At 42.3% G+C, this 72,089-nt stretch overlaps 3 protein-coding genes and 1 pseudogene across 14 annotated transcripts in view; 2 read left to right on the forward strand and 2 right to left on the reverse strand.

The window, feature by feature from the left end:
• Positions 1-12,622, forward strand: part of zgc:92664 (BPTF-associated chromatin complex component 1) — an 18,756-nt gene extending 6,134 nt beyond the window's left edge. For 4 of the 11 annotated variants that reach the window (XR_002470093.3, XR_002470092.3, XR_002470094.3 and 1 more), the window contains 2 exons: positions 2,117-2,278; positions 11,782-12,622. Coding sequence is in view for 7 of the 11 variants with exons in the window: in XM_021577679.3 (XP_021433354.3) it covers positions 11,782-11,822 (41 nt within the window). In the remaining 4 variants the exon portion in view is untranslated. Of the gene's footprint in view, positions 1-129; positions 890-2,116; positions 2,279-11,781 lie in introns of those variants that run through there. The other 7 variants (XM_021577679.3, XM_021577682.3, XM_021577678.3 and 4 more) reach the window with 2 other exon arrangements.
• A 12,091-nt stretch (positions 12,623-24,713) lies between these two features.
• LOC149973062 (P2Y purinoceptor 3) lies at positions 24,714-26,664 on the reverse strand. The gene has a single exon (XM_090214442.1). The coding sequence runs from the start codon at positions 26,662-26,664 to the stop codon at positions 25,243-25,245; it is 1,422 nt and encodes a 473-aa protein (XP_090070568.1). The 3' UTR covers positions 24,714-25,242.
• Positions 24,714-51,193, reverse strand: LOC110500358 (schwannomin-interacting protein 1). 2 transcript variants are annotated; one of them, XM_021577685.3, is made up of 8 exons: positions 50,530-51,161; positions 38,551-38,887; positions 36,915-37,093; positions 34,382-34,475; positions 34,077-34,229; positions 33,713-33,830; positions 32,906-32,982; positions 24,714-26,808 (listed from the first exon to the last, which is right to left on the reverse strand). In XM_021577685.3, exons 2-8 carry the CDS (start codon positions 38,818-38,820, stop codon positions 26,794-26,796), a joined length of 906 nt encoding a protein of 301 aa, XP_021433360.1. In that variant the 5' UTR covers positions 38,821-38,887; positions 50,530-51,161; the 3' UTR covers positions 24,714-26,793. The 2 variants fall into 2 exon arrangements, with proteins under 2 accessions (XP_021433360.1, XP_021433359.1); XM_021577684.3 differs by lacking the exon at positions 24,714-26,808 and having other exon boundaries at positions 31,736-32,982; positions 50,530-51,193.
• Positions 51,194-66,319: 15,126 nt separating this feature from the next.
• On the forward strand, positions 66,320-67,923 carry LOC149973063 (E3 SUMO-protein ligase ZBED1-like; annotated as a pseudogene).
• The last annotated feature ends 4,166 nt before the right edge of the window (positions 67,924-72,089 follow it).

Consider the following 72,089-nt stretch of genomic DNA (forward strand, 5'->3'; position numbering starts at 1 on the left):
TGCAGTATTTGCGCTGGTAAAACTTTGGACCACTGTCACTCAACTTTTCGAAATGCCTACAAGGCCCTCCCCCCACACATTCTTCGGCAAATCTGATCACGACTCCATTTTGCTCCTCCCTTCCTATAGGTAGAAACTCAAGCAAGAAGTACCCGTGTTAAGGTCTATTCAACAATCGGAATCCATGCTTCAAGATTGTTTTGATCACGCGGACTAGGATATGTTCCGGGTAGCCTCTGAGAATAACATTGACGGATACACGGATAACCATGACGGAGTATATCAGGAAGTGTATAGGAGATATTGTACCCACTGTGACTTAAAACCTACTCAAACCAGAAACTGGATGGATGGCAGCATTCGCACAGAACTGAAAGTGCGAACCACAGCATTTAACCATGGCAAGTGACTGGGAAAATGTAAGGCAAACAGGCAAAACGTCAGTACAGAGACAAAGTGGAGTCTCAATTCAACGGCTCAGAAATGAGACGTACAGTTGAAGTCGGAAGTTTACATACACTTAGATTGGACTCATTACAGCTCATTTATCAACCACTCAACAAAATTCTTGTTAACAAACTATAGTTTTGGCAAGTCGGTTAGGACATCTACTTTGTGCATGACAAGTAATTTTTCCAACTATTGTTTAGACAGATTATTTCACTTAATTCACTGTATCACAATTCCAGTTGGGCAGAAGTTAACATACACTAAGTTGACTGCCTTTAAACACTTTGGAAAATTCCAGAAAATGTCATGGCTTTAGAAGCTTCTGATAGACTAATTGACATCGTTTGAGTCAATTGGAGATGTGGATGTATTTCAAGCCCTACCTTCAAACTCAGTGCCTCTGCTTGACATCATGAGAAAATCAAAATAAATCAGCCAAGATCTCAGAAAAAATATTGTAGACCTCCACAAGTCTGGTTCATCCTCGGGAGCAATTTCCAAATGCCTGAAGGTACCACGTTCATCTGTACAAACAATAGTACGCACGTATAAACACCATGGGACCACGCAGATGTCATACCGCTCAGGAAGGAGACGCGTTCTGTCTCCTAGAGATGAACGTACTTTGGTGTGAAAAGTGCGAATCAATCCCAGAACAACAGCAAAAGACCTTGTGAAGATGCGGGAGACAACAGGTACAAAAGTATCTATATCCACAGTAAAACGAGTCCTATATCGACATAACCTGAAAGGCCGCTCAGCAAGGAAGAAGCCATTGCTCCAAATCAACCATTAAAAAAGCCAGACTATGGTTTGCAACTGCACATGGGGACAAAGATCGTACTTTTTGGAGAAATGTCATCTGGTCTGATGAAACAAAAACAGAATGGTTTGGCCATATAGACCATTGTTATGTTTGGAGGAAAAGGGGGGATGCTTGCAAACTGAAGAACACCATCCCAACTGTGAAGCACGGGGGTGGCAGCATCATGTTGTGGGGGTGCTTTGCTGCAGAGGGGACTGGTGCACTTCACAAAATAGATGGCATCATGAGGAAGTTAAATTATGTGGATATATTGAAGCAACATCTCAAGAGTCAGGAAGTTCAAGCTTGGTTGCAAATGGGTCTTCCAAATGGACAATGACCCCAAGCATACTTCCAAGCATACTTTGTGGAAAAATGGCGTAATGACAACAAAGTCAAGGTATTGGAATGGCATCACAAAGCTCTGACCTCAGTCCTATAGAACATTTGTGGGCAGAACTGGAAAAGCGTGTTCTAGCAAGGAGGCCTACAAACCTGACTCAGTTACACCAGCTCTGTCAGGAGGAATGGGCCAACATTCACCCAAATTATTGTGGGAAGCTTGTGGAAGGGTACCTGGAATGTTTGACCCAAGTTAAACAATTTAAGGGCAATGCTACCAAAAACGAATTGAGGGTATATAAACGTATGACCCACTGGGAAGGTGATGAAAGAAATAAAAGCTGAAATGAATTCTGAATTCTATTATTCTGACATTTCACTTTCTTAAAATAAAGTGGTGATCCTAACTGACCTAAAACAGAGTTTTTACTAGGATTAAATGTCAGAAATTGTGAAACTGAGTATAAATGTATTTGGCCAAGGTGTATGTAAACTTCAGACTTCAACTGTATGTGGCAGGGTCTACAGACAATCACGGACTACAAAGGAAAAACCAGCCATGTCGCGGACATCGTCTTGTTTCCGGACAAGCTAAACACCTTCGCCCGCTTTGAGGATAAAACAGTGCCACCTACACGGCCCGTTACCAAGGACTGTGGGCTCTCCTTCCCTGTGGCCGACGTGAGTAAGACATTTTAAGCGTGTTAACCCTCGCAAGGCTGCCGCCCCAGACGGCATCCCTAGCCGCGTCCTCAGAGCACACACAGACCAGCTGGCTGGAGTGTTTGTACTAGTGATACACCAATGACATTTTTGGCCGATACCGATATCCAATATTTTCCTTGCCAAAAAAAAAACCAATACCGATATTTACAATTTGTGGCCTTTTAAGCATTCTAGTACAGTTAACTATTGTAACTATAATGGGTTACAGAGTTAATGTTTAAGTTAATTAATTGAGCTGTATCTAAAGATATTTTCTTTACAGCTTACATATGTAATTGTATTAGAATTTGTGCGTTTGAGATTGAGAGAACTACATACATTTTTTTGTTGTATTGGATTACGCTTTTACTGCAAGTTCCAGAATGCCTTGCGACAGGAAGTAGAGAGAACGCGCAAGTTATGTACAAGTGATTATCTTGACTTTCGCTAGCAACTTTCTGTTATTGTTTTGTAGAATCTAATGTTGTTAAATTTAACGCAAACAAGTAGTATTACTAAAAGAAGCTTTCATTTCAAACCCGACGTCCCGAGTCATTACTTTGAAGATAGTTATTCTATATTTTGGTGCCGAAACCCGGGAAAAGTATGAGCTGCGACAAAGATTGTAGGGATGAAGCGGCTGAGGAGGCATGAAGCAGAAAGAATGAGACGAAAGCGGGGTACCATTTTGAGGTGCCACAACACGAATTTTGAATCAGATTGATGTGGAAATAACCCAGTCAAATTTGGATACCGATCACTTGAGTACATTGTTGAAATTTCTATCGGCTAAGGAGGACAGCTTGTTTGAACTTGATCGTGGAATTGAACAGTTAACGCCATTGGACGGATTGGAAGCGAAGATTGCATGCACGGAGGATTACAAAGAGCGCGTTATCATGCTGAAGAGCCGTGCATAACGAGTGATCAAGAAAAAACAGGACCTCAATCCACTACCAGCACGGGTGGATGACGCTAACTCAAACAGATCAGAGACAATCAGTAAGGCTACCAAAGTTGATTATTGAGAAATACTATGGAGATGTCAGTATGTGGCAGGAGTTGGAGCCCGCTATTCACAACAATGATTCACTGTGTAATAAAGAGAAGTTTACCTATCTCACTGGACCAGCTGCAAAGGCAATAGCAGGACTGATGCTAACAGACAGTAACTATGATGATGCAATCGCTCTGCTCGAGCAGATTTGGAAGGAAAGCTCTTGTGATTAGTGCTCACATGTCAAAGTTGCTGAATCTCACTCCTGTGAAGAAATCCTGACCTAAAATGCATTGAGGCAGCTATAAGATGAATGTGAAATTCAGATTAGAAGCTTGGAATCACTGGGTGTAGTGTCAGAAACCTATGGAAGCCTACTATGCCCAATCTTACTGCAGATGATTCCAGAGGACATAGCTCTTGAATATAGTCGTCAGAGGGGAGTAGATGATGAATGGAAAGTGGCTGAGATCGTCGGAAGTGGCTGAGATCGTCAGAAGGAGGTTCAGAGCAGGGAGAGAGCACTACAAATGACAAGATCATGCAACCAACAGAAAGAGGGCAAACCATGGAACAAGTCATGCTCCTCCGATGAAATAAACAAAAAGACCCAACATGCCATCTGCTGCGGCAATGCACACAGCCAGCCAGAAGGAACAAAACTGTCTATTCTGTGACAGTGCAGAACACAAATCAGAAAACTGCCCTGACCACAATATTGCTACACGTAAAAGAGAAACTAAAGAAAATGGGAAGATTCTTTGTATGTTTAGGACAGAAACGCATAGCAAAGTTCTGTAAAGTCAAAGATGTGTCATGTGGAAGCAGACATCACATTGCTGTGTGTACCGGTAAGAGTGAGGTGCAACCCCCTACTGTTTCTGCAGATGCTGTTGTTTCCTCAGTTATTCCCCATTCAGTGAATATGAAACCAGATGGACAGAACACTGTTGCTACAAATGGCAAGGGCATGAGTAGAAGGCCCATCGGGCAGGAAGATAGCTCGTTGCTTACTAGATGGAGGCAGTCAGAAGCTTCATACATGAAAACCTTGTGAAGGGCTTGAAGCTACCAGTAATCAGACGAGGCACTCACTCACTCATCACACGTTTGGCTCCTCTGCTCTAGCAACGTCCCAACGCAACACAGTGAAAGTAATCTTGGAGTATGTCTGGAAGAAACCGCAGAAGAGAGAGGCAATTGAAACCCCACAAGTGTGCACAGCTGTGATGAAGGTTCCTGGTGAACAGATTCAACATGAGCTCAATAGAAAGGGACTGCAGCTTGCAGACTTTCCAGGAGATGACTGATCCTGAACTCTCTGTCCTGATAGGAGCAGACTACTACTGGCAGATAGTATCAGGCAGAGTGGAGCGACTGACTTAGACGCTGGTTGCTTTAGAGAGCACATTTGGTTGGTTGGTGCAGGGACCAGTGTCCATGTCAAGTGTTGCTGAGGCAACATGATGTTCATCCCACTTGAAGACAAACTAGTCTCCAAACAACTACATGCATTCTGGGTCTGGATATTATAAGCGAGAAAACACAGAACCCAGAGGGAAACGAGGCTCTACAGAGGTTCGAGGAAACGACCACCTTCAAAGATGGACGATATCACGCGGAGTTGCCATGGAAACGAGAAATGCCAGTACTCCAAGACAACTATAGAATCGCCAAGAAACGGTCTGAAGAAAAGACTGAAGAAGGATGTGACGTTGTACAGCAGATACAATGAAGTAGTAGAGAACTACTTACAACAGGATATGGCAGAGGACGTTCCCAAAGACAACACATCAAGCGCAGACAACGTAAAATACTACTTACCTCACTATGCAGTACTCCGAGAAGATTAGGTGATGACAAAACAGTGGTGTTTGATTCCTCGTCCCATGAAGATGGCTGTCCATCCCTCAATGACTGTACTCACAGGACCTAACCTGAATCCGGATCTGCTCAGCATTCTGATAAAGTTCAGACTACATGAGATCGCATTCATGGCAGACATCAAGAAGGCTTTCCTGCGGATATCCCTAGCAGAGAGACGCCGTGAGATTCCTATGGCTCACAGGCCCACCAAGGAGAGAAAATGAAGAGGAGCTGCGCGTGCTGAGGATGAAAAGTGGTATTTGGAGCTTCCCCAAATCCATTCTTGCTGGCAGCTACAATCAGGAAGCACCTGAAACAATATGAAACAGAACAACCATAAGTTGCAGAGATATTGAGAGAATCACTATGTAGATGACTTCATTGCAAGTTCACGCAATGTTGAAGAGGTTTACCTTGTGACATCAACTGCAAAGCGAATGCTGTCGATTGCAGGCATGGACCTCTGCAAGTGGATGACCAACTCTCCTGAACTGAAAACAAAATGGGAGAAGAGTACAACAACTGACCACCCGTTGACGCTAGAAACAAGTAGTGCTGAAGGTTTTAGGTTTAGTATGGAGACCGGAAACCGATTACTTTGTTTGACCTCAGGCCGCTACTGAGCATTCTAAAGAAAAGAGAAAACGTGTTCTGCAGTTGTCTGCACGTATCTTCGACCCTCTTGGTTTTCTGACCCACTTCACCATCAGGATCAAATGCATGTTCCAGGAAATGTGGGAGAGGGGACGAAGAATTACCACCTGATCTGACACGAGAATGGCAACAGTGGTGTCCAGAACTACCCCAGTTACACCAGCTCGCCATACCAAGTTGGTACAGAACAGACATGCGGCCACAGAACAGCCACACCTTGAAACTACACGTGTTCTGTGATGCAAGTGAAAGGGCTTACGGTGCAGTAGCTTACTTGCAAGGTGAATCACAAGACCGGGAAATAACGACAAGTCTAGTCGCATCCAAGTCCAGGGTAGCCCCACTCAAGAAAATGACACTGCCACGCCTGGAGCTCATGGGAGCTGTGATTTGGAGTGAGACTAGCAAACAACCTGATGACCACACTGAAAATGGAAGAAAAACAGATCAAAATGTGGACAGACTCGATGATTGTGCTGCATTGGATTTGCAGCTCAGCTCAGAAATGGAAACCGTTTGTCGAACAGAGTGACAGAGATCCAGTCCTTGACCAATCCAGAGTCATTGTCACATATTGAAGGGAAAACTAATCCAGCCGACCTCCCTACAAGATGACAAACTGTTTGAAACTTGACACAGAGCCAGCTATGGTGGAATGGACCCAGAATTCTGACATCACCCAATCAGTCCGAGGAGACTTGATGATAACAAGGTTCCAGAAGAGGTAAATACAGAACTCAAGTCCAGTCGCCAGGTTACTGTACAACTCGCAGCAAACAGCACAGACATCACTGAACTTGTGTTGGAGCTTGAAAGGTACAGCAAACTGAAAAGAGTGTTCAGAGTCACCTCCTGGATAAAGAGATTCATAGCCAATGCTCGTACAAACAAAGATGAAAGGTGAACTGACTGCTGATGAACTGTTCGATGCAGAAAGTACTGGATCATGGTAACACAACAACAGAGTTTCGGACAGGAGATCAAACTACTGAAGGCAGGAAAAAGCCTAAATAATGACTGTAAAATCAGAGAACTGAAACCGTTCTTGGACGAACACGAACTACTCAGTGTAGGAGGAAGACTGCAACAGTCCAACTTCACATTCAGAGAGCAGCACCCATGGGTTCTGCCCAACAAGTACAGATACTCAGAAATGCTGATACAGTACCACCATGAGAAGGTGATGCATTCTGGAGCAAGAGACACTCAAGTACAAATCAGAGCGATACTGGATCTTGCGTGCTAGGCAGCTAGTCAAGAGCACAGTGGCAAGAGTTTCAATGCCTGAGCCGGACAGCAGGTCACTGCGCCTTTACCAAAAGACAATAACTGAATCCCCACCATTCGAAGTCACAGGTGTGGATTTTGCAGGACCGCTCTGTGAAAGAAAATGGTTATGTGAAGAAGTCCTATATTGCACTGTTCACTTGTGCTGTAACCAGAGCAGTGTATTTGGAACTGGTCTCAGATCAGTCAGAGACATTCCTGTTAGCTCTAAAAATATGAATCACAAGGAGAGGATTATGCAAGGTAATCTAATCAGACTATGCAAAAAACGTTCAAGAGAGCTAATCAGGGCTTGAAAGAGCTGTGGAAAGGCAATCGAAGAGCCCCAACTCTTGGCGTTCTTCTCAGAAATGGGCATCACCTGGAGATTCATCGCCGAGCGAGCAGCCTGGTGGGGCGGATTCTGGGAGAGACTCGTCAGGTCAGAGAAAACATCCCTGAGAAAGGTTCTTGGGAGAGCTTCACTCAACTTTGAAGAGATATGCACAGTCCTGACAGAGGTTGAAGCTATCCTAAATTCTATGCCTCTGACCTTCATGCACAATGAAGTGGATGAACCACAACCCCTGACCTCAGCACACTTCCTGATGGGTAAAATACTAACCTCTTTGACGCCCAAGCCATTTCCAGCTGACACTCCACACCCAACGCTAAACAAAGGAGGAAATGACACGCAGATGGAAGTACAGGCAGAGACTTGTGACCAGCTTCTGGAACAGTTGGCGAAGAGACTACTTGCTGGATCTAAAGTCAGCACACCGCTGTGACACACCACAGCCCACCCCACTGAAAGTGGGTGACGACGTACTCATTGGAGAAGATGACACACCCAGACAAACCTGAACACAAGGAAAGATTGAGGAACTGTTTCCAGGCCGAGATGGCCTAGTTAGGTCATGTTCAGTTCGTACTACTTCAGGGACTTTGTTGAGCCCTATTCAGTTGATATACTGCCTAGAGATTTAGATGAACACAGTTGGTCATCGGGGGGGGAGGATGTTCTAACGTTAATGGGTTACAGAGTTAATGTTTAAGTTAATTCATTGAGCTGTATCTAAACTTTTTCTTTACAGTTTACATATGTAATTGTATTAGAATGTGTGTTGGTGATTGAGACAACTACATACATATTTTTGTGGTATTGGTTTACGCTTTGACTGCAAGTTCCAGAATGCCTTGTGACAGGAAGTAGAGAGAGATCGCGCCAGTTATGTACAAGTGATTCTCCTGACTTTCGCTAGCAACTTTCTTTTGTTTTGTAGAATCTAAAGTTGCTTAATGTAACACGAACAAGTAGTATTACTAAAAGAAGCTTTCATTTCAAACCCGACGTCCCAAGTCTTTACTTTGAAGAAAGTTATAGAATAACTATTTAACACACATACATGGACGCAGCGGTCTAAGGCACTGCATCTCAGTGCAAGAGGCGTCACTACAGTCCCTGGTTCGAATCCAGGCTGTATCACATCCGGCCGTGATTGGGAGTCCCATAGTGCGGCCACAATTGCCAGCGTCGTCATTGTAAATAAGAATTTCTTAACTGACTTGCCTAGTTAAATAAAGGTTACACGCACACCACACTGACCAAAAAGTTATTTTGTTGGCATTTACGTATATCCCCATTACCAGTAAAACATACTCGAAACCTATTTCTTTCACTTACTTGCTCTGCTTTTGTTTAGTCGTTTCATTCTCAACCAGCATTTCTATGGAATGCCGTTTGGGTCTTTGCGTGTCAAAAAAGATATGACATCGGTTTCAGTAGCTAGGTGTCGTCTAAAATAACCCTAATTTATAAGAGTTCTTATTTGATTAATGGTGGCTGGATATCTATGTGAAGCTAGCAACAATAAGGATTAGCTGCAATAGTGGACTTTGCGGTTAGCCTTAGTATAATTATGCCATACTTTTATTTATTTGCATTCATTTGCATTACTGTCAATTACTTTTATTTTGAAGACAAACCTCATTCCACTAATGTGGCTAGCGTCACAACCCGGTGCGGTCGAGCCTCACTAGCCAAATGAAGCTAGCTGGCTGCTTTATAACGTTAGTTTTGGGCAACAGGGTTAAGTTGCTGACTAGCTATTTATTTTCATGAACAGAAGTTCAATTTAAATAGGTAAACAACAAGTGGCAACCTAGCTAATACTTACAAGGATTCCTAAATCATTGCTAAGAATAATGAAACATTGTTTTCAGGCTGGTTGTATTGGTGCTAGCTACCCCAGAAGTTGCGGTTGAGCAAATGATGCTTTGTTACCAACGCGGTATTGTAAACCCATCATTCGTGGCCGGTATTTGATTGTTTGGAGACTTTTGTACAGCTTTGACAGTGCTAGTCTTTTGACACGCAAAAACCCAAACGACCTTCCATAGTATGTATGTCGTGACGCTATTACCGCATAACTCCAGTAGGGCAACATCTGAAAAAATAGCGTGCTTGGTAGTGTGTACCGGTGCTCGACCAGTCGGCGAAAGCCAACATCACCCACGACAGAGAACTGTTGATTGTCAAGGGCAATGAATTCCATTATCTTGGCTTTATTCATTTATTTCACCTTTATTTAACCAGGTAGGCTAGTTGAGAACAAGTTCTCATTTGCATCGGTGACCTGGCCAAGATAAAGCATAGCAATTTGACACATACCACAACACAGAGTTACACATGGAAGAAACAAGTCAATAATACAGTAGAAAAGAAAACAAAAAGTCTATATACAGTGAGTGCAAATGAGGTAAGATAAGGGAGTTAAGGCAATAAATAGGCCATGGTGGAGAAGTAATTACAATATAGCAATTAAACACGAATGGTAGATGTGCAGAAGATGAATGTGCAAGTAGAGATACTGGGGTGCAAAGGAGCAAGATAAATAAATAATGTATGGGGATGAGGTAGGTAGATGGATTTCACATTGGAGTTGCCTCGCTGAAAATGTCTTACTCTTTCAAATGACTGCTCGATCCACACAGCAGACATTGTGAGCTAGTTTAGGAATGCTGTGTTGCACGTATAGCGGCAAATTTCACGTGGCGTCATTACATGTACCTACGTTATATAGGTATGCACATCAGCTTTGCACATCGGCCGATTTCCGATATGATCATTGTTTATTTTTATTGTGCATCCCTAGTGTTTACGGACAATTTCAATCCCTCCCTATCCCATTCTGTCCCCACTTGCTTCAAGATGTCCACCACTGTTCCTGTAACCAAAAAAAGCAAAGCTGACTTAGTAATTTAGTTATCGCACCATAGCACTCACTTGTCATCATGAAGTGCTTTGAGGCTAGTTCAGGATCATATCACCTCTACCTTACCTGACACCCTAGAACAACTTCAATTTGCTTACCACCCCAATAGATCCACAGACGATGCAATCGCACTGCCCTATCCCATCTGAACAAGAGGAATTCCTATGTAAGAATGCTGTTCATTGACTATAACTCAGCATTCAACACCATAGTACACTCCAAGCTTATCATTAAGCTCGGGCCCTGACGGGCTGCCCCCAGGTGGTGATGGTAGGAAACACCTCTGGAAAGCTTCAAGTTCCTCGGCGTACACATCACTCACTATCTGAAATGGTCCACCCAGACGGACAATGTAGTGAAGGCGCAACAGCGCCTCTTCAACCTCAGGAGGCTGAAGAAAATTTGGCTTGGCCTCTAAAACCATCAAACTTTAAGATGCACAATTGAGAGCATCCTGTCAAGCTGTATTACGACCTGGTATGGCAACTGCACCGCTCTCTAGAGGTTGGTGCGATCTGCCCAACGCATCACCGGGTGCAAACTACCTGCCCTCCAGGACACCTACAGTACCCGATGTCACAGGAAGGCCAAAAAGATCATGAAGGACATCAACCACCCGAGCTACTGCATGTTCACCCCGCTATCATCCAGAAGGCGAGGTCAGTACAGGTGCATCAAAGCTGGGACCAAGACAGAAGCAGATTTTCAACCTTCAACTGTTAAATAGCCATCACTAGCCGGCTTCCACCCGGTTACACAGCCCTGCACCTTAAAGGCTGCTGCCCTATACATAGACTTGGAATCCACTAGCCACTTTAATGGGACACATGTCAATTTAATGTTTAAATACTGCTTTACTCATCTCATGTATATACTGTATTATATTGTACTGTATTTTAGTCAATGCCACTGACATTGCCCAATCTAATATTTATATTTCTTAATTACATTATTTTACTTTTAGATGTGTGTATTGTGATTCGTTTTTAGATACTACTGCACTGTTGGAGTTAGGAGCATAAGCATTTTGCTACACCCACAATAACATCTGCTAAATGTGTATGTGACCAATAAAATTGGATTTGAAGCTATTACTATATGAGGGGCAGCATATGTAGCTTAGCAGTTAAGAGTGTTGGGCCAATAACTGAAAGGTTGCTGGTTCGAATTCCAAAGCCCACTAGGTGGGGAAAAAATATTTGTCCCTGTGAGGAAGGTACTCTAAATGAAGTTTTGTCTGCTAAATTAAAAACTGCATAGGAAAAGTCTAAATAAACATGCCATAAATTGATCAAGAAGATATACCTTAGATCTTGTAGAAAATATGCTATAACTGAGTTTGTGGAAAGTCAGTTCTATAATCTTGCCAGAAAGATCCACAATTTTTTCCCAACTAAAATGTTTTTCTTTGCTCCTCTCAGACAACCTGAACCTCGACTCCAGCTTCATTATGAACTCGTGACCTGCCGCCCCTCTCTCGTTGACCAAGATGTTTTCATTAGCACCCTATTTCCTACATAGTGCACTACTTTTGACTGGAGCCTTATGGACCCTGGTCAAATGTAATCCACTAAATAGGGATTAGAGTGCAATTTGAGACGCAGCCCCCGACATCTATGGACAACAGCCGAGATCCTTCAGATTTGATTTGGCGGATCTCTATGGGTGCATCTGAAATGGCACCTTATTCCCTGCTTTTTTTAGCCAAGGCCTATGAGGGGTGCAAATTTCTCTTGCATGAGGAATGTGTTGGATGTAAATAATGGTATTTTTATTTATTCATACATGATTGATTTGTACTACACAAAAAGCTAATGTGCAGAGCTGCATGGCCAAGGACTACAGTGTGTAGATTTTGTCATCTTGGTTTATGTCAACTATATGTGGGATAGGTGGCCCTGCAAATTCCCATTTGACAATGATGCAACTGCAAACTTGTTTCCGGAATCATGTACTTGTGAACCCAGTGTTGAGCTCACCAGTAAATTAAACTGGTATTTGAAAAGCATACTGGATAATATAGATGAACACAATTGTGTCAAAGGACAGGAATTAGTTTAGTGACGTTTTCTGTTTGAAACAGTGGGATTATTTTATTGTTCAAAACATGACCCATGTAATTTTGGGGGGAAATATTTCTCAGTAAGTTACTGACAAACATTTGTAGTTTTATATAGAGGCTTACTCTAAAGACAATCAAATGAACTGTGCGATTTGCTGAATTATGTTGAATAAATTGACAAATTACCAACTAGAATTTAACTTTCAGGAGTCATGTCACTCAATGTGTAGTCTTTATTGAAATTAGATTTTATACAATTAAACACTGGTGGGCACAGTAAGTGTAAAAATAAAAACCACCAAATAGGTGCAGTGATGTTTTAGTGTCAGCCATATTAGTATGGCTCACACCCCTGGAGCAAATTAGGATTAAGTGCCTTTGCACTAGGGCACAGATTTTTCACCTTGTTGGTTTAGGTATTTGAACCAGCAACCTTTTGGTTACTGGCTCAAAGCTCGAACTGCTAGAGTGATTAAATACTAGGGCTGTGAAATCAGGCCAATTTCCAGCCATTTATGCTTACACAATATCCCCAACTTTATAAAACGAAGTAATATATTCAAATTATCACCGACCCTCAATAGTACACATAATGAGGGACAGCCATGGACATAGTACAAATATGCCACTGTAATAGCACTAACACAGGGCTTCTTCTGATAAAACATAACTGAGTAAAATAAAAATGGCAGAATATGAACACAACAGGAATTGATGCCATTTTAGCTCCAGGTTGAGGAGTAGATAAAGATGTATTGTAGACAAGTGTGTGGCTGACTGGAGCAGCACAAGCCATACTGGCAGCCCAGAGAAGGGGCAGCTACCAGTAATGATGTGCTGCTAACGCCAGACACACTGGGGAGAGGAGAGACCATCAGGCTGACTAAAGGAGAGCTCAACAGCCAGGCCAACTGACACACACTTAGAGGGGAGGCCAGCCAGGTCGACCACCCGGCCTTAGTCTGGAGACAGCCCTCCATGCAGACTGACAGGCCTCAGTCACACAGACACCGCATTGGAAGGACCACCAGGCAGACCAAAACCCCTTGGTCCCTCCTACAGTATGCTTGGCTACAGACTAACAGCCTGGCTGGTCAGTAGGACCATCAGGCTCTTCTGGCTGACGCCAAAGGCCTCGCTCCAACATTAGGAAGAGACACCCGTCTGGACTGGCGTCCACACTGTTGAAGTGCTTGCGACAACTGAAAGTTACGTCTTTACCGTCATTTTATGTGTTTTATGGCGCCATATTTTTACACGTTTCACTCCCCACCACAAAGAATTCCCCCTTCAGTGATATATTCAAAAGAAGCTAGCAGCTATTAAACAAACCAAAAGCTTCAGAAAGTATTCACACCACTTGACTTTCTCCACATTTTGTTGTGTTACAGCCAGAATTAAAAATGGATCAAATTGAGATTGTGCATCAGTAGCTTACACACAAACGCACTGCTCGACAGAGACCTTACAGATAATTTAGTGTGGGGTACAGAGATGAGGTAGTCATAAAAAAAAAACCTATTGCACACAGTGAGTCCATGCAATGTCAAAGTGGAATGATAATTATTTATTTTTTATTCATTCAAAGTGAAAAGCTGAAATGTCTTGAGTCAATAAGTGTTCAAACCCCTTTTATGGCAAGCCCAAATAAGTTCAGGAGTAAAAATGTGCTTAACAAGTCACGAGTTGCATGGATAATTGTGTTAACGTGATTTTTTTAATGACTACCTCATCTCTGTAACCCATACATACAGATAAATGTAAGGTCCCCCAGTCGAGCGGTGAATTTCAAACACAGATTCAACCACAAAGACCAGGGAGGAAGCACACCCACTGGTAGATGAGTAAAAAAAATAAAAAGTAAAGCAGGCAATATCCCTTTGAGCATTGTGAACTTTGGGTGGTGCAGTGATACGACCAGTCACTACAAAGAAACAGGCGTCCTTCCAAACTCAGTTGCCGGAGAGGAAGGAAACCGCTCAAGATTTCGTGGGGTTACAGAGCTTAATGGCTGTGATAGGTGAGGACGATCAACAACATTGTAGTTACTCCACAGTACTAATTTAAATGAGATATTGAAAAGAAGGAAGCCTGTACAGAAGAAAAAAATATTCCAAAACATGCATCCTGTTTGCAATAAGGCACTAAAGTAAAACTGCAAAAAGTGTGGCAAAGAATTATGATTGGGATAAATCCAACAACAACAAGTACCACTCCTCATATTTTCATGCATGGTGGTGGCTGCATCATGTTACATTTACATAATTTAGCAGACACTCTGTCCAGGACGACTAACAGTAGTGAGTGCATACATTTTTGTACTGGTCCCCGTGGGAATCGAACCCCCAGCCCTGGCGTTGCAAGCACCATGCTTGTCATTGGCAAAGACTAAGGAGTTTTCTTTTGTTGATAAAAAGAAACAGAGCTTAGCACAGGCAAAACCTTGAAAATAGGAAAACCTAGTTTCCAACAGACACTGGGAGACATATTCACCTTTCAGCAGGACAATAACCTAAAACACAAGGCCAAACATACACTGGAGTTGCTTACCAAGATGACAATCAACAACCAACTTGAGAGACATTTTTTTGTTTTTAAGAATAATGTGCAAATCTTGTACAATCCAGGTGTACAAAGCTCTTAGACGTACCCAGAAAGACTGACAGCTGTAATTGCTGCAAAAGGTGATTTTAAAATGTATTGACTCAGGGGTGTGAATAGTTACATAAATTAGCTATTTCTGTATGACATTGTCCCTAAAAGTGGTAAAATTTCTAAAAACATGCTTTCACTGTCATTATGGGGTACTATGTGTCGATGGGTGAGAATCAATTGAATTCATTATGAATTCAGGCTGTAACAAAATGTGGAATAAGTCAATGGGTATGAATACTTTCTGTTGGCACTGTAAAATGGGCAAAAAACATGACATTGAGCCAACAGTAAAAGTGATAAGCTGACAACATTACAGGTTAAACTAACACTGAAAACTGCCAGTGCAGATAAGGAGAGTTCTCCTTCAGAATGGAACATTGATAGTCAGAATTGGAAACGGAATGGCAGAACTGGCAGAAGTGTTCTTTTGGAATTGCAGTGATTCCAAGGGCTCCCAGCGGCAGCACATAATGATTTGGAGTTGCTTTTAGATACCTGCAAAACATGATGTGCTGCTAAAGGGTACCCCGGAGAGATGGCGAGACAGAGAGGATTCTCCATGGTATAGAGCTGTGGAGATAAAGAAGAAAACAGATCATTAACATAACAATCTGACAAGATTCGCTCTCTCTCATACTTCAGTGGAAGAGATTCTTTAAATAACACAAAACCAAGATATTACATATGGGCCTATAACATTTTAAAGATATGTGATTTTTACACTCTGGTGGCAAATTGCTTCTAGAGTTTTAGAAACATGAGTTGTGAGTAGTACAACAATAGTTATGCTTTCTTAAGAAAACAATAAGAGACAGATGGTGAAATGATTTTCTTGGCAAATGCAATACCAAGTCAATTCTATGTAATTCATAGGAATTTAAATTAAACTGCAATTATAATACAACTTGATATACTTCACGTATTTGAGACCACAAAATGGATGGTGGGCAAGTGGACAAAATGGTGGATGATGATGAAAAAAAGAGAAGTTGGGGTAGAGAGAGGACACTTTCTGAACAGTTCACTAACTACACCAGGTGCATAAATGTATCTATTCAAACACTACATTGTATCAGAATGTTAGAAACCTAGTCTGTAAAAATATACTTAATAAAAATAACTATTTGTATAATACTTAGTCTTAATTTAAAGCCTGTCCCTTTTGCCTGTTTGACCCCTTTTCTAGGTTTTACAGGTGGTATACTGATATGCTTCACGCAGAAGAACAATTTATACAAGACGGCCAAACAGGACAACATCCTCATACATTGAAAATAATTCTGATGATTTGAAATGGTTTTTGGTTACTAAATAAAATATAAATGTTTATTTCCCCTTTGCCAACAATAACAATCCCCCCCCCCCCACCCCCCGAAACAAAATACATTATGTGCTGCAGATTGCCAAACTGAATCCCAAAAAATAATGTGCTGAAATTAACACAATTACCTCAATATGTAGAATGACAGTTATAAATTGTGCCATTTTGAAAACAGTGCCCATTCTAAACCATAGAGCATGAGGAGTCAGTTATTCTCATCAAGACAACTTCCCCACATCTAAAAATCTGTCCCAATAGTAAAAACAGGAATAGGAGTTCATAAAAAAAAAAGATGACAGAACAGAAAAAAAGGCCAGTTAAAACAAATAATAATTCATGTCATTATACTCTAATCATAGAAATTAGACATCACCACAATAAATCACCCTATATGCAGCAGTAACCAATCGAACATTTGGGACTTGTTGGATCTCACTGTCATCAAGACAAGATTATCTTCAAACATGACTGTGCGGGTGTGTGTGTGTGAGAGAGTTTGTGAAAAGAAAATGAAGGAAAAGAGGGAGAGAGAATGGGAAAGGAGGGAGAAAAAAAGAAGAGGAAAAAGAGGGAGATATAGAAGATAGAGGAAAAAGAGGGAGAGAGAATGGGAAAGGAGGGAGAAAAAAAGAAGAGGAAAAGGAGGGAGATATAGAAGATAGAGGAAAAAGAGGGCGAAAGAACCCCCATAGAAGGTGTGACCTTGACATTCACGAGCAGCGATGCACCTGAGCTCCAGCTAACATAGCAACCACAAGACACACACACACACATCTCAGAGAGGAGGGAGAGGGGAATGAAAATAGGGGGAAGAGGCACAAGAGGCCTCTTGACTGTATGACTACAAGGGGTCCGTTCTTGGCACTAGCAGTTGAAATAGAACTGATGTGGCCCTCAAATAAGGCTAATCTTACACACAACGTGTTTAGTTGAATTTACATTTGAGACAAGAAATACATTTTTTGTGTTATCAAGATACAGAAAAGTCACTTGACCGTTTAAATAGAACTGATGTGGCCCTCAAATCTGGCTATGCTAACACGATTCCAGTTGCAGAACACAGATAAGAGAAAACTCATACATAAATGACAATAGGTTTAGTTTTATTAAGACCTGCATATTTGGAATCCGTTTTGTGATCTGTTGAAAAGAAAGTCAAGAGACAAAATAGGAACAGACAGTGAAGCCAATTACTGAAATATGAACGAATATGTAAAAATTGCGATAGTTGTTGTATCAAGTAAGAACAATATTTGTTTTTTAGGAGAGGGGGAGGGGGGTCTCGCATAAACTTTTTAGACTTAGAAAAGTTGGATTTCCAAGGCATAAAGTAGACCAAAATTAAACCTTTCACCAATGTATTATTGATATGAATTCATATTAACAGAATGAACACCAATTGGCCATACTTTAAGACTTTAAACAAAACCACCACTTTAACCCTACAATGTGGAAGAGAGAAAAAAACATTTGAAGGTCAATCAGCATTTGTCCTAGTAGGACCAGACTAAAACCACGCCAATATTGATTAATGCCAATCTAATTCACCATTTTCATAAAATTAAAACAATGGAAAGACTAGAAGATAATGACATAGCCTACTAGCCTATTTCAGACGAGTGCCACACGACCACATTGATATTATTATTATTCATTCAGGAAAAGCAGGATGACATTATGAGTAGCTCATTAGAGATTTTAAAAAGCCAATGATCACGTCAGAACTCAGGCAGCAAGCATTTGTTCTCTCTCTTACTCTATATTGCCAGATAGGCTCATTCAAAATGAGTAAGGAGGGAGAGAGGGAGGGGGGCAAGAGAGAACGAACGAAAAAGAGCGAGGCAGAAAGAGTGGTTGCAGAGGGACAGAAAGAGCGAGGGAGGGTAAGGGAGAGAGAATGAGAAAATGTGAGGCAGGAAGAGCGACAGACATACGAGGTAGTAGAAAATCATTTTCAGTGTTTCTCTCTGACATGGATAGGCTTGTCTCTCTCCATTCAAACCAGAGGCCATTTTAAAAGACCTGAAACAGAGGAGAAAATAAAGAAGAAAGGATTCACTTACCTTGGGTCCTTGTTCAAAATAATGGGAAAAGGGGGGAATGGTTAGGGGCCAATAACAGAATGTAAACACCCTCTTCAAATTAAATCTAGCCCACACCTTGTGTGTAGTAGCATATTTCTCCTTATATTGATGCACCTCTGAAGGCCAATGTACTCTCTACACCCTCTCTCTCTCTACACATACAAGCTTAAACTTCACCCATAACTCAATAAATAAATACAAAAAAAAAGATAAAAAAAGAGACTAAAATCACTCAAGGAAATGATCACTTGGGGAATAACAACATAGCCTAATTTAAGAAGAACAAAAAATGTCAAAGAAGCTTTGGGTGCTCCCTTTCCTAATGGGGAGGTATTCTGAACCAGGTCCTAAAATTTGCCCCAAAAAACTTTTGTCCCCCTAGTACACCAGTATCTCTTCCTACGCCACACTCAGGTCTCCCTTGTAAAAAGAGGTCTTCTGACCTCAATGGGACTTTTTGGATAAAGGTAAAAAAAAAAAAAAAGAAAATGCCTACTACACCCCAAGCCATAGTCCCAGTTACCCACCCTCCCCCCTTATTCACCTCCACCAGGCCCCAAGGCAGGCTCCTGTGCTGTGCTGTGCTGTGTGTGCAGTCTCTCTCGGCTCTACGCTGAAGCTAGTGAGGAGGCTTGGGGAACTTAGTAGGCATAAAAAGGCAAGGGGAGCCGTTACTCTTTTTCCCTCAGCATCACTTTCTACAATAAAAATTGTCATTTTCGGAGCGTGCGAAAAATCTGGAAAAAAAGCAGGGGGTCGTCAAGGTATCGGGGGTGATGGGTGTGAATTTTGGGGCTTGTGGGGGTTAAGGCCCGGCGGGAAAAAATTAATTTGCGAGGGTACGTTTGTCTAGTCTGGGCTGCACCAGTGCGAGCAGCAGCAGCCGCCACTCGCTTCGATTTTTTGTTGTCTTGCCAAGGCTTTCACTCCGCCAACGGAGGGAGAAAGAGAGAGGGAGGGAGAGAGAAAGGGAGGGGTGGGGGGCAAAAGAAGGAACAGGCTAGACTGCAGAAAAGCACAGAGAGCGAGGGAAATAAAAATTAAGGAAAGTGTCGTTGCGCGTTTGTGTGGTGGTTTTTGCCACAGCGACAATTCAGAGTTTTCGCAGCAAAAAGGCATTAGCCACAAACCACAAATGAACGTCGCCGAGCCGAACAAAAAAAATAAGATACGATACTTTCCAAGCTTGGCCCGAGTGCCATTTCTCATTAACAGAAAAGAAAAGGACGAGCACGCAGGGGAAAAATACAAAAAAATTGCATATCCGAGTCTCTCCAATCCTTTGGGGTCTCTGGCCAACATCATCGTTCGAACAGAAAAGCTGCAATCAAATAATTTGACTGGGTTCAGTGTGAGGAGTAGAAGGAAGAGAGCAAGCACACAAAGTAGAGAAAATTGAGTTTTGGATCTACAGATAGATTTACCAGGGACAGAAGGCCTCAACCATCCCCACACACCCACACAAATGAGTGCACGTACAAACACGCTCGCACACACGAAAATAAAGACAAAGAGCTAGAATGCCATCATCATAAATGTTTAGACTTAACACACAATTCAGACATTTTGATTTTAAAGTAAAACATCTCAAAGTTGACTTGGCAAAGCCCAACTATCTCTAAATAGGCACGTCTGTCTGGTTATTCTGGTAACTGTAGACAACCCGGACCAGTACAAAAGCTTAATCATTACATTATAGCAGTGTTTCCCAAACTCGGTCCTCTGGGCCCCAAGGGGTGCACTTTTGTTTTTTGCCCAATCACTACACAGCTGATTCAAATAATCAACTAACCATCAAGCTTGGATTATTTTAATAGACTGTGTAGCGCTAGGGCAAAAACAAAAACATGCACCCCCTTGGAGCCCCGAGGACCAAGTTTGGGAAACACTGCATTATAGAGTCTAAAAGAATACCACACATTTAACTGGCAAGCACAAATGAATCCAGTCACATAAAGTCATTATTAGCCTACCAGTATATGCCACAGGGTGTAAGCTAAGCAGATAATAGCCACTATATCCAACCTCAGAAAAAGTCTAAAATCCTTCCCACAGCATGCCAAGCACACAATCCAAATCCACTCAAACATGAAAATAGCTTAAAATATGATGCACACAAACCTGACAAAATGTACTGTGACAGATGCTTCAGAGAAAGACACCTACAACTATTTAGACATTCACCAGGGAATAAAGTGCGTATTAAACAGGGGCCATGATACAGCAATGCGCTGTCTTTTACCGTCTGACTTCCTTAACTCAAAATGAGGCCATGTTAAAATATGAGACATTCACTGCATACATAGAATGTTTTATGCATTTAAAAGTCAACCTTTATTTGAAAGAACACCTGTTTCATAGCAGTACCACATGATAGACTGAATATATTGTGGTTTATTAGCAGAAGTCAAATGAGTCAGATTGTACATTTCTGTAGGTTGTGTGCTAAAATGACACACACATACTAGTTAGAAGATGGCAGATGTTTTAGCTATAGTACACAGAAATCTGAGCCTCACTTAGCAAATATTACTGATCAGATACCAGATTCTAGATCAGCCTTATATGCCTCATATGCATGAATAGAGTTTAGGTTAAAAAGTTTGGTAGGGTCAGGGTGTGTCATTCAGCAAAATCGGTGGCATATTGTGAAGTAAATGCTTTTTCAAAACCTAGGCGCCTAGTTTGGGGTCACTATATTATTACTTATTTTTATATTAATTTACATGCATTCATTTTTATTTACCATAAATTGCACCAGAAAATACATTGAAAGTATATGAATGATTTGCTCCACACAATATGAATCTATACTAGATTGCAGTTGAATGAATGGGTCTATATGATGTTCTGAAAAGGAGCAAAGGAAACATTTTTATTGTACAGTGGCAAGTGCAATACGTGGCATCAACGATGACGCAGTTACAAATGCAAGGTTCGATATGGTGGTCTCTGGTTTTCACTAGTAACAATTCAATGAATCTTTTTACATTGACCTATTCAACATCTCGTCCTATGCATTATTCTAAATATTTTGGAGACATTTCATTAAACAAATTAAACTAAATGTATCAATCAACCAATACATTAAAATATTTAGATTGTGAACTTATGGCAAGAATAGGGTGAGATGTAGAAATTGTACTATTTATTCACCGATTAATACATTATTTCCGGTTTTAACTAAACATGATGGTTGAACAGCATCGTTTATCAGAGAGCAATCTTAGCTAAAAGTAACGCGATGGCTATCAACTTTGGCAACATAGCTAAAGGGCAAGGAGCAAGACAGGCAGTCAGCTACAGGGAACTAGTTAGCTACTTAGTATAAATTGCACACCAAAAAAAGTCACAATGGTTCAAGTTATCTACAATCGGTCAATGCAACTTTGTAACGTTAGATAACATTTGTCGATGTTTTTCTGTTCATCTATTCATATGATGTATCGTGTTTAGCTAGATGGCACAGTACGGGGGTTGGGTCGACCAACAAAAAAAAATGCTGATTCAGACAATGTCGTTGCGATTTCCCCCACAGTTGACCGTTTACCCTACAGACTTAATTCAATTTAAAACGATTTATTCAACCGTTTGCTAACATTTTGTAACTTTACAAATCAGTTTTATGTTTATTTTAACGTTCAGCGAATATTTGATATGAACATATGGGGGTGGAGTAGATTGTCGAGGGGGGTTGCATGAACGGATTTGGGGGAGGGGTTCACGAAGCAAACCTATGGCACTCGCACTGAAACGGGGGTGTGACACCGACGTAGCATAACTCTGTCCTAACCATTAAATAGTTAGCAGCTAACGTTAGATTACAGTAACCTTAAATCAATTTACTTTAGCTAACTACATCGCTGAAGGTACTTTGCTAACGTTAAAAGAGATTCACTTTTAAGTCGCCTAAATCTTACTGCAGTGTTAAACTGCCATAAAGCTTTCAAAACGAGCTAGCGACGTCAACTAAACGTGGCTATTCCACCAAAGGAACGTAGTAACTAACTAGCTTGTTAACTTAGCCGAGTTTCTAGTCATCCTATATAAGGTTAGCTACTAATCTATTTTGAGATTGAGTGAAAGTGTTTTGAAATACATGACGAAGGTTGAAATTGTTAAATGTAGTTAGCTATATTTCCTGGCTAACAGCCCACAAAACAGTCGAAAACGTAAGTTAGCTAGTTAACTTTCATGTTTCTTTTTAGCTACCATTAGCTAAATGAAACTAATGTTATCTAGCCTGTAAAACAAGGCATGCTAAAAATGCTTACCACGAGAAAATACGTCCTAGTCCCATGAAGAAACGACCATTCATGCAACAAACAAAACAAATCCCCGTGTAAATGCAATTCAGAAAATATAAATTAATTCGTTAAATATATTTTTCAACCAAGACATTCATTCTCTTGCCGCAGAAGTTTGAAAATGGCGCCAACGCCTCGCCTCGACAGCTCTACACACACTGGTGACACGGAGAAAAAGGGGAAAAAAAATAAATATAAATTTCAACGGTCGAATTTTAATTTTTAACAAAATGCATGAGATGTGTGATAGTTAGCCCAATTCATATTGCTATTCACTTTTGCTTAAAATTGCTCCTATGATTTAATTTTATTTTTTTTGTTCAATTTTAATAACCGTCAAAGATTGTTCTAGTCGTAGAGCAGCACGGGAAATTACATAACCGGTTTTGTTTTGAATTTCCAAGCCGGGAAAGGGTGAAATGGGAGGATTTGTCGCCCCCTTGAGTTCACCAATGTATGCCTATGCATTTCACTCCTCAACTAGGCCAGAGATATAGTAGGTCTAGGCCCTAGAGGACATAAAACAACTTTGACTCGTATGGTAAACTATTTGTTTAACTGCTATGTAATATGCATTAGATATATTTTCAGATAAGAATAGCTGTCTTAAAAGTGTGTAAGCTACTAACATTACGAAGTTCTCTCTCTCTTTCTGTGTGTACAAAGATGGAACTAAGCCTTTCAGTTGGCACCCTGCCTGCTACATTTTCCTGTTTCTTAGATACCTCCCTCAATTGATGGACAATAAATAGCTCTTCGTCCTATGTTGATACTTTTTTCCAGGATCAGAGAGTGGAGGGGGGAGAGAGAGAGAGGGCAGGATGGAGAGAGAGAGTTGCACTGTTGTGTTTATTTTAGGAGCAATGAAAACATAAATGTCATAAAAACACGTCTGATAAATATATACTGTATATGCTCCTGTATAAGACTCCTGTATAAGACCTCTAATGTTATGCCCCTGTAATGAGTCAAATGACAATAAGTTTATCTGTTTCAAAGAGATGGAATAGGGGTTGTGAATTTGTGAACATAGTGGATCGAGGGGCTAGATAGTCAGCAACATAGGAAATTCCATAGGGAAATGTTATGTTATTAAAAAAAATATGTTTACACAAGTAGTTTTCCATCAATACAGCAGATTCTCTGTACTTACACAACCCGAATGACAGCTTAATAATTTACCCAGAGCTCAGAACTAAAGGCAACAACAATCTTAGGTCTTTACGGTCCGTCAGTCTCACCTCACCATAATTTGAGCAAACGGAAGGACAGAGTAGAGTAGGTTGCAGGATCCATAGTTCCTGACAAGTGCTTGTGACATCACTATAGTCTAGATTCTAGAATGTACAACCCCATTCCATGTTAAATAAAGTAGGTTGTTTTTGTGAATGAGTGGAGAGTATTTCTCAGATTTTAGGGTGTTGTACAATTTATTTTCTCTGTGTGTGTGTGTTTAAACACTCAGCACTACATTAGTTAGGTTGACCTTTGGGTTGAGTTCAGGTGAATAGGGAGATTATTAACATTATTGCTAATCCAATTTGTTTACAAATGCGTGACCATTTTTTACTCTCTCTTTTTCACACACATGCACACACACACATGCATTTTATTATTCTATCCTCGTGAGGGACCTACAATTAATTTCCATTCAAAATCCTATTTTCCCTAAACCTAACCCTATCGCTTACGCTAACCTTAACATGTAGCCCTAACCCAAACTCCTTACTCTAACCCTAATTCTAACCTTAACCCTAATTGCACCTCTAACCCTAAACCTAACCCCTAAACTTAAAATAGCCTTTGTCCTTATGGGGACATGGGAAATGTGGCCACGTGGGAGAATCTTCCTTGATTTACTGTCCTTGTGGGCGCACACACACACACACACAATTCAACAACACAATCTCATTGGACAGTAGCGTTACATTAAACATGTTTAATCCAGTCATATTTTATACATTTCCAAAATGTCAGACACAAGATGAACAGGAAATAGACCAATATAGTTCTCATCAAGGGCCGTCATCAAAAGATACAATAACAGATACCAAATCTGTCTCTGAGTTTTGTTTTCCTGAGGTATAACTTCCTTCAACTCAACAAATTCATGGAGAATTTTTTTTTTTACAAAAAACTATATAACAGAGTCCATCATTGTTTTGTTATGGTACAGTATCACAATCCTCATCCATATCTACTCATCAACATTTGAATACTGCCAATGATAGTAAGATCATCTCTAATGATCATATCTAATGTCCTTTGTGTCTCCAAACCGTTCCTTTTCACATCCTGAATTCTGCACCCAACCATTTATACTGTTCACAAAGGCCTGCTTCTGAATGAAATCCATGTAATGCAGAATACTTCCGCCACCAACAACAACTCATCCTATGCCTGCCAGCATTGATCCCCTCGGAATGAATAAAGTCTATCGAATTTAATTGAACTTATTCCACAGTATATCGGACCTTGGATTTGGTCATCCCTCTGAATAAATGTACAGCCGTTTTATTCGTCTCTTTGTTGTTACCCTTGTTATTGATCATGCCCCCCTTCTCGCCCCTGTCGCCCCCCTCCTCCTCGTCTCCCGCTCTTCCCAGCTTCCTCAGCGGCCAGAGGAGCCCATGATGCTGGTTGGCTGCAGTAGTGTCTGGCGGTGGGCAACAGGGGGCGCCACCCCCTTTTTCCTTGGTGAGGAAGTAGAGGAGTGCGTTGAGCCAGGCATTGAAAGACGCCAGCGGCCGGGTGATCTTATAACACATGGATACCATCGTCATGGTGTGGCACGGGACACCTTTCTTCACTTTCAGGACGAGGAAGATAGTCCTGGTGACATGAAATGGGAAGAAGCAGAGGGCAAAGAGGAGTGTGATGGTGATGATTGTCTTGATGGATTTACGCCGTCGGTGGGCATATGGAGAGTGGGCGCCGAGAACTATCGACATCCCCTCTCCTCCTCCCTGAAGTCCTCCTCCTCCCACAACTCCAGCTCCATTCCCTCTCATTCCACCTCCACCTCCTCCTCCCCCCTCTCCTCTGCCTCGCTGTGACTGGGGCTGGGAGCGCAGGGTCCGGAATATTGTCAGAACCACATGTGAGTAGCACCAGGCGATGATTGAGAACGGGAGAAAGAACCCTAGAAGATGTAGGATGATTCCATATGGAACATAGTCTTGGAACTCCTTATCGATGGCATCGTCCCAACAGTTCTGATATGTTTCCACCTCCCCAGTACCGTTACTACTAACGGTGCCAGTGTTATTACTGGTAATCGCCATAGCCTCGCCCCCTACACCTCTCATCACGTGGCTCGTTTGGGCAAACCGGAATATGGGGCACGTAAGAGCGAAGACGACCCCCCACACCAACACACACGTCCCCTTGACCGCTCTCTTAGTCTCCAGTGTGATGGTCCTCATAGGGTAACATATCCCCAGGTAGCGATGGACAGATATACATGTCAGGAAGAATATAGAACAATACAGGTTGAAATAGAACAGAAAGCGGACCAATCGGCACATGTAGTCCCCAAAGATCCATTGGTCACGCATCACATAGCTAGCCACCAGGAAGGGGAGTGACAACCCGTACATGAAGTCTGTCGAGGCTAGGTTGACCATGTATATGAGGGAGGCGTTCCAACGCTTGGTGCGTCTGAAGGAACGCCAGAGAATGATAAAGTTGAGGGAGATTGAGAAGAGGAAGGTAAAGGAGTAGCACAGAGGGAGGAAAATGTACTTGTAGGACTCGTCGATGCTGCAGGAGGGAGGGAGCGAGGGATTGACAGAGAAGGAGTTAAGGAGGTGGTGTACTCCTTCAACAATAATGTCATCATTGAGCGCAGGGGCGTCCATCGTTGTTGTTGTCATGGTGACGTTTGGGTGTTTCCGTGTCAGTTGAGATTATGTCTCATCTTCCCATTCTACTGTTCCTTCTGGTTGCCTCTGTTTGATTTCTGAATATCCAATTCCCAGGTTCACTTATGTTGTCTTCACAATTCAAATTCTGTTTACCTGGAAAGAAAGAGAGAGGGTTGTTACAATCACTCATATTAATGAATTTTCATAGTATACTTCACTGTACAGTGACTTGATATGGATATACAGGTAACTGCCAAAATAACAGAAACATTTGAGTAAATGAGGGATACAAAATACATTGAACACAAATACAAGCGCAACATGCCCACATTTGTTTACATCCTTTTTAGTGGGCATTTTAGCCTTTGTCAATATAATACATCCACTTCATCTACATCTGCTGATTAAACAGCATGGGGACAATAAATGGCCACTCTAAAATATGCAGTTTTTACACACAACACAATGCCACAAATGTGTCAAGTTTTGAGGGTATGTGCAAATGTCATGGGGAGTGCAGGAATGTCCACCAAAGCTGTTGCCAGAGAATTCAAAATTCATTTCTCTACCATAAGCCACCTCCAATGTCATTTTAGAGAATTTGGCAGTATATCCAACTGGCCTCACAACCGCAGACCACGTGTAACCACACCAGCCCACAACCTCCACATCCGACTTCTTCACCTGTGGGATCGTCTGATGGGAGGGGGTTGCGGGTGCTGAGGAGTATTTCTGTCTGGAATAAAGCCCTTTTGTGGGGAAAAACTTATTCTGATTGGCAGGGACTGGCTCCCTATTGAGTGGGCCTATGCCCTCCCAGGCCCACCCATGGCTGCGCCCCTGCCCAGTCATAGATTGGGGCCTAATTCTTTTATTGCAATTGACCGATTTCCTTATATGAACTGTAACACAGAAAAATCTTTGAAATTGTTGCATGTTACGTTTATATTTTTGTTCAGTATATATTGAAAGCAGGTGCTACCACACAGGTGTGGTTTCTGAGTTAATTAAGCAATTAACATCCCGTCATGCTTAGGGTCATGGAAAAAATGCTAGCAGACCATTATTTTGCCTACCAAAGCTATTGGATGACAATGCTCCCATCCACAGGGCAGGGGCCTCTCAGTCACCAGATCTCAACCCAATTGAACACTTATGGGAGATTCTGGAGCTGCGCCTGGGACAGTATTTTCCACCACCGTCAACAAAACACAAAATGATGGAATTTCTTGTGTAAGAAGGTTGTCCCATCCCTCCACTAGAGTTCCAGACACTTGTAGAATCTATACCAAGGTGCATTGAAGCTGTTCTGGCTCGTGGTGCCCCGACAACCTATTAAGACCATTTATGTTGGTATTTTCTTTATTTTGTCAGTTACCTGGAAGTCTGGAATTATATAACTTTTAGCATACTCTAAACCCGGGGTGTTCAACTCTTACCCTACAAGGTTCAGAGCCTGCTGGTTTTCTGTTCTACCGGATAGTTAATTGCACATACCTGGTGTTCCAGGTCTAAATCAGTCCCTGAATAAAGAGGAACAATGAAAAAAAATGCAGTGGAAATGGCTTTGAGGTCCAGCATTGAGTTTGAGGGCTCTAAACGGTCATCGTCATCTTTTGAATTTCTTTCTTTCATTCAACATACACCATGAGGTGTCTTCCCAAGGTACTCTCCCTCCCTCCTTCCCCCTTGCTGACCGGTGACTCCCCCCAGCCTCTTGCACAATCTCCAGTGTTGTTTGCCCTCCTGTGTGTGTTTTGCCCTCCTGTACGACTATATGCTGCTGATTCAGTCTCTTCTCACTCCATTAACTCGACAATCAGTAACTACACTTCCCCTTGTCCTATCAGTCCACCCCCCCCCCGTTCATCTTTCGTTTCATTCCCCTCCACCATACAGTGACTCCATATGCATCCACCCACCCATTCCCACCTCCTCTTTGCCCTCATTTTCATACTCTTGATTCATTAACTTGTGTGTCATTGTATTTCTCCTCTTTCGTCTTGTACGTCATTCGTGAACATATGTGGGTCGCTTCACATTTGGCCACCATCGACTGAACTCAAACTCATCCAAGCCCTACTATCCCATTATACTGTACCATCACCACATTGCTATCCCCTTGTCCAGTGCTTTGCACGTGCCCAGTTACCACCCGCCCGCCCAATACACACACACACACAAGCAGGTGAGAGTGGGCTACACATGATGTGTGTATGTCTGTGAGTGTGTGCAATCAACATCACTTCACACATTCAACGTAGAGGATTTAGGTAAATATAGGTCCTATGTACACCATAGGTGCAAAAGACAAATATTCAAAATAATTAGCTCAATCCCTTCTTCATGACTACTCTATTTATCTGAGTGTTGAATATAATAGATAAGAGCCATGCATTTAGAGAGTTGGGACATTACAATCATTCTTTCAAAAAGTAAAAGCATTGTATTTGGGACGAATCATTCACTAAACCCTAAACCTCAACTAAATATTGTAATAAATCATGTGGAAATTGAGCAAGTTGAGAAGAGTAAACTGCTTGGTGTAACCTTGGATTGTAAAACAGTCATGGTCAAAACATGTTGATGGAACAGTAGCCCCATAATGAAGCACATTAACAACGCTATCAACAAGGCAGGTCCTACAGGCCCTAGTTTGTTTTGTCGCACCTGGACTACTGTCCGGTCGTGCGGTCAGGTGCCACAAAGAGGGATTTAGGAAAATTACAATTGGCCCAGAACAGGGCAGCACAGCTGGCCCTTAAATGTACATGGAGAGCTAACATTAATATCCATGTCAATCTCTCCTGGCTCAAAGTAGAGGTGAGATTGACTTCATCAGTACTTGTATTTGTGAGAAGTATTGACATGTTGAATGCACCGAGCTGTCTGTCTAAACTACTGGCACACAGCTCGGACAACCATGCATACCACACAAGACATGCCAACAGAGGTCTCTTCACAGTGCCCAAGTCCAGAACAGACTATGGGAGGTGCACAGTACTACATAGAGCCACGACTACATGGAACTCTATTCCACATAAAGTAACTTATACAAGCAGTAAAAACTGATAAAAAAAACAGATAAAACTATGCCTTATGGAACAGCGGGGACTGTGAAGGGACAGACACACGCGTACACACACACATAATAACATACACACTCGTACATATGGATTTTGTGTTGTAGATATGTGGTAGTAGAGAAGGCACACACTTAATGTGTTGTGAAATCTGTTGTGAAATGTAATGTAATGGTTTTAATTGTATGTAACTGTCTTAATTTTGCTGAACCCCAGGAAGAGTAGCAGCTGCCTTGGCAAGAACTAACGGGGATCCATAATAAATACAAATAAATGGGGAATATTTTTACTGTGTGTGTCAGGTCTGGTCTCTTGGTTGTACTGTGTGTGTCAGGTCTGGTCTCTTGGTTGTACTGTGTGTTTGTCAGGTCTGGTCTCCTGGTTGTACTGTGTGTGTCAGGTCTGGTCTCCTGGTTGTACTGTGTGTGTGTCAGGTCTGGTCTCCTGGTTGTACTGTGTGTGTGTCAGGACTGGCCTCCTGGTTGTACTGTGTGTGTGTCAGGTCTGGTCTCTTGGTTGTACTGTGTGTGTCACGTCTGGTCTCTTGGTTGTACTGTGTGTGTCAGGTCTGGTCTATTGGTTGTACTGTGTGTGTCAGGACTGGTCTCCTGGCTGTACTGTGTGTGTGTCAGGTCTGGTCTCCTGGTTGTACTGTGTGTTTGTCAGGTCTGGTCTCCTGGTTGTACTGTGTGTGTCAGGACTGGTCTCCTGGTTGTACTGTGTGTGTGTCAGGTCTGGTCTCCTGGTTGTACTGTGTGTGTGTCAGGTCTGGTCTCCTGGTTGTACTGTGTGTGTGTCAGGACTGGCCTCCTGGTTGTACTGTGTGTGTCAGGTCTGGTCTCCTGGTTGTACTGTGTGTGTCACGACTGGTTTCCTGGTTGTACTGTGTGTGTCAGGTCTGGTCTCTTGGTTGTACTGTGTGTGTGTCAGCTCTGGTCTCCTGGTTGTACTGTGTGTGTCAGGTCTGGTCTCCTGGTTGTACTGTGTGTGTCAGGACTGGCCTCCTGGTTGTACTGTGTGTGTGTCAGGTCTGGTCTCCTGGTTGTACTGTGTGTGTCAGGTCTGGTCTCCTGGTTGTACTGTGTGTGTGTCAGGACTGGTCTCCTGGTTGTACTGTGTGTGTCAGGTCTGGTCTCCTGGTTGTACTGTGTGTGTCAGGTCTGGTCTCCTGGTTGTACTGTGTGTGTGTCAGGACTGGTCTCCTGGTTGTCATAAGAAAGTATGGCACATAGAGAGAGTGGCAATAAATGTAACTGTAATAAATCTATAAATGTAAACAGCATAAATACCTAAATCCCTGCAATCTGTGAGCTTTGTAAGCAAAATAAAGGACATACCTGTTGAAATGAGCTGTGGTTCAAAACACTCTTCCTTTATCCCTGTTCTCCAAGTTAGAAAAAGAGTCCAACAAAAACGAAAAGACTGAAGATACCAGTGAAGACCACGGGTAAAATGGTGAATATATAAGAACAAAATGACCAATCAAGAAGATACCAGTGAAGACCATGGGTAAAATGGTGAATATATAAGAACAAAATGACCAATCAAGAAACTCTGTGTTGGAAAGTCTATCTCTCTCTTGACATAATGAGTCACCTTCAGGTCTGTCTCCTTTCTACCTGTTTTTGGCTCCTCTAACTCATCCCTGTCTGCCTCGTGTCTTTGTCGGTGTGACACAGTCCCTCCCTCCCTCCCTCCCTCCCTCTCTCTCCTCTTGTCCCTCTATCTTTCCCTCCCTCCCCCTGTCCCCCTCTCTTCCTCCCATTCTGCTGATCTAGACATTTGGCTAAGGCAAACTCTAACCAGGGCTGAAGTCACACACACACACACACACGCACGCACACACACACACAGACGGCAATGTATACAATTTACATCTGTGCTAAATACATTATGTAAATAGCTACTGTACATGTACACTTAATCCATCTCTAGATACAGGTACATACATACATACATACATACAAAGCAGCACTAGCACACCTACACACAATATGTATCCTTGACAACCTGTTTATTTCATGCAAAATTATTGTAGAATAAAACAACGTCAACAGTGACGTCAAACTCATGTAACCCGGACAAAATCCCAATGCTCCTTGTGTTGCTGTTTTATGACAACAGTACCAAACGAGTGAGGCTTGGTCAGGCATCTTGTCGGTCGGCTGGTAGGTTACATTGTTGTCATATTACAACAGTATGCAGGTTAATATAGTATTCCATACCCTTTACTTTTCCTGCTATTTCAGTAGACCCAAGTCATTGAGTTGAGCAGTGCTCGCATTACACTGTGTGTGTGTGTGTCTGTTTGGTTAGTAATGCCCCTTTCTCTGACTGACTCATTCAACGATCATCATGCATACATTAAAACATCGCCGAGAATAGAAGACATAGCTGTGTCCCGGCAACATAAAATCAAAACAAACAATGAAACGTGTCCCGGCAACAAGAATAAAAAACAATCGGTAACACTTTATTCAAACTCCACGTCGTAACGCTCAATGACATTTGTTATGATACCGTATGACGTATAGTTCAAATAATGTGCTACCAAACGATCATTGCATTTCAACATGTGGATGACAATGGACATTTGAACTAGACTGATCCATGGGTAGCAATAGCAGCTTATTAATCCCTTATAATATTACCGTTATTTTCCCCCTAAAACCCTACAATACAACAACATTAACAGTCCAGACATACACGTTTCCCTTTATAAAAACACAAAAAAAACACAGAGCAAAACCGGTTGATATGATGTCATAATAAATGTGAAACTGGGTGTGATGACGTCATTTCAACCAGTTTTGCTCACTGGGAAATAAAAACAAAATGCTGTGCAATTCAATCCAAAAAGGTATTTAGGAGTGATGCAGTCTCTTCACATTGATTTGATTCGTCCATTAATTTCAAGCACCGGTGTCCGTCATTGACGGATTGTGACCTGATCTCTGACACCGGGATTCCATTTTATTAGACGATGACCGTAGAACTTAGAATGATTCGAATTATTCTATGGTGATGGGCCTTCTGAAAGTGTCGTCCATAGAGTGTATAATACACAAGAGTGGCTTGTCATAGACCTGCATAGCTCTAGATTGTGCTGATAATGGCAGCCATCTTGGTCAGGGTTCTATATGTCAGAGTGATGTCATGTCCTGTACCTCCAGCAGCATAGCATCCTGTTCTGTCCTCAGCTGGTCCCGAGTCTGAAGATGAACCACCAGCTCTGTGCTAAGGTCTGATGGGCGAGGCACAGAGACACACCCACATGCGCACGGGCACACAAACAAAATGTCAGATAAAAAATGTAAGATCAAATGCAGTTGTACAGATCATTTGACAAAGGTGAAATAAAGGTAAAATAATAAGGTTGGTATAACTTATAAATGAAAAAGGTGAAATATAAAGTAGCCTATATCTAAAATATACACTGAGTATACAAAACATTAGGAACACCTTCCTAATATTGAGTTGCACCTGCTTTTGACCTCAGAACAGTCTCAATTTGTCGGGGCATGAACTCTACAAGGTGTCAAAAGCGTTCCATGCTGACCCATGTTGACTCCAATGCTTCCCACAGTTGTGTGAAGTTGGCTGGATGTCCTTTGGGTGGTGGACCATTCTTCATACACTCTGGAAACTGTTTAGTGTGAAAAACCCAGCAGCGTTGCAGTTCTTGACACTCAAACCATACCCCGTTCAAAGGCACTTAAGTCTTTTGTCTTGCCCATTCACCCTCTGAATGGCCCATATACACAATCTATGTCTCACTTGTCTCAAGGCTTAAAAATCCGTCTTTAACCTGTCTTCTCCCCTTCATCTACACTGATTGAGGTTGATTTAACCGATGACATCAATAAGGGATCATAGCTTTCACCTGGTCAGTCTATGTCATGGAAAGAGCAATGTTTTGTACACTCAGTGTAAATATGCAATATATCCTGTGTAGTATCTAAGTGACCACTCACCTTGTATAGCCTTGTTGAGAGAGTTTTGGTGGGCGTTGAGCTCTTTGAGACTGAAGGCTTGCAGGTCACTTCGGTCCAGCCTTCTATTCTTCAACAGCTGATTACAACAAGCTGGGCTCTGAGACACAGTGGACAGAGTGAAGAACAGAATGTAAGATAACACCTAATAACAAAACACTGTGCAACCCCAAGGGCAGCACTATTAACCTCCTTTCTAGCCACTCCTGTAGATATGATGGGATTGTATCAGATGGCAAGGAGAAGCAAGTGCCTATCCTATACATTCAGAACTACAGGAGTGCAGAGGGGGTAGGGGCTAGGAGTTGACTTGGGATTCAGGTCCCTCCTTCCCTCCCGCTCTCACCTCCTGTTTCTGCTCGGTCCTCAGCTTGTTTCTGAGCGCGCTCAGTGCAGCCTTGAAGCCTGATGATTTGCTCTTGGCTGCAGGGGGGGCAGGGGACTTGGGCTGCTGGCGCACCTGCACACTGGAACCGCTCTTACCAACAATTTTGGAATTCTTGAAAGAACAGAAACAAAACAAAAACGGCATTATGGTTGAGATCTGGAATACAAGAAAACAAGTGTCTTTCATAATTCTATGATATATCCTGCATCACTCTAGCTGTACCACTCTATGACCAGCCTTACCCTTTGAGTGTGTGTGCTTACCTTCACACTAACTTTTTTGCCAGTATCCTCATCTTCTTCTTCGCTTCCGCTGTCATTGATGAAGCACAGCTGGAGGTTCATCTGATTCGAAAGACTGATGAGGAAAACAATTTTTTGGGTTAGTAAGTAGTGAAATGACCCTGGCATTGATAAACATGATTACAAGAGAAGGTGGAAAGTTTTTAAGTTCCTCGGCGTACACATCACGGTGTACACATCACGGACAAACTGAAATGGTCCACCCACACAGACAGTGTGGTGAAAAAGGCACAAAAGAGGCTGAAGAAATTTGTCTTGTCACCTAAAACCCTCACAAACTTTTACAGTTGCACAATTGAGAGCATCCTGTCAGGCTGTATCACCGATTGGTACGGCAACTGCACCGCCCACGACCGCAGGGCTCTCCAGAGGGTGGTGCGGTCTGCACAATGCATTACCGGGTTCAAACAACCTGCCCTCCAGGACATCTACAGCACCCGATATCACAGGAAGGCCAAAAAGATAATCAAGGACAACAACCACCCGAGCCACTGCCTTCTTCAACCCGCTACCATCCAGAAGGTGAGGTCTGTACAAGTGCATCAAATCTGGGACCGAGAGACTGAAAAACAGCTTATATCTCAATGCCATCAGCCATGGAATCATGTAGTAACCAAAAAAGTGTTAAACAAATCAAAATATATTTTATATTTGAGATTCTTCAAATAGCCACCCTTTGCCTTGATGACAGCTTTGCACACTCTTGGCATTCTCTCAACCAGCATGACCTGGAACGCTTTTCCAGCCGTCTTGAAGGAGTTCCCACATATGCTGAGCACTTGTTGGCTGCTTTTCTTTAACTTTTTCCGACTCATCCCAAACCATCTCAATTGAGTTGAGGTCGGGGGATTGTGGAAGCCAGGTCATCTGATGCAGCACTCCATCACTCTCCTTCTTGGTAAAATACCCCTAACGTATCTTGGAGATGTGTTGGATCATTGTCCTGTTGAAAAACAAATGATAGTCCCACTAAGCCCAAACCAGATGGGATGGCGTATCACTGTAGAATGCTGTGGTAGCCATGCTGGTTAAGTGTCCCTTGAATTTAAAAAAAAATCACAGACAGTGTCACCAGCAAGGCACCCCCACACCATAACACCGCCTTCCCCATGCTTTACTGTGGGAAACACATATGCGGAGATCATCCGTTCACACACACTGCGTCTCACAAAGACGCGGCGGTTGGAACCAAAAATCTCAAATTTGGACTCAAGAACAAAGGACAAATTTCCACCAGTCTAATGTCCATTGCTCGTGTTTCTTGGCCCAGGCAAGTCTCTTCTCATTATTGGTGTCCTTTAGTAGTGTTTTCTTTTGCAGCAATTTGATGATGGCCTGATTCACGCAGTCTCCTCTGAACAGTTGATGTTGAGATGTCTGTTACTTGAACTCTGTGAAGCATTTATTTGGGCTACAATTTCTGAGGCTGGTAACTCTAATGAATATTCTCTGCAGCAGAGGTAACTCTTGGTCTTCCATTCCTGTGGCAGTCCTCGTGAGTGCCAGTTTCATCATAGCTCTTGATGATTTTTGCGACTGCACTTGAAGAAACTTTCAAAGTTCTTGAAATGTTCCATATTGACTGACCTTCATATCTTAAAGTAATGATGGACTGTCGTTTCTCTTTGCTTATTTGAGCTGTTCTTGACATTATATGGACTTCTGTATACCCCCTTACCTTGTCACAACACAACTGATTGGCTCAAACACATTAAGAAAGAAAGAAATTCCACAAATGAACTTTTAAGAAGGCACACCTGTTAATTGAAATGCATTCCAGGTGACTACCTCATGAAGCTGGTTGAGAGAATGCCAAGAGTGTGCAAAGCTGTCATCAAGGCAAAGGGTGGCTATTTGAATAATCTCAAATATAAAATACATTTTGATTTATTTAACCCTTTCTTGGTTCTACATGATTCCATATGTGTTATTTCATTGAAAATAGTAAAAATTAAGAAAAACCCTCGAATGAATATGTGTTCTAAAACTGTTGACCGGTAGTGTATGTATGTACTGTTTTTATACCATCTATTGCATCTTGCCTATGCCGCTCGGTCATTGCTCATCCATATATTTATATTTATATATTCTTATTCCATTCCCTTATTTAGATTTGTGTGTATTAGGTAGCTGTTGTGGAATTGTTAGATTACTTGTTAGATATTGCTGCACTGTCGGAACTAGAAGCACAAGCACTTTGCTATAACATGTGCTAACCATGTGTATGTGACCAATCTATTTTTATTTGATACCACTCCTCCAGGGAGCTAGCTTTCTTGGAGCTAGCTTTCTTGAATTCTTTCTTGGATTATTGACCACAAGGATGTGAGTTCGCTTCTTGCCTCGAACATTATGCTTCTCCCTTGGTTTCATTACACTGGTGTCAGAAGTGGGATTTGTTCATGATTCTATCAGCCTGGGTACTATACTATTAGTACATAATTAACAACACTATCACAACACAATGTTACGTAGACTACACCGTGCTTCGTACCGCGAGGTTAGGGCTGTCACGCGGCTATTGCAGTCCTCCTCGCCTCTGTCCTCCCAGCTTTCCTTAGTCTTCCCTTGCTCCCTGTCTCCTGGCCGGTTCATGGACAGCGTCTTCCCTCTCTCTCTCTCCTCCGGCCGGCTTGCTGACAATTTCTTACCTCGTTCAAGGACACTGGAAGACTGGAGATGAATCAGATATACAGTCGTGAAAAAGTAAGTACACCCTTTGGAACGTGGTCTATTTTGAATCATTTTTTTAAACATATTTGGACACATGGATATTTGAGTTATTTTCCAACCACATTCATTGATAAAGGGAACTCAATTTAACAAATCGCACACCAACAAATGTACTTTGAAAATGTTATGCAATTAAAATAAACCAAAATGCAGTTTCGTTATGCAGAAAAAAATGTGAACACCCCTCCCTTTACCTTCACCTAAAATGGCTAAAATTAGGATCAGGCACCAAAACAGGTGCAAATTATTAGGAAATCGTTAGAGAGTACCTTGGGAGAGTCCAGACTTCCATAAAGATTATAAACTTGGTCTGGTTTGGTCTTAACCATATGGGTGTTGTAACACATCATGCAAAGATCCAAATACCTATCCGAGGCCCCCAGAAGAAAGATGATTGATGCCTGTGAGTCTGGGAGGGGTTACAAATCCATTTCCCAGCAATTCGAAGTACATAGTTCCACTGTCCGACGGATCATCTACAAATGGAGAAAATTCCAGACCACTGGCAATCCACCTAGGACAGGTTGTCCCACCAAATTCACCCCAAGAGCTGACCGAAAGATGCTCATAGAAGTCTCTAAATACCCCAAGGTAACATCAAGGGATCTACAGGCCTCTCTTGCTACAATCAATATTGCTGAATCGAACATGGATCTTGCAACAGGACAATGATCCAAAACACAAACTAATCTACAACAGAAGCTAGGGGTGTACTTATTTTTCCCACACTATGGAATTGCATTTCTGTTGACTTTCGATTAATAAATGATGGCAAAGTATAATCTTTCAGTTTCATTTGTTAAATTAGGTTACCTTTATCTGTCAATAGTGTTGAAGTGAATATTACATATCCATCTGTCCAAATACTTCCTAAAAAGTCAAACTTTCCAGGGGGTGTACTTGCTTTTTCACATGACTGTAGGTAGCACAAGTTATACAGACCAAGTTATGGAGAGCCTCTCCTGTGTGTAAGTTTAATTGTTTTTTTAATGAGCTGCCTTATTGGCCAGGTCTCCCTTGTAAAAGAGGTATTCTGACCTCAATGGGACTTCCTGGATAAATAAAGGTTAAAATGATAATGGATTTTTTTTAAAGTTCATATTGTTTTGCAGTGCTGTGTAGTCTCTTTCAACACAAAACTAGCCACTGAATAGAGCAGGTGCCTGACATTGCATTCAGGCACCATGTTTTTGTACAACACTGTGTCCCTGACAGATGCACACTTCTCTCCCATAAATAGACAACTGTGTCACCTGTCCACATCCATAAGTAACAGACAGCATTCAACTATGACCCTTTACCTTTGTTCTTTCTTCTCACTCCTCTCCCCTTCCCCCTCTACTCTCCACTACCTGTCCAAAAACACCTGTCCCCAGCACTCAACTGTGACCTCTGACCTTTGTTTTCTTCTCTCTCTTCTCCTCTTCCTGTTTCTCCAGCTCTGCGATGCGCAGGCTCAGCGCCTCCCAATGCATTATGGGTAGGCCCAGGTCATCCTCTCCGTATGACCCCTCCTGCCACACCAACGCAGCTCCCTCCGCATCTTCATCATCATCCTCTTCATCATCTTCCTCTTCAGCCTCGTCGCTCTGTTTCTCCTCTTCCTCCGTCTCGTCGCTCTCTTTCTCCTCTCCCTGCTCCCTCTCTCTCTCCTTCTCTCCCTCCATCTCTTGTGTCAGTAGGAGAGAGTGCCAGTGTGGGTAGACTTCACTGCGCTCTGGGTTGGAGGGTTGTCTAAGATAAAGATGATATAGTTGTCTATTAATACATAATTAACACAAAGCAGTAGAGTAGAGGCACTTACAGAAGTTGCACACATGGGGAACATTGTAGTCGCCTAGGGTCCAGGAAAAATGTGGTATTTTATAAACGCATTTCATGCAATTCTAAATAATTTTACATGACTGGAGACATTTGCAGAATTTTTTAAAAACCATACAAATGATCGAAATGACAGTCTACTTTGACACTGACAAACTGAGAATCTGAGATCAATAAAAATGACCTTAAATCCATCAGATGAATGGTCAGATGAAGCAGATGCTAAGCTACAGGACTGTTTTGCTAGCACAGACTGGAATATGTTCCCGGGATTCCTCTAATGGCATTGAGGAGCATCTGTCATTGGCTTCATAAATAAGTGCATCGATGACGTCGTCCCCACAGTGACCGTACGTACATAACCCAACCAGAAACCATGGATTACAGGCAGCATCCGCACTGAGCTAAAGGCTAGAGCTGCCGCTTCAAGGAGCGGAACCGGAAGCTTATACGAAATCCCGCTATGCCCTCAGACGAACCATCAAACAGGCAAAGCGTCAATACAGGACTAAGATCGAGTCGTACCACACCGGCTCTGACACTCGTCGGATGTGGCAGGTCTGCAAACCATTACAGACTACAAAGGGAAGCACAGCTGAGAGCTGGCGAGTGACATGAGCCTACCGGACGAGCTAAATTACTTCTATGCTCGCTTCGAGGCAAATAACACTGAAACATGCATGAGAGCACCAGCTGTCCTGGAAGACTGTGTGATCATGCTCTCCGCAGCCGATATGAGTAAGACCTTTAGACAGGTCAACATTCACAAGGCCGCAGGGCCAGACGGATTACCAGGACGTGTACTGCAAGCATGACCTGACCAACTAGCAAGTGTCTTCACTGACATTTTCAACCTCTCCCTGTCCGAGGCTGTAATATCAGCATGTTTTAAGCCGACCACCATAGTGCCTGTGCCCAAGAATACTAAGTTAACCTGTCTAAATGACTACCGACCCATAGCACTCACATCTGTAGCCACGAAGTGCTTTGAAAGGCTGGTAATGGCTCACATCAACATTATTATCCCAGAAACCCTAGACCCACTCCAATTTGCATACTGCCCCAACAGATCCACAGATGATGCAGTCTCTAATGCACTCCAAACGGCCCTTTCCCACCTGGACAAAAGGAATACCTATGTGAGAATGCTATTCATTGACTACAGGGTTTAACACCATAGTGCCCTCAAAGTTCATCAATAAGTTAAGGACCCTGGGACTAAACAACTCCTTCTGCAACTGGATCCTGGACTTCCTGACGGGCCGCCCCCAGGTGGTAAGGGTAGGTAACAACACTGTGCTCCTCCTGTACTCACGGTTCACTCATGACTGCACGGCCATGCACGACTCCAACACCGTCATTAAATTTGCCGATGATCACCGACAACAACGAGACAACCTATAGGGAGGTCAGAAACCTGGCCGTGTGGTGCCAGGACAACAACTTCTCCCTCAATGTGATCAAGACAAAGGAGATGATTGTGGATTGCAGGAAAAGGAGGACCGAGCACGACCACCACACGTCCACATCACAAACAAACTGACATGGTCCAAGCACACCATGACAGTCATGAAGCGGGCACGACAAAACCTATTCCCTCTCAGAAGACTGAAAAGATTTGGCATGGGTCCTCAGATCCTCAAAAGGTTCTACAGCTGCACCATCGAGAGCATCCTGACTGGATACATCACTGCCTGGTATGGCAACTGCTCGGCCTCCGACCGCAAGGCATTACAGAGGGTAGTGCGAACGGCCCAGTACATCACTGGGGCCAAGCTTCATGCCACCCAGGATCTCTATACCAGACGGTGTCAGAGGAAGGCCCTGAAAATGTTAAAAGACTTCAGCCACCCTAGTCATAGACTCTTCTCTCTACTATCACACGGCAAGCGGTGCTGGAGCGCCAAGTCTAGGTCCAAGAGGCTTCTAAACAGCTTCTACCCCCAAGCCATAAGACTCCTGAACATCTTGTCAAATGGCTACCCAGATTATTTACATTCCATCTCTACACCACTGCCATTCTCTGTTGTCATCTATGCATAGTCACTTTAATTAACTCTACCTACATGTACATACTATCTCAACTAACCGGTGCCCCCACACATTGACTCTGTACCGGGCACCCCCCTGTATATATTGTTATTTTTACTGCTTCTCTTTAATTACTTGTTACTTTTATCTCTTATTCTTATCCATATTGTTTTAAATTGCACTGTAGGTTAGGGGCTCGTAAGTACGCATTTCACTGTAAGGTCTACTTCGGCACATCTGACTAATACAATTTGATTTGATTTGATCAACAGCATAGGCCTATGTGTGTGGAGACACACATTGTAGGCTACAATATGAGGATGAAATTATAGTCCTAAAAATGCTATTCAGTTTCACTTACTCACCCAATGATGCGCAGCTCAATCACCGGTGATGGCCGATGCGTTCGTGCCAAAAGCCTACAGTGCATTCGGAATGTATTCAGACCCCTTGACTTTTTCCACATTTTGTTACGTTACAGTCTTTTTCTAAAATTGAACAAGACATTTTTTTCCTTCATCAATCTACACACAATAGCCCATAATGACCAATCGAATACAGGTTTTTAGAGATTTTAGCAAATGTATTAAAAATAAAGAACTGAAATGCCTTATTTACATAAGTATTCAGAGCCTTAGCTATGAGATTGGAAATTGAGGTCAGGTACATCCTGTGTCACGTTCTGACCATCGTTCGTGTGTGTTTTCCTTGTTTTAGTGTTGGTCAGGACGTGAGCTGGGTGGGCATTCTATGTTGTGTGTCTGGTTTGTCTATTTCTATGTTTGGCCTGATATGGTTCTCAATCAGAGGCAGGTGTTAGTCATTGTCTCTGATTGGGAACCATATTTAGGTAGCCTGGGTTTCACTGTGTGTTTGTGGGTGATTGTTTCTATCTCTGTGTTTGTATGTGCACCAGTATAGGCTGTTAGGTTTTCTCGATACGTTTCTTGTTTTTGTATTGATCGTGTTGTCGTCTTTATTAAACATGTATCAAGAATACCACGCTGCGTTTTGGTCCGACTCTACTTCACCCAAAGAAAACCGTTACATCCTGTTTCCATTGATCATCATTAACATGTTTCAACAACTTGATTGGAGTCCACTTGTGGTTAATTCCATTGATTTGACATGATTTGGAAATGCACACACCTGTCTATATCAGGTCCCACAGTTGACAGTGCATGTCAGAGCAAAAACCAAGCCATGATGTCGAAGAAATTGTCTGTAGAGCTCCGAGACAGGATTGTGTCGAGACACAGATCTGGGGAAGGGTACCAAAGCATTTCTGCAGCATTGAAGGTCCCCAAGAACACAGTGGCTTCCATCATTCTTAAATGGAAGAAGGAGGGAACCACCAAGACTCTTTCTAGAGCTGGCTTCCTGGCTAAACTGAGCAATTGGGGGAGTAGGACCTTGGTCAGGGAGGTGACCAAGAACCCGATGGTCACTCTGACAGAGTGACAGAGTTCCTCTGTGGAGATGGGAGAAACTTCCAGAAGGACGACCATCTGGAGGAAACCTGGCACCATCCCTACGGTGAAGCATGGTGGTGGCATCATCATGATGTGGGGATGTTTTTCAGTGGCAGGGACCGGAAGGAAGAGTAGTCACGATTGAGGGTGAAAGATGAACAAAACAAAGTACATAGAGATCCTTGATGAAAACCTGCCCCAGAGTGCTCAGAACCTCAGACTGGGGCGAAGGTTCACCTTCCACCAGGACAACGACCCTAAGAACACAGCTAAACAATGAGACAAGTCTCTGAATGTCAAGACAAGTCTCTGAATGTCCTTGAGTGTCCCAGCCAGAACCTGGACTTGAACCTGATCAAACATCTCTGTAGAGACCAGTGGCGATTTTAGCATGTACATTTAGGTGGGACAAAACAAAAAAAACATGTTGGGATGCATGCCAGCAAAGCCACTACACAACACAACACAACACTAAACAATACATTAATTACACTATAACGGTGACAAACGGTTCCCACAAACTGTTAGGGCCTACATAAAGCTGTCCCAACAGCAGAGTCCCAGCAGCAGTCCCAACACCTTCCTACTGCTACACCTGGCTATCAGCGGAGCCTTGTCTGGCAGTGAAACAGTTAATTCAGCCTCATTTACTGCATTTATAAAACATAGCTGATATGGCTGACGTGCTTAAACAAATGTGGTTTCTACTGACAATTGAAGTGTACAAACTATGGCATAAGGGAACATCAAGCAGATAAGAGGCAATCCGTAATTTCGATTAAGACATTAATGAGCGAGCGACGGTTGCTTTGTAACGCTTGCAGTTAGCCACTGATTCTTTCCAAACCACTTATTGTTTAATTTGCAATTTCCAACTTGTTGTGTAATGTATATGTCCAATGGCCGATGAGCACCGATACATTTTATCTATAATTTCTCTTCATTATTTATCTTCATATGACAAGGATTAAAAAGGATTTGTCAGTAGATTGCCGACTTGATTCATGTTGATAACTGCTAGCTAAGATTTTGAAAGTAAGATTTTGACATGATCAGTCCAATCAAAGCCACTGTACATATAACGTGATTTGACGTAATTTTAGCTGTGGCCAATGACCTTGAGCCTTCTTGGAAGGGCTCTTCTAATGTAACTCTAGCAGGACCCAAAGGGCTTAAATGTTCGATGTCTACCCTTACTAAGGACTTAGATTTGGCCTGTGAAGTAGTGTCCCCATGAGTGACAGAACACTGAGCCAATCATGGCGCAATGCTCCTATTTTCTGCTGGCTTGCCCCACCACCACAGAAAGCACTGAGCTAGGCTGAAACACCTGAATTTTGGAGCTGCTTACTCAAGAAAACAAAAAAGAGACAATGTTTGTATGCGGCTTTATTAACTCAATGATATATATATATATATATATTATTTTACATTGTTTGCAAACTGATATGTGACACGTACTAATGCCAAAATAACATGCAAAATAGGCAAGCCCCACAAAAAATGTGGAGCCCCACCTGCCATGAATGATGGGTTGCCACTGGTAGAGAGAGACCTGACGCTCCCCAACCAACCTGACAGAGCTTGAAAGGATCTGCAGAGAAGAATGGGAGAAACTCCCCAAATACAGGTGTGCCAAGCTTGTAGCGTCATACCCAAGAAGCCTCTAGGCTGTAATTGCTGCCAAAGGTGCTTCAACAAAGTACTGAGTAAAAGGTTTGAATACATATGTAAATGTGATATTTATATTTTATATTTGTAATTCATTTGCAAAATATTCTAAAATCTGTTTTTGCCTTGTCATTATTTTTTCTTTTTTTATTTACCTAGGCAAGTCAGTTAAGAACACATTCTTATTTACAATGACAGCCTAGGAACAGTTGGCAAACTGCCTTGTTCAGGGGCAGAACGACAGAGTTGTCAGCTCTGGGATTCAATCTAGCAACCTTCCGGTTACTGGCCCAACACTCTAACCACTAGGCTACCTGCCACCCCAATATTATGTGGTATTGTGTGTTAGATTGATGAGGGAAAAAACAATTGAATAAATGTTAGAATAAGTATGTAACGTAATTGTATTTATTTTTTAAGTCAAGGGGTCTGAATACTTTCCGAATACACTGTATATCTCACTCGTTTTACTTTGTAAAACAATATTTGGAAGTTTATCAAATATTTTGTTAGGCTAGAGCAGACAGATTAGAGACTTCTCTTTTCAGCAGGAGCCATTTGGTTTCCAACCTGTTTTCCCGCAAATGTATTTGAAATATTGCGAAAGGCCTGTTTTGTCTGCATGCTGTTCACTGACAGATTTGCTGCATGTTCCTGACTCTAGGCTATGTTGTCATGTTCTGACCATCGTTCGTGTGTGTTTTCCTTGTTTTAGTGTTGGTCAAGACGTGAGCTGGGTGGGCATTCTATGTTGTGTGTCTGGTTTGTCTATTTCTATGTTTGGCCTGATATGGTTCTCAATCAAAGGCAGGTGTTAGTCATTGTCTCTGATTGGGAACCATATTTAGGTAGCCTGTTTTGTGTTGGGTTTTGTGGGTGATTGTTCCTGTCTTTGTGTTTGTGGCACCAGATAGGACTGTTTTGGTTTTTTCACGTTTCTTGTTTTGTAGATTGTTGTACTTTCATCTTTATTAAAGATGCACAAAACGAACCACGCTGCGTTTTGATCCGCCTCGCTTTCCCCAGAAGAAAACCGTTACAGAATCACCCACCAACCAAGGACCAAGCGGCGTGGTAAACAGAGGCAGCAGCATCAGCAGCAGCAGGAGAAGCGACAGGTGCAGGAGCAGCAGCAAAGGCAGCAGCAGGAGAAGCAACAGAGGCAGCAGCAGCAGCAGCAGCAGTGGGAGAGGCTGCACCATTTGGAGAAATGGACTTGGGAGGAGATCCTTGACGGGAAAGGACCCTGGGCAGAGCCAGGGGAATATTGCCGCCCCAAAGTCGAGCTGGAGGCAGTGAAAGCAGAGAGGCGGCATTATGAGGAGCTAGCACGGCAGAGCGGCTGGAATCCCGAGAGGCACCCCCAAAAATGTATTGGGGGGGGTACAGGGAGAGTGTGGCAGAGTCAGGAGCCAGACCTGAGCCAACTCCCCCTGTTTACCGTAAGGAGCCATGGATGTTATCGGAGCTATCGGCGAAGCTGAGGGCTGAGTCTGAGAGGGTCGAGGAGTTATTGGACAGAATGGAGGAGAGTGAACGGATGGGAGATGAGGAGACACTCGAGGTGTTAATAGAATTGGGGGAGTGTGAAGAGAGAGAGCAGTTGATTTGGCGTAGTATGCAAGACATTCGCCCTGAGGTGTGTGTCCCCAGCCCGGTACCACCAGTGCCGGCACCCCGCACCAGGCTGTCTCTCTGTCCCATCAACACAGGTGCTCCCGCCTGTCCGGCGCTACCAGAGTTTCCGCCCCCCAGTCCAGAGGCGCCAGAGCCCCCCAGTCCAGAGGCGCCAGAGCTTCTCTGTCCAGCGCTGCCAGAGTCTCCCGCCTGTCCGGTGCTGCCAGAGCTCCTGCCCCTCAGTCCAGATGCGCCAGAGCCCCTCAGTCCAGAGGCGCCAGAGCCCCTCAGTCCAGCGCGGCCAGAGCCTTCCTCCTCTCCAGCGCAGCCGGAGTCTCCCGCCTGTCCGGCGCTGCCAGAGCTCCCGCCCCTCATTCCAGAGGCGCCAGAGCCCCTCATTCCAGAGGCGCCAGAGCTCCTCAGTCCAGCACTGCCAGGAGCCGCCAGTCAGCCAGGAGCCGCCAGTGCCGCCAGTCTGCCCAGCGCCGGCAGTCTGCCCAGCGCCGCCAGTGCCGCCAGTCTGCCCAGCGCCGCCAGCGCTGCCGGTCTGCCCAGCGCCGCCAGTCTGCCCAGCGCCGCCAGTCTGCCCAGCGCCGCCAATGCCGCCAGTCTGCCCAGCGCCGCCAGTGCCGCCAGTCTGCCCAGCGCCGCCAGTCTGCCCAGCGCCGCCAGTGCCGCCAGTGAGCCAGGAGCCGCCAGTCAGCCAGGAGCCGCCAGTCAGCCAGGAGCCGCGAGTGCCGCCAGTCAGCCAGGAACTGCCAGTCAGCCAGGATCTGCCAGAACTGCCAGTCAGCCAGGATCTGCCAGAGCCGCCAGTCGGCCAGGATCTGCCAGAACTGCCAGTCAGCCAGGATCCGCCATTCAGCCAGGATCCGCCAGTCAGCCAGGATCTGCCAGAGCTGCCAGTCAGCCAGGATCTGCCGGAGCCGCCATTCAGCCAGGATCCGCCAGTCAGCCAGGATCTGCCAGAGCCGCCAGTCAGCCAGGATCTGCCGGAACCGCCAGTCAGCCAGGATCTGCCGGAACCGCCAGTCAGCCAGGATCTGCCGGAACCGCCAGTCAGCCAGGATCTGCCAGAACCACCAGCCAGCCAGGATCTGCTAGATTCATCAACCTTCCTGAGCTTCCCCTCAGTCCTGAGCTGCCCCTCAGTCCTGAGCTGCCCCTCAGTCCGGAGCTGCCCCTCAGTCCGGAGCTGCCCCTCAGTCCTGTGGGGCCCGTTGTTAGGGTTCCTAGGCCAAGGTTAGCAGCGAGGGTCGCCACTCAAGGGACGCTAAGGAGGTGGACTAAGACAATTATGGAGTGGGGTCCACGTCCAGCGCCAGAGCCGCCACTGCGGACAGATGCCCACCCATACCCTCCCCTTAGGTTGTGCGTTCGGAGTTACTGTCACGTTCTGACCATCGTTCGTGTGTGTTTTCCTTGTTTTAGTGTTGGTCAAGACGTGAGCTGGGTGGGCATTCTATGTTGTGTGTCTGGTTTGCCTATTTCTATGTTTGGCCTGATATGGTTCTCAATCAGAGGCAGGTGTTAGTCATTGTCTCTGATTGGGAACCATATTTAGGTAGCCTGTTTTGTGTTGGGTTTTGTGGGTGATTGTTCCTGTCTTTGTGTTTGTGGCACCAGATAGGACTGTTTTGGTTTTTTCTTGTTTTGTAGATTGTTGTACTTTCATCTTTATTAAAGATGCACAAAACTAACCACGCTGCGTTTTGGTCCGCCTCTCTTTCCCCAGAAGAAAACTGTTACATATGTATTGTTATTGGGCTACACACAATCCACAGCTAGGCTATTTTTTAAAAGACGCTATTGACCACTGTGGCTAAATGACGGGCATTTTCATGGTGTAGTAGGCTATTCTGAATTATTTCATTATTTTCATTGAACAGACAGCAGTTATTCTATAACTTTGGCAAATGTATTTCAATTTATCAGGGGCAGTGGTGGAAAAATCCCACAATTGTCATACTTGAGTAAAAGTAAAGATACCTTAATAGAAAATGACTCAAGTGAAAGTCACCCAGTAAAATACTACTTGAGTGAAAGTCTAAAAGTATGTGGTTTTAAATATACTTAAGTATCAAAAGTAAATGTAATTGCAAAAATGTGTACATTATTTTCTTTAGGAATGCAGTGAAGTAAAAGTAAAGGTTGTCAAACATATACATAGTAAAGTACTGATACTCCAAAAACTACTTAACTTCTTATGGCTGGGGGGGGCAGTATTGAGTAGCTTGGATGAATAAGGTGCCCAGAGTAAACTGCCTGCTACTCAGGCCCAGAAGCTAAGATATGCATATTATTAGTTGGATAGAAGACAATCTGAAGTTTCTAAAACGGGTTTGAATGATGTCTGTGAGTATAACATAACTCATATGGCAGGCAAAAACCTGAGAAAAAAATCCAACCAGGAAGTGGAAAATCTGAGGTTTGTAGTTTTTCAACTCTTTGCCTATCCAAGATAGTATACATGTTGTCTGATTGCACTTCCTAAGGCTTCCACTAGATGTCAACAGTCTTTAGGACTTTGTTTGAGGCTTCTACTGTGAAGGAAGAGAGAATGAGAGCTGTTTCAACCAGAGGTCTGGCAGAATGCCATGAGCTCAGTCTCGCGTGCTCCCGTGAGAGCGACCTGCGTTCCATTGCATTTCTAAAAACAAAGGAATTGTCCGGTTGGAACATTATTGAAGATTTATGTTAAAAACATCCTAAAGATTAATTCTATACATCGTTTGACATGTTTCTACGAACTGTAATGGAACTTTTTGACTTTTCGTCTGGACCTAGTGCTCATGCGTCATGAATTTGTGAACTAAACGCACGAACATAAAGGAGGTATTTGGACATAAATTATGGACTTTACAAAACAAACATTTATTGTGGAACTGGGATTCCTGCGAGTGCATTCTGATGAAGATCATCAAAGGTAAATTAATATTTATAATGCTATTTCTGACTAATGTTGACTCCACAACATGGTGGGTATCTGTATGGCTTGTTTTTGTGTCTGAGCGCTATACTCAGATTATTGCATGGTGTTGGCTTTTTCCATAAAGTTTTTTTGAAATCTGACACAGCGATTGCATTAACAAGAAGTATATCTATAATTCCACGTGTAACACTTGTATCTTTTATCAATGTTTATTATGAGTATTTCTGTAAATGAATGTGGCTCTCTGCAAAATCACAGGATGTTTTGGAAGCAAAACATTACTGAACATAACGCTCCAATGTAAACTGAGATTTTTGGATATAAATATGAACTTTATCGAGCAAAACATACATGTATTGTGTAACATGAAGTCCTATGAGTGTTATCTGATGAACATCATCTCTATTTCTGCTTTTTGTGACTCTTCTCTTTGGCTGGAAAAATTGCTGTTTTTCTGTGACTAGGTGCTGACCTAACATAATCATATGGTTTGCTTTCGTCATAAAGCCTTTTTGGGACTAACAACACCTTTATCTTTTAAATGGTGTATAATACATGTATGTTTGAGGAATTTTAATTATGAGATTTCTGTTGTTTGAATTTGGCGCCCTGCACTTTCACTGGCTATTGTCAGATCGATCCTGTTAACGGGATTTCAGTCGTAAGAAGTTTAAATAGTACTTATAAGTATTTTTTCTTAGGTACTTTTTACACCACTGATCATGGGTGCCTGTCACGACTTCCGCCGAAGTTGGTGCCTCTTCTTGTTCGGGCGGCGTTCGGTGGTCGTCCTCACCGGCTTTCTCGCTGCCACAGATCCATGTTTCTTTTTTAAAATTTGTTATGTCTTGATTGTACACACCTGGTTCCCATTACGTTATTATTATTTCCCTATTTAACCCTCTGGTTCTCATTATGTTTTGTGCGTGATTGTTCCTGGTCTTGTGTTAGTATTTTGTGTTAGGGATTGTTATCCTTGCATGTATTTATTTGGCCGAGTAAAGTACGTTATTTTACTCAGTTCTGTGTCCTGCGCCTGACTCCGTCCTCACCTCTGCACAACTGACACATGACAGTGCCTCAGCTCCTCCAGACCCCTTTGCGCTATGATTAACGAAGAGGGAACTCGAATGAACTTTGAACGCTTTTATTATATGTTTTACATCGCAAAAAGTTACTTATTTTTCATGACACAAGAGGTACCGGATCCGGCCAAATACGTTCCGGAATAAAACAGTCCAAAACGGAGGTGATCCTGTTCCGGCTAAAATTAAGCACTGGTAGGCCTTCGACTTCAATTATATGCAGGGAGAACAGTTTACTTTAAAGGGGCTATCCACATTATTCAAATGATTATATTTTGGGACGACTTGAAGTTAAGAGTTCAAAAGAGAGGAGAGAGTTTCAGAAAGTTTATGTTTTTGTTAAACAGTAAGGTAACACATGGAATGCCTGGAAACAGATTATAGAGCGTTTCAATTTTAATGTACCAGTGTAAGTAACTTACAGCCTCAGTTACCAGTGGGTCTATCTGTGTGGCTATCCAAACTGCACTCTGAAATGTGTATAGATCAAGACAGACTGCAGAATATAATTGAAATAGAAAATAAAGACAGTTACGTAAACGCTGTTAGGGAAAAGTGTTTAAGACTGATTGATGTACGCTATAATAACAGTAGCCTATATAGTGATAATAGGCCCAAGAGGTAGCCTAGAGAAGAAGCGAAGTAAAACAAACACGTGACACGTATCAATAGTTGTAGCCTATATGCATAATGTTTAGTTAGTCAGTGGTTGATCGTGTAACCCAATAGCTATTTGGAATCGCTTACCAATTTCCCAGGGGAGTAGAAATCACAGCTTCTTGCGCTGTCAAACCGGGGGAGAGGATTCTTGTGTCCACATAACTTTCTCTCTTCCTTGAGCGAAAACTCTTCCTAGTTTCTCTTTATTCTTCTTCCTTCTTCCTGAGTTTCCACACTTTTTTTCATTCCCGGTTCCTTTATCTCAACTTCTCGCTCACTGTAACGGGAGAAGGGTGTTGAACTGCAAGATTATGGGAAGCTTGTTTACGCGGCTTTGAAGTTACAACCAGTGGCAAATGTACTTTAGTAGCCTAATGTTATAGCTGGTTAGTAGCCGAGCATCTCCAAGAAATCCACGAATTCTTGCGCCAAAACAATCGAAACAAAAGCGTAAACCTTCAGGAATTTCACGGCTTTTCAGTAGGGACACAGAGAGGAGGGGTGGAGAGAGACGGGCTGAATAAGTAACGAAAATTGCCAGGTGTCATATTTCAGTTTTCTAACAGACTACTGAAATTCAAATGGTAGAAGAAAGTAGGATTTGATTCTGTAAGTTTTAATTCTGATTGATAGGGAGATGATTACTAAGAATACAATTCACGATGTTAGTAAGCCTAAATAAAGTTATGTTCCCCCTTGTGTTAGTAGTATTTGGGACTAGTATTCTGCCAGCAGCACAAATAATAACGTCACTCTGTATGGTAATCAGTAATCCTTAAAAATAAAAGCCTGCATTTCTAAACCTTGCAATGTGGATAACTCATTCAAAAGATATTACATTAGAATCCATTTGTATTGTGCTTATAAGCAAATGCAATACATAATTTATGGAAACAATTACAAATGTGCTTCTAAAAACATTTTAAGATCACTATCAAAAAGTCTATGTTCAGACTGGTATGTTCACAATATTGGGTTGTAGAGCAAAAATGATTATGTGCAGATGTAAAAGTGGGGCTGGGAATACTCAGTGAAGGCTGTAGAATCTATATGGGGTTATTTCTTGGACTGCGGTCTAAATACCCAGCAGCACTCCACTCCACCTATTCCATTGGTCCCAATGCAATACACTGTAGGCCTATAAAAGACACATTGGCTTGTGGAGAAAAAACTATTCTATGTGCCGGGTAAAAGTGGGGTTGGGATTACTCATTAGGGTCTGTAGAATCTATGTATGGTGTTATTTCATGGGGGACTGTGATCTAAATACCCTGCAGCACTGTCTACTTCGCCCATTCCATTGGCCACAATGCAATATACTGTATTTGAATCACCAAAGACATTTTGGGCTGTATATTAAGTATTGGTCTGAAAATAGTAAAGATTAACCCTGTCAACAACCCTAAGTATTTCAACTACTTAAAATAAACAGTGCAGGTTGAACCACATTAATTTACTACATTCACCAATTTCATAAAATGTCAGTTAATTCAAGGTCTAACACACTATGATACATTCATTTCAGTCCCCACTTTTCATGAAATGTATCGGCTTAGAAATTCATTTGACATACTCTATGATGCATTCATTGATTTCAATCACCCATTCCATGAAATGTGTCAATTAAAAATGCCTGCTCTGACACTATGATACACTCAGTCATTTGAATCACTCATTGAATAAATCCATAAAATGAGTGATGGGCACTGATATGGAACATGTTGAGTCAGGTCAAAAAGTATTGTCACGCTTCATAAAGATTAGCAAAAAAAGAATAAAATAAATAATCCAAATATTGAGCTATATTGTATACAAAATAAATGGGACAGTTATTTTATGCTAATACAATTGCTCAGATAAAGAGATAATTTTGTTTTTCTTCAAAAAAAGATAGGGGTCAACATTTTTGACACTTGTTTTCAATACGTCACCTTGCGAGCATAATGGAGACTTTTTTTTAGAAAATGTTTTATGAGATTGGAGAACACATTGGGGGGAAATCTTAAACCATTCCCCAATAAAAAAATATCATTTTCAAAAACATTTGACCATACAATATATCTCTATTTGTATTAGTTATTTTTAAAAGTATTTTTTTGCTCATCTTTATAAAGGGTGCCAATCATTTTGATATCAGTTGCATTTTTCGATTCGATATTGAAATCAAATCGGTTTGTAGAATATACATTGCAACTGTGTGACCGTTCACTTTTCTGTAAAGTCCAGACAACTACTTGCAGAATTCCCATTGGGCCAGGTGTGTTCTGGTGGCATTAACCTACATAACCAGTTTTAATACAATGGGAAGGCCACCCACAGTTGATGGCCCACCAGCAGGCAATTAAGTATGGTAGGCAGCATGTTTAAAATATATATATATATATATATATATAATATATATATTTTTTTTAAATTGTTTTTTAATTTTAAGTATGGTAAGCAGCCTGTGAGAATTTCTGTGAGAGGTTTGCTTTGTGCATGCAGGAACAGGCATGTATGCCTTTTTACACAGTTTAAGAAGAATAAACCAATATCATGATATGCCTTATCGATATCAAACAATATTAATATCATATCTAACTATCCATATCAGTTCCCACCACTACATTAAGTGAATAACACATTTATATTTAAATATCATTGAATTATTAATCCTATAGATTCATTTGATTAGTCTGCTGTGTCATTCAAGCTTAAAATCTTAAATTCTTTCAAATAAGTCATTTCCTCACCGATAACTCAGGGAAAATAGTCTCCCTTGCCTTTGTGAAAAAGCATATTCAAATTTCCCTTTAATAAGCCTGCTTTAGAGAACAAGCACTCATAAACACCACAACTGCTACCCTCTGACTGTTTTCTTAAATGGGGGCACTGATGACAAAAAATCCAGAAAATCACTTTGTAGGACTTTTAATGAATTTATTTGCAAATTATGGTGGAAAATAAGTATTTGGTCACCTACAAACAAGCAAGATTTCTGGCTCTCACAGACCTGTAACTTCTTCTTTAAGAGGCTCCTCTGTCCTCCACTCGTTACCTTTATTAATGGCACCTGTTTGAACTTATCAGTATAAAAGACTCCTGTCCACAACCTCAAACAGTCACACTCCAAACTCCACTATGGCCAAGACCAAAGAGCTGTCAAAGGACACCAGAAACAAAATTGTAGACCTGCACCAGGCTGGGAAGACTGAATCTGCAATAGGTAAGCAGCTTGGTTTGAAGAAATCAACTGTGGGAGCAATTATTAGGAAATTGAAGACATACAAGACCACTGATAATCTCCCTCGATCTGGGGCTCCATGCAAGATCTCACCCCATGGGGTCAAAATGATCACAAGAAAGGTGAGCAAAAATCCCAGAACCACACAGGGGGACCTAGTGAATGACCTGCAGAGAGCTGGGACCTAAGAAACAAAGCCTACCATCGGTAACACACTACGCCGCCAGGGACTCAAATCCTGCAGTGCCAGACGTGTCCCCCTGCTTAAGCCAGTACATGTCCAGGCCCATCTGAAGTTTGCTAGAGAGCATTTGGATGATCCAGAAGAAGATTGGGAGAATGTCATATGGTCAGATGAAACCAAAATATAACTTTTTGGTAAATACTCAACTCGTGTTTGGAGGACAAAGAATGCTGAGTTGCATCCAAAGAACACCATACCTACTGTGAAGCATGGGGGTAGAAACATCATGCTTTGGGGCTGTTTTTCTGCAAAGGGACCAGGACGACTGATCCGTGTAAAGGAAAGAATGAATGGGGCCATGTATCGTGAGATTTTGAGTGAAAACCTCCTTCCATCAGCAAGGGCATTGAAGATGAAACGTGGCTGGGTCTTTCAGCATGACAATGATCCCAAACACACCACCCGGGCAACGAAGGAGTGGCTTCGTAAGAAGCATTTCAAGGTCCTGGAGTGGCCTAGCCAGACTCCAGATCTCAACCCCATAGAACATCTTTGGAGGGAGTTGAAAGTCCGTGTTGCCCAGCAACAGCCCCAAAACATCACTGCTCTAGAGGAGATCTGCATGGAGGAATGGGCCAAAATACCAGCAACAGTGTGTGAAAACCTTGTGAAGACTTACAGAAAACGTTTGACCTCTGTTATTGCCAACAAAGGGTATATAACAAACTATTGAGAAACTTTTGTTATTGACCAAATACTTATTTTCCACCATAATTTGCAAATAAATTCATAAAAAATCCTACAATGTGATTTTCTGGATTATTTTTCTACTTTTGTCTGTCATAGTTGAAGTGTACCTATGATGAAAATTATAGGCCTGTCTCATCTTTTTAAGTGGGAGAACTTGCACAATTGGTGGCTGACTAAATACTTTTTTGCCCTTCTGTATATAGCCGGAAGCAGGCCGTTCGACACAGTCCCCCTCCAAAACCAAATCAAATCAAAATAAAATGTATTTGTCACATACACATGGTTAGCAGATGTTAATGCGAGTGTAGCGAAATGCTTGTATTTCTAGTTCCGACAATGCAGTAATAACCAACGAGTAATCTAACCTAACAATTCCGAAACGACTACCTTATACACAAGTGTAAAGGGATAAAGAATATGTACATAAAGATACATGAATGAGTGATGGTACAGAACGGCATAGGCAAGATGCAGTAGATGGTATCGAGTACAGTATATACATATGAGATGAGTAATGTAGGGTATTAAACATTATATTAAGTAGCATTGTTTAAAGCGGCTAGTGATATATTTTACATCAATTTCCATTATTAAAGTGGCTGGAGTTGAGTCAGTGTGTTGGCAGCAGCCACTCAATGTTAGTGGTGGCTGTTTAACAGTCTGATGGCCTTGAGATAGAAGCTGTTTTTCAGTCTCTCGGTCCCTGCTTTGATGCACCTGTACTGACCTCGCCTTCTGGATGATAGTGGGGTGAACAGGCAGTGGCTCGGGTGGTTGTTGTCCTTGATGATCTTTATGGCCTTCCTGTGACATCGGGTGGTTTCGGTGTCCTGGAGGGCAGGTAGTTTGCCCCCGGTGATGCGTTGTGCAGACCTCACTACCCTCTGGAGAGCCTTACGGTAGTGGGCGGAGCAGTTGCCCTACTAGGCGGTGATACAGCCCGACAGGATGCGATTGTGCATCTGTAGAAGTTTGTGAGAGCTTTTGGTGACAAGCCAAATTACTTCAGCCTCCTGAGGTTGAAGAGGCGCTGCTGCGCCTTCTTCACGACGCTGTCTGTGTGGGTGGACCAATTCAGTTTGTCCGTGATGTGTACGCCGAGGAACTTAACTTACTACCCTCTCCACGACTGTCCCATCGATGTGGATAGGGGGGGTGCTCTCTACTAACCATATTTGGTTAGTAGAGACCCTACTGAGTATCTGCCACCCCACGTTAGCTGAGACAGGTAGAAACGTTTTCTCTCTTCAAGCCAATATGTATCCCATGTACAGCACAGGAGGTTGGTGGCACCTTAATTGGGGAGAACGGGCTGGTGGTAATGACTGGAATGAGTAGGCGGGATGGTAACAAATATATCAAACACATGGTTTCCAGGTGTTTGATGCCATTCCATTTGCTCCATTCCAGCCATTATTATGGGCCGTTCTCCCCCCAGCAGCCTCCTGTGATGTACAGTCTATTACAAGGTATTGCATTGGTGGGCTATGGAGGGTGTGGGGAATGAAGGGGCCCTGTGAAAAGCCAGCAGCAGGCTGTGCGACACAGTCCCTCTCAAAAACAAACCATATTTGGTTAGTAGAGACCATACTGAGTATTTTCCATCCCACTCAGCTGAGACAGGTAAAAAGGTTCTCTCTACAGCCCAATATTCTCAACATACCAGTGTCAACATAGTTTTTTGTCATTATTGGTCTTCCCAAAAAAATCTTAACCATATTTTACAATTGTTTTCATAAATTACTTATTGCCTTTTCTTGTTGACACATTAAAAGTCACCACTTATTAAAATAATATTTATTTTGCAATGTTTTTATTTTGAAGGTTTCCTCATTACCATCATGATGTCATAATTTGTGCTGGTGGCAGAATACTAATCAAGAAGTCACGCCAGAAAGTCCAACAAATTGATATGTATTTATTTAACTAGAAAGTCAGTTAAGAACAAATTGTTATTTACAATGACATTCTACTCCAGCCAAACCACACTGGGCCAATTGTGTGCCGCCCTATGGGACTCCCAATCACAGGCAGATGTAATACAGCCTGGATTTGAACCAGGTACTGTAGTGATATCTCTTGCACTGAGATGCAGTGCCTTATACTGCTGCGCCACTCAATATTTGACAGAGGTACTCAACAACACACTCAGAAAAAAATATTGAAACTACAGCTATGGCCTAGGCCTACTGTAGCCCCAAAATAGTTTGACATTTTAGGTAGGATATTTACTGTAGGCCTACTATTAACAATTACATATGCATTGTGAAAGTTTGCCTCCATCTAGTTTTTGAAATTAACCTCCGACTTGCTATGAGTTCTCCTTCGAGTCGCTATGCGTCGATACTACAAAAATGTAAATTCTTAAGCCCTTACCATGTACAGTGTCTTGCAAAAGTATTATTTGGATTTCATGTAATGGACATACAGAAAATAGTCAAAATTGGTGGAGTGAAATGAAAAAAATTACTTGTTTCCAAATATTCAAAAAAAACAAACAAAAATGAAAAGTGGTGCGTACATATGTATTCACCCCCTTTGCTATGAAGCCTCTACATCAGAGAGGCAACAAAGAGACCAAAGATAACCCTGAAGGAGCTGCAAAGCTCCACAGTGGAGATACTCCTATCTGTCCATAGGACCACTTTAAGCCGTACACTCCACAGAGCTGGGCTTTACAGAAGAGTGGCCAGAAAAAAAGCCATTGCTTAAAGAAAATAAATGTTTATTTTATTTATTTCACCTTTATTTAACCAGGTAGGATAGTTGAGAACAAGTTCTCATTTGCAACTGCGACCTGGCCAAGATAAAGCTTAGCAATTTGACACAACACAGAGTTACACATGGAATAAAGAAAACATACAGTCAATAATACATTTGAACAAAAGAAAACAAAAAGTCTATATACAGTGAGTGCAAATTAGGTAAGTTAAGGAAATAAATAGGCCATGGTGGTGAAGTAATTACAATATAGGAATTAAAGACTGGAATGGTAGATTGGGAGAAGGTGAATGTGCAGGTAGAGATACTGGGGTGCAAAGGAGCAAAATAAATAAATACCAGTATGGGGATGAGGTAGGTAGATAGATGGGCTATGTACAGGTGCAGTGATCTGTAAGTTGCTCTGACAGCTGGTGCTTAAAGCTAGTGAGGGAGATGTGAGTCTCCAGCTTCAGAGATTTTTGCAATTCGTTCCAGTCATGGGCAGCAGAGAACTGGAAGGAAAGACGACCAAAGGAGGAATTGGCTTTGTGGGTGACCAGTGAGATATACCTGCTGGAGTGCGTGCTACGAGTGTGTGCTGCTATGGTGACCAGTGAGCTGAGATAAGGCGGGGCTTTACCTAGCAGAGACTTGTACATAACCTGTAGCCAGTGGGTTTGGCGACGAGTATGAAGCGAGGGCCAACAAACGAGAGCGTACAGGTCGCAATGGTGGGTAGTGTATGGGGCTTTGGTGACAAAACGGATGGCACTGTGATAGACTGCATCCAGTTTGTTGAGTAGAGTGTTGGAGGCTATTTTATAGATGACATCACCGAAGTCGAGGATCGGTAGGATGGTCAGTTTTACGAGGGTATGTTTGGCAGCATGAGTGAAGGATGCTTTGTTGCAATATAGGAAGCCGATTCTAGATTTAATTTTGGATTGGAGAAGCTTAATGTGAGTCTGGAAGGAGAGTTTACAGTCTAACCAGACACCCAGGTATTTGTAGTTGTCCACATATTCTAAGTCGTAGCCGTCCAGAGTAGTGATGCTGGACGGTCGAGCAGGTGCGGGCAGTGATCGATTGAATAGCATGCATTTAGTTTTACTTGCGTTTAAGAGCAGTTGGAGGCCACGGAAGGAGAGTTGCATGGCATTGAAGCTCGTCTGGAAGTTAGTTAACACAGTGTCCAAGGAGGGGCCAGAGGTATACAGAATGGTGTCGTCTGCGTAGAGGTGGATCAGAGAATCACCAGCAGCAAGAGCAACATCATTGATTTATACAGAAAAGAAAGTCGGCCCGAGAATTGAACCCTGTGGCACACCCATAGAGACTGTCAGAGGTCCGGACAACAGGCTCTCCGATTTGACACACTGAACTCTATCAGAGAGGTAGTTGGTAAACTAGGCGAGGCAATCATTTGAGAAACCAAGGCTGTCGAGTCTGCCAATAAGAATGTTGTGATTGACAGAGTCGAAAGCCTTGGCCAGGTCGATGAATACGGCTGCACAGTAATGTCTCTTATCGATGGCGGTTATGATGTCGTTTAGAACCTTGAGCGTGGCTGAGGTGCACCCATGACCAGCTCTGAAACCAGATTGCATAGCGGAGAAGGTATGGTGGGATTCGAAATGGTCAGTAATCTGTTTTAACTTGGCTTTCGAAGACCTTAGAAAGACAGGGTAGGATAGATATAGGTCTGTAGCAGTTTGGGTCTAGAGTGTCACCCCCTTTGAAGAGGGGGATGACCGCGGCAGCTTTCCAGTCTTTGGGAATCTCAGACGATACGAAAGAGAGGTTGAACAGGCTAGTAATAGGGGTTGCAACAATTTCGTCAGATCATTTTAGAAAGAGAGGGTCCAGATTGTCTAGCCCGGCTGATTTGTAGGGGTCCAGATTTTGCAGCTCTTTCAGAACATCAGCTATCTGGATTTGGGTAAAGGAGAAATGGTGGGGGCTTCTGCAGGTTGCTGTGGAGGGTGCCAGGCAGTTGACCGGGGTAGGGGTAGCCATGTGGAAAGCATGGCCAGCCGTAGAGAGATGCTTATTGAAATTCTCAATTATAGTGGTCTGGAGTGAACCAAGGACTATATCTATTCCTAGTTCTATAAGTTTTGAGAGGGGCATGCTTATTTAAGATGCGAGGAAGGCACTTTTAAAGAATAGCCAGGCATCATCTACTGACAGGATGAGGTCAATGTCATTCCAGGATACCCCGGCCAGGTCGATTTGAAAGGCCTGCTCGCAGAAGTGTTTCAGGGAGCGTTTGACAGTGATGAAGGGTGGTCGTTTGGTCGCAGACCCATTACGGATGCAGGCAATGAGGCAGTGATCGCTGATATCTTGATTGAAAACAGCAGAGGTATATTTGGAGGGCGAATTGGTTAGGATGACATCTATGAGGGTGCCCGTGTTTACTGATTTGGGGTTGTACCTGGTAGGTTCATTGATAATTTGTGTGAGATTGAGGGCATCAAGCTTAGTTAAAGGCATGTGGGAGACTCCCCAAACATATGGAAGAAGGTACTCTGGTCAGATGAGACTAAAATTGAGCTTTTTGGCCATCAAGGAAAGCGCTATGTCTGGCGCAAATCCAACAACTCTCATCACCCCGAGAACATCATCTCCACAGTGAAGCATGGTGGTGGCAGCATCATGCTGTGGGGATGTTTTACACCGGCAGGAACTGGGAAACTGGTCAGAGTTGAAGGAATGATGGACGGTGCTAAATACAGGGAAATCCTTGAGGGAAACCTGTTTCAGTCTTCCAGAGATTTGAGACCTAAACACTCGAGTGGTTTAAGGGGAAACATTTAAATGTCTTGGAATGGCCTAGTCAAAGCCCAGACCTCAATCCAATTGAGAATCTGTGGTATGACTTAAATATTGCTGTACACCAGCGGAACTCATCCAACTTGAAGGAGCTGGAGCAGTTTTGCCTTGAAGAATGGGAAAAAATCCCAGTGGCTAGATGTGCCAAGCTTATAGAGAAATCCCCCAAGAGACTTGCAGCTGTAATTGCTGCAAAAGGTGGCTCTACAAAGTATTGACTTTGGGGGGTGAATAGTTATGCACGCTCAAGTTCTGTTTTTTTGTCTTATTTCTTGTTTGTTTCACAATAAAAAATATTTTGCATCTTCAAAGTGGTAGTCATTTTGTGTAAGTCAAATGATACAAACCCCCAAAAAATCCATTCTAAATCCAGTTTGTCAGGCAACAAAATAGGAAAAATGCCAGGGGAGGTGTATACTTTCGCAAGCTACTGTACCTATGTTTGGCCCCTGTTGCGTACCTTTCTTTGTTTGCTGAAAAACCATACTTTTTGATAAAACGTTAATAAAATACAACCACCTACTGTTTCCTCATTGCTTTCGCTTTAAGATTGCAACTCAGCGCAAATGCCCAATTGAATCTCAACAAGGAATCAGTCCATGGTTGTATTTGATTAACCTTTTATTAATAAGTATCCCACTGGGCAAAAATGTCCATTCAACGTCTAGTTTTGATTTATATTCGGTTGAGTTGTCAACTAGCGTGAATTCTACATGAAATCAACAACAAATGTCACCATTTCATTTAATTTAGGTTGAAAGCTGGGTGAGCATTTTTTTAAATGTCCTTACATTGATTACTTTTTCCAAATCCAATCAGTTAATTCACATCGCTTAGATTTATTTGGTTGAAATGATGTGGAAACAACATTGATTCAACCAGTTTTTGCCGGGTTGGATGAATTTCAGAAAAAAATTGGGTCAAAATTGAATTAGCATTAAAAAATATAATTAAAAAATACAAATCTGTCTGTTATATGCCACATTGCTCGTAAAAATACAGCCCTGGGTTCAATTCCAGGCTGTGTCACAGCCGACTGTGACTGAGAGACTCATGAGGTGGGTTAGGGAAGGGTTTGGCTGGCTGGGATTTCCTTGTCCCATTGCACTCTAGTGACTCCTTGTGGCAGGCTGGGCACCTGCAATTTGACTCCGGTCTCCAGTTGGATGGTGTTTTCTCTGACATTGGATTAAGCAAGCAATGTGTTAAGAAGCAGTGTGGCTTGGCAGGGTTGTGTTTCGGAGGACACACGGCTCTCGACCTTCGCCTCTCCCGAGTCCTTAGGGGAGTTGCAGCGATGGGACAAGACTGTAACTACCAATTGGGGAGAAAAAGGGGTAAAAGTATAAAAAAGACATTCTGAAATTTCCGACATGCTAACTGGTACATAGCACGTGTATAACTACAAACAGTTAGCAAGTGTTTCCTAGTTCTGACTAGCACATGAACACGGTATAAGCTAGAGATATCTGTGTTTTTGCATGGGCTGCATCTCAATCTACTGCATCTGTCAGTATTGGCCTTCCTCATCTGCGGTGGAAGGTGGCAGAGCTACAGCGGTGTTTGTCAGACCAGGAGTCATCCTGAAAATCGGACTTCTCACAAAAACGTCTGAACGGTTTGGGCTACACACTAATATGACCCATATATGGAAAGATTAGACTCTCACAAACACGATGGTGTTCTGTGTTTTTTTTTTTTCTCCCAAAAAATGAATGGAAGTGAATAGGGAATTTCTACGTCAAAGGTATACAGGGAGTTTTCTTGTATCTCTCAGATATAGGACAGACACTTCAAAACATACTTCCTTTTGACACATTTTTTGACTATCTAGTTTTCCACATATGAATCTGTTATTCAAAGTGTTTCTATGGGCTTATAAGGCCAAATTCAATGTTTCATCAAATCAATTTGTATATCTGTCTGCTAATTAAGTCTAGTAAAGCCCCAGTGCACTACTTTTTTGTTGAACAAAAAAAGCACTAAAAATAATGAATTGCCTGTGTTATAGACTGCTATATTGGTCACTAATACAGGCCTAGTAAAGGCACAGTGCACTACCATTGTGAAAGAATTATACAAAACTTTAAAAAATATATATTATTCAGAGGGTGCAGCACCTCTACTTTCCATGTCTATGGTAATGGAGATGATTTACAATGTTTTGTGTGTGTGAACCCACACATGACACGAGAGGAACACACACAGTGCAGCCCATTTATATGCCTAAAGATATGGGCAATTCCCGAAGTCATACTCAATTCTGTGTGCTTACACTCCACTCTTGTGGCCAAACCAATACACCACAACCTCCTTTGACATTTACTTGGTATTTTCTCCTGATAAATTATCCTCTGTAAATATATGAATTATTCAATATAATATACATATAATATGATATGACTCTGTATATGACAGGTAAGATGGAAAGAGAGTGAAAGTAAGGAATGGGAGAGAGAGAGAGAAACAGAGGGAGAGTGAGTATTATGAATTCCATTTACCTCACAACCCTTTCAAGTTGCACACTCCACTCCCCATCCCCCAGAAACAGAGCCTGAGATTTTAGGCCAGGTGTACCATAAACCGTCCTCTCAATCTCTCTCTGACTTGTGTGAACTTGCCCAAATTAGTTGCTAGGGCAGTTGCTAGGTAAGTTGTTCTGGGGGTGTACACCCTTCTGACCCCCCCAGGTCACACACTTTTCTGTCTCCTTCAAGCAGTGGCAGAGAGAGCTGTAAAGCTCCTAAACCTTGGCTCTGCCCATCACATCTGGATTCGTTTCTCTGGACTAGGATGGTGTGTATGGAAGCATTTTGCTGCCAAAACTCAATTGGAAATGCAAGTGGCCAAATCAAAAATCAATAGCAAGTTTGCAAATCCTTTTCCTAAATTTGGTATGCATTTTGGGGCACAATTCTAATAGAAATGCATTTAAAAAAAAAATAATTTTCATAATTGAGTATGCATAATGTCTGCCAATTTGAAAAATAAATAACAAAGTGTGTTTGATATTTCATTTCCATGGTACTATCCAGTACAATGCTGACATTTACAAATCAAATGGAAATGCTTAAATTACAAATCATTACTGGTCCGTGTAAGTTTAGATTTCTGAGTCATTTTTTAAAATTTGTTTCTGAATTTGAAAAACAACTTTTTTTTCTCATTTATTCTGTCAAAATTGGACATGGAATAATGTAAAACAAATAACAACAAAAACTATTTAAAAAAATATGTTTTTGTTTTGTTCATACCCAGAAGTACACAACTCCTCATATAATATTCACAGGAGTGTGTTTACATGCTAGGTTGGCAGCACAAAGAAAGGATTAGTCTGTGTGACAGGAAGATACAAATAGCTAAGATGCAGAACTTATTATTGAAGTTAACATGCCAATAGAACAAACTCAACAACAACTGAATAAAGTTTGCTTGCACTAGCTGTCTAGCTAGCACTACTACTAGCTGTCTAGCTAGCACTACTACTAGCTGGCTAGCTAGCACTACGACTAGTGTTAGGGTTGCGTCAATCGAATCTGGTATCAGGATAAATATGACAATGAGTCACCGCATTGTATGCTATGTATTTTTTATTAGCTAAGCAATAAGTGGTAAATGCAATTTTCGTATATACTCTGTCACACCTCGCAGGGCAAACAGAGAACTGACTTGTTCCTGACAAAGATATTATAATATACTCTGATGACAGAAGTAGTTCCTGCTTCCGAGCCGGCCTGTCTGAAGTCTGAAGAGGAAGAGCAGGCAGGTGAGCATCCTATCTCTTGTGGGGATACCCTGATGGTGCCATGACAAACATTTGATGTTGGAAGTTTACATACACTTAGGTTGGAGTCATTAAAACTCGTTTTTCAACCACTCCACAAATTTCTTGTTAACAAACTATAGCTTTGGCAAGTCGGTTAGGACATCTACTTTGCGCATGACACAAACTTTTTTCCAACAATTGTTTACAGACAGATTGTTTCACTTAATTCACTGTATGACAATTCCAGTGGGTCAGAAGTTTACATACACTAAGATGACTGTGCCTTTAAACAGCTTGGAAAATTCCAGAAAATTATGTCATGGCTTTAGAAGCTTCTGATAGGCTAATTGACAATTTTAGTCAATTGGCAGTGTACCTGTGGATGTATTTCAAGGCCTACCTTCAAATTCAGTGCCTCTTTGCTTGACATTATGAGAAAATCAAAAGAATCAGCCAAGACCTCAGAAAACAAAATTGTTGACCTCCACAAGTCTGGTTCATCCTTGGGAGCAATTTCCAAACACCTGAAGTTACCACGTTCATCTGTACAAACAACAGTACACAAGTATAAACACCATGGGACCACGCTACCACTCAGGAAGGAGACGCGTTCTGTCTCCTAGAGATGAACGTACTTTGGAAAAGTATGAAAAGTGCAAATCCATCCCAGAACAGCAAAGGACCTTGTGAAGATGCTGGAGGAAACATGTACCAACATATCTATAACCACAGCAAAACGAGTCCAATATCAACAACCTGAAAGGCCGCACGGTAAGAAGGCACTGCCCAAAAACAAAAGTCAGGCTACGGTTTGCAGCTGCAAACGACAAAGATCGTACTTTTTGGAGAAATGTCCTCTGGTCTGATGAAACAAAAATAGAACTGTTTGGCCATAATGACCATTGTTATGTTTGGAGGGAAAAGGGGAGGCTTGCAAGCCAAAGAACAGCATCCCAACTGTGAAGCACGGGTAGCAGCATCATGTTGTGGGGGTGCTTTGCTGCAGGAGGGACTGGTGTACTTCACAAAATAGATGGCATCATGAGGAAGTTAAATTATGTGGATATATTGAAGCAACATCTCAAGACATCAGTCAGGAAGTTAAAGCTTGGTAGCAAATGGGTCTTCCAAATGAACAATGACCCCAAGCATACTTCCAAGCATACTTTGTGGAAAAATGGCTTAATGACAACAAAGTCAAGGTATTGGAGTGGCCATCACAAATCCCTGACCTCAACCCTATAGAAAATGTGTGGGCAGAACTGAAAAAGCGTGTGTGAGCAAGGAGGCCTACAAACCTGACTCAGTTACACCAGCTCTGTCAGGAGGAATGGGCCAAAATTCACCCAACTTATTGTGGGAAGCGTGTGGAAGGCTACCTGAAATGTTTGACCCAAGTTAAACAATTTAAAGGCAATGCTATCAAATACGAATTGAGTGTATGTAAATGTCTGACCCACTGGGAATGTGATGAAAGAAATCAAAGCTGAAATAAATTATTCTCTCTATTATTCTGACATTTCACTTTCTTAAAATAAAGTGGTGATCCTAACTGACCTAAAACAGGCAATTTTTACTTGGATTAAATGTCAGGAATTGTGAAAAACTGAGTTTAAATGTATTTGGCTAAGGTGTATGTAAACTTCCGACTTCAACTGTATATGACAACCAGCAGTTTTTGTAAAGGCTGTTGGCCAAAAGGTTACCTCTTGCTCCACACACACAGTCACTGTGTCAAAATAAATATACACTGAATTAGGGCTGGGCGCTGAATCAATATCAATATCAATAATTATCAAGGTAATTACTTCCCTCAATAATGATATAAAAATGTTTATATACATTTTCGATAATGTCGATATAGAATAATTAGGTGCAGCAGTCCATTTCACCACTGTGACGCAGCAGGAACCCGCGGAGAAGTGACAATATGCACGTGGAGAGGTATACGCCCACTAAAAAACACCTTGGGTGATGGAGTAGCCACTATTAAGCACGAAAAATGAGTGACGTAGGCAAAAACAGTGGCAGTGATAGCCATGGAGAAGGAGCAGCTTCCAACCAAGAAATTATTGATAAAAAGGGTTCAACTGTTTCAGTTATTTTGAAGTGGTTTGGCTTTTTGAAGTCCAACAAAGAGCAGAGCAATGTTTTTGCAAATTGTGCCGTAGACAGGTGGCTACCAAGTCTAGTAATACGACAAACCTTTTTCACAATTTGAAGCAATGTGATTACTCTTTGGAACGTGCAGAATTTTTGAGTTTGCGCCACGTTATTGATAAACGCTCCTCAAGCACCAGCCAATCTAGGGATGTTTGCCAGAAGCAGTCAACACTGACAGAGTTTATGCCCTTACAAGCAAACATCGAAAAAACACAAAGACATAAGTGCTATTGTGCATTGCATTGCTAAGGCCATGCTACCAATTAGCACAGTCGAAAAGGAAAGTTTCAAGAGGCTTATCAATTTAATTGACCTCCGGTACGTACTCCCTGGCCACAAACATTTCTCTCACACCGCACTGCCTAAACTCTACACCGAGTGTAGGGAAAAAGTTGAGGAAAGGCTCAAGACAGATTTGAGGTATTTTGCTACTACTACCGATCTGTGGTCTAGTCGCACATCAGAGCCTTATATTAGCGTCACTATCCACTATATTGACAAAGAGTGGAATCTTCTAAATAAATCCATTCAAACATCATACTCTCCCGACAACCACACGAGTGAAGCTATAGCAGAGGGGCTCATTGACACTCTCGCCTCCTGGGGACTAAGTCAAAACAGACACGTCAGCATTACAACAGGTAGTGGTGCGAACCTGTTTTGGACATCGTCTGCACTTGGCCAATGGTAAGTAACCTTGTCACTTGTGTATATTGAAGTGATTGGTTAGATTAAACTAAATGTGCATTTTCTTTCATCAACTGATTAAGTTAAATATTACATTTGTACATAACTGAAGCGATTATTGTTATTTTAACATTTTATTAAAAATCTCTTGATTTCTCTAAGAGAGAGTAGGTAGAGACAAACGGCTAGATCGAGCAATTGGAGTGTGTAAGAAAGCGGTAGGTGCCTTTTCCTATTGGTGGAAAAAGAAGAGAGACCTGGCAGTTGTTCAAAAAGAACACAACCTACCCCAGCACAAGTTGGTGACAGAGTCGCCTACCAGGTGGGGATCACATCAAAAGATGGTGCAAAGAGTAATGGAGCAGGAGAAAGACATTTCACAGGTCTTGTCCAGTTACAAGAAGACCCCGGCACTTAGCTCCCGCCTATACAGATATAGATGTTCTTGAGTCCATCAACCAGGCATTGACCCCACTCCTCGAATTCACAGATGCTCTGTCTGGTGAGTCTTGTGCCAGTGTGTCTTACCTGAATACAGTACGACACCTGTTCAATACAGAGGTCATGAAACCTGATGATGGTGAAACAGAGCTCACCCAAACCATCAAAATGGTAGTCATGGACTATCTGAATGAGAAATATGATGACCTAGCCACAGATGACCTCCTGGACGTAGCCTTGTCGGTCGACCCTCGGTTTAAAACACATTACATCAAAGAGGAGAAGGTGGGCCACATAAAAGCAAGAGCGGTCTCAGAGGGACATGAAAACCCAAGCCCAGCACAGGGAGACGATGCTGCTGCTTCACCACAACTGCCAGCTGAAAAGAGAAAGTCACTGGGCAGTTTTTTCAAAAAGCCATGCTCCACCACAACAGGTCTTACTGAAATCCAGCTGGTAGAAAAGGGACTTAGCTGCTACCTTCTGTCTCCTGATGCTGACAGTGAAACCAATCCACTGGACTGGTGGAAGATCCACCAAAAAAACTTTCCCGAAGTCAGCCACCTGGCAAAGCGCTACCTGTGCATTCCTGCAACCAGCTCCCCTTCAGAGTGTGTTTTTAGCACAGGTGGAAATATGGTGACCTGCCATAGGGCAGCTTTAAAGACCGTAGACAGACTTGTCTTTCTTGCTTGTACCGTAAGACAACTACCCCAACTTCAACTGTAATGCACCATTAGTCTAACAGTTATAATGTATGTTGACTTGCATTATTTGTTTTTTAATTTCTTGTTTAACTTTTTTTTAAAGTGGAGTTAATGTTATTTGTGAGTTCTTCTACTTCTGACAATAAATAAGAAACATTAAAGCCTTTGGTTTGTTCAGGCAGCCTTGAGTCTGAAGCAGAAATGAACCTTTTAAACATGATTTGATTAAAATTGTGATAATTATAATTAAAGCTAGAGACAGTAGACAGACTTGTCTTTCTTGCTTGTAACTTGTAAGACAACAACTACCCCAACATAAACTGTGATGTGCCATTAGGCTAACAGTTATAATGCATATTGACTTGCACTATTTTATTTTAAATGTTTTTATTTCTTGCTCATGACTTGTAAGGGTTTACCTTTTAAACATTATTTGATTAATATTGTGATAATTATCGTTATCGAATGAAAACCTATATATCGTGATTATTTATTTGCCATATCGCCCAGCCCTACACTGAGTGTATAAAACTTTAGGGAAACCTGCTCTTTCCATGGCATAGACTGACCAGATGAATCCAGGTGAAAGCTATGATCCTGTATCGATGTCACCTATTAAATCCACTTCAAACAGTGTATTTGGAGGGGATTGGACAGGTTCAAGAAGGCCTTTTAAGCCTTGAGACAATCGAGACATGGATTATATACAGTATCAGTAAAAATTTTGGACACACCTACTCATTCCAGATTATTATTATTTTTACTATTTTCTACACTTTAGAATAATAGTGGAGACATCAAAACTATGAAATAACACATGGAATCATGTAGTAACCAAAAAAGTGTGAAACAAATCAAAATATATTTTATATTTGAGATTCTTCAAAGTAACCACCGTTTGCCTTGACGACAGCTTTGCACACTCTTGGCATTCGCTCAACCAGCTTCATGAGGTAGTCACCTGGAATGCATTTCAATTAAAAGGTGTGCCTTGTTAGAAGTTCATTTGTGGAATTTCTTTCCTTCTTAATGCGTTTGAGCCAATCAGTTGTGATGTGACAAGGTAGGGGTGGTATACAGAAGATAGCCCGATTTGGTGAAAGACCAAGTCGATATTATGTCAAATACAGCTCAAATAAGCAAAGAGAAACGACAGTCCATCGTTACTTTAAGACATGAAGTTCAGTCAATCTTGAAAATTTCAGGAACATTGAAAGTTTCTTCAAGTGCAGTCACAAAAACCATCAAGTGCCATGATGAAACTTGCTCTCATGAGGACTGCCACAGGAAAGGAAGACCCAGAGTTACCTCTGCTGCAGAGGATAAGCTCATTAGAGTAACCAACCTTAACAATTGCAGCCCAAATAAATCCACTGGTTCAGAGGAGACTGTGTGAATCAGGCTTTCATGGTCGAATTGCTGCAAATAAACCACTATTAAAGGACACCAATAATAAGAAGAGACTTGATTGGGACAAGAAACACAAGCAATGGAGATTAGACCAGTGGAAATCTGTCCTTTGGTCTGATGAGTCCAAATTTGAGATTTTTGGTTCCAACTGGCATGTCTTTGTGAGATGCAGAGTAGTTGAACGGATGATCTCCACATGTGTAGTTCCCACCGTGAAGCATGGAGGAGGAGATGTGCTGGTGTGGGGGTGCTTTGCTGGTGACACTGTTGGTGATTTATTTAGAATTCAAGGCACACGTAACCAGCATGGCTACCACAGCATTCTGCAGCAATACGCCATCCTATCTGGTTTGCGCTTAGTGGGACTATCATTTGTTTTTCAACAGGACGGACAATGACCCAACACATCTCCAGGCTGTGTACGGGTATTTGACCAGAAGAAGAGTGATGGTATTTTATTAGGATCCCCATTAGCTGTTGCAAAAGCAGCAGCTACTCTTCCTGGGGTCCACGCAAAACATGAAACATAATACAGAATGACATAATACAGAACATCAATAGACAAGAACAGCTCAAGGACAGAACTACATAAATGTTTTAAAAAGGAACACGTAGCCTACATATCAATGCATACACTGGGCCAGACGGATTACCAGGACGTGTACTCAAAGCATACACGGACCAACTGTCAAGTGTCTTCACTGACATTTTCAACCTCTCCCTGACCGAGTCTGTAATACCTACAAGTTTCAAGCGGACCACTATAGTCCCTGTGCCCAAATAAGCGAAGGTAACCTGCCTAAATGATTACTGCCCCGTGGCACTCATGTCGGTAGCCATGAAGTGCTTTGAAAGGCTGGTCATGGCACACATCACCAGCATCCTCCTAGACACCCTAGACCCACTCCAATTCGCATACTGCCCCAACAGATCCACAGATGACGCAATCTCAATCGCACACTGCCCTTTCCCACCTGGACAAAAGGAACACCTATGTGAGAATGCTGTTCATTGACTACAGCTCAGCGTTCAACACCATAGTGCCCACGAAGCTCATCACTAAGCTAAGGATTCTGGGACTAAACACCTCCCTCTGCAACTGGATCCTGGACTTCCTGACGGGCCTCCCCCATGTGGTAAGAGTAGGCAACAACACGTCTGCCACGCTGATTCTGTACTTAGTCCCCTCCTGTATTCTCCATTGCGTGGCCAAACACTACTACAACACCATCATTAAGTTTGCTGACGACACAACAGTGGTAGGCCTGATCACAGAGAACGATGAGATGGCCTATAGGGAGGAGGTCAGAGAACTGGCAGTGTGGTGCCAGGCCAACAACCTCTCCCTCAATGTGAGCAAGACAAAGGAGCTGATTGTGGACTACAGGAAAAGGTAGGCCGAACAGGCCCCCATTAACATTGACGGGGCTGTAGTGGAGCGGGTCGAGAGTTTCAAGTTCCTTGGTGTCCACTATCATGGTCCAAACATACCAAGACAGTCGTGAAGAGGGCACGAAAAAAACTTTTCCCCCTCAGGAGACTGAAAAGATTTGGCATGGGTCCCCAGATCCTCAAAAGGTTTTGGCGCTCCGGTACCGCTTGCCATGCGGTAGCAGAGAAAACAGCCCTCTGATTACAAATAAGAGCAAAATGTTCCACTCTGTTCTGGGCTAGCTGCTGCTTAACTAGGTCTTTCCTTGCAGCACTGGACCACACGACTGGACAATAATCAAGATTAGATAAAACTAGAACCTGCAGAACTTGCTTTTTGGAGTGTTGTGTCAAAATAGCAGAGCATCTTTTTATTACGGCCAGACCTCTCCCCATCTTTACAACCATTGGTCAAAACATATAGATTCAATCTAAAGTAACGGCAAGTAATTTAGTCTCCTCAACTTGTTCAACAGCCACACCATTCATTACCAGATTCAGATGAGGTCTAGAACTTATGAAATGATTTGTACCAAATACAATGCTCTTCGTTTCAGAGATGTTCAGTACCAGTTTATTACTGGCCACCCATTCCAAAACAGAATGCAACTCTTTGTTAAGGGTTTCAGCGGCTTCATTTGCTGTGGTTGCTGATGCGTATATGGTTGAATTATCAGTATACATGGGCACACATGCTTTTTTTATGCCAGTGGCAGGTCATTGGTAAAAATAGAAAAGAGTAGAGAGCTGCCCTGCGGTACACCACACTTTACATGTTTGACATTAGAGAAGCTTCCATTAAAGAAAACCCTTTCAGTTCTATTAGATCGATTGCCATATAGTGGATTCAGAGCTGAGGTTGAAAAGCCATAACACACGTTTTGTCAACAACAGGTTATGGTCAATAATATCAATGGCTGCACTGAAATCTAACAGTCTTCTCATGATCAATTTCTTTCAACCTATCATCAGTCATTTGTGTCAGTGCAGTACATGTTGAGTGCCCTTCTCTATAAGCATGCTGAAAGTCTGTTGTTAATTTGTTTACAGAGAAATAGCATTGTATTTGGTCAAACACCATTTTTTCCAACAGTTTGCTACGTGCTGGCAGCAAGCTTATAGGTCTGCTGTTAGAACCAGTAAAGGCCGCTTTTACCACTCTTGGGTAGGGGAATTACTTTGGCTTCTCTCCAGGCCTGAAGACAAAGACTTTTCTCTAGGCTCAGATTAAATATATGACAGATAGGAGTGGCTATAGTGTCAGCTACCATCCTCAGTAGCTTTCCATCTAAGTTGTTAATGCCAGGAGGTTTGTCATTATTGATCGATAACAACAATTTTTCCACC

Source organism: Oncorhynchus mykiss, chromosome 21 (genome assembly GCF_057628025.1).
Source record: "Oncorhynchus mykiss isolate SJ-2025 chromosome 21, ASM5762802v1, whole genome shotgun sequence".
Taxonomy (NCBI): domain Eukaryota; kingdom Metazoa; phylum Chordata; class Actinopteri; order Salmoniformes; family Salmonidae; genus Oncorhynchus; species Oncorhynchus mykiss.

Coding starts and splice junctions, on each gene's coding strand:
- LOC110500358 (XM_021577684.3), bottom strand. CDS start 38,820: ATGGAGGGAGAGAAGGAGAGAGAGAGGGAGCAGGGAGAGGAGAAAGAG. Junction 34,476..36,914: donor GTGACAGCCCTAACCTCGCG/GTACGAAGCACG, acceptor TTTCCTCATCAG/TCTTTCGAATCAGATGAACC. Junction 34,230..34,381: donor GCAAAAAAGTTAGTGTGAAG/GTAAGCACACAC, acceptor TGTTCTTTCAAG/AATTCCAAAATTGTTGGTAA.
- LOC149973062 (XM_090214442.1), bottom strand. CDS start 26,664: ATGACAACAACAACGATGGACGCCCCTGCGCTCAATGATGACATTATT.